The sequence below is a fragment of the Oncorhynchus tshawytscha genome, unplaced genomic scaffold, assembly GCF_018296145.1.
Source record: "Oncorhynchus tshawytscha isolate Ot180627B unplaced genomic scaffold, Otsh_v2.0 Un_contig_9458_pilon_pilon, whole genome shotgun sequence".
Lineage (NCBI taxonomy): Eukaryota > Metazoa > Chordata > Actinopteri > Salmoniformes > Salmonidae > Oncorhynchus > Oncorhynchus tshawytscha.
Genome location: NW_024608900.1, coordinates 1 through 62,500, shown reverse-complemented (window position 1 = coordinate 62,500; position 62,500 = coordinate 1). Strand labels below are relative to the sequence as shown.

General features: G+C 42.7%; 1 protein-coding gene and 1 pseudogene across 1 annotated transcript in view; one reads left to right on the top strand and one right to left on the bottom strand.

Annotated features, from left to right (window-relative positions):
• The window catches only part of LOC112236121 (oxysterol-binding protein-related protein 10-like), a 13,958-nt gene extending 13,465 nt beyond the window's left edge, over positions 1-493 (top strand). Inside the window, exons 4-5 of the mRNA XM_042313833.1 lie at positions 31-184; positions 441-493. Of these exons, the coding sequence (XP_042169767.1) occupies positions 31-184; positions 441-485 (199 nt within the window). The 3' untranslated portion in view covers positions 486-493. The remainder of the gene's footprint in view (positions 1-30; positions 185-440) is intronic.
• Positions 494-8,805: 8,312 nt separating this feature from the next.
• On the bottom strand, positions 8,806-59,408 carry LOC121843942 (annotated as a pseudogene).
• Positions 59,409-62,500: the final 3,092 nt, after the last annotated feature.

Below are 62,500 nucleotides of genomic sequence, written 5' to 3'. Positions count from 1 at the left end.
CAGTAATAATGGTATAGTGTCCCTCTACAGGCGTCTGTGGCAGCATGTCACCTCAGCTCTGAGATCAGGAAACATTGACTCTGCTACAGAGCACAAACACTGTCTGGAGGAGAGGCAGAGAGCAGAGGGCCGACAGAGAGCTGCCTCCAACACACCCTGGACACCCAAGTACTTCATCAAGGAGGTGAGGAACTAGGACCTGAACGGTTCACTTTGACCTCTGACATTACCTCAAACTTTGAGTCAGATTCCCTGGTCTTGTCTTTAATGTACTGTATGTCATCCTCTCAAAAAACTCCCTCTCTCGCTCTCTGTCTGTCTCTCACTCTCTCTTTGTCTCTCTCGCTCTCTGTCTCTCTCTCTCGCTCTCTGCCTCTCTGTCTCTCTCTCTCGCTCTCTGCCTCTCTGTCTCTCTCTCTCTCTGTCTCTCTTTCTCTCAGGGCGAGGGCTGGGTGTATCACAACCCCTTGTGGAAGACCCACTGACGAGGGGGTTAGGGGCCTCGGGGGTCAGGGGCAACGTGCCAGCTGCCAATCACAGCACAGCGAGCGGCCCGCTGGTGGTCATGGCAACACACAGGGGACCAGCTAGCCGGGCCGCTAGAGAGTAGAGGAAATACACAAGGGGCCTGTGTTCCAATTGGAACCCTATTCTCTATATAGACAGACAACTGCAGAAAGAGTGCACTACATAGGGAATAGGGTGCTAATTTTCAGATTTGCCCAACGGATTGTCTTGAATGAGGAGCTTGTGTCTCAGTCATTCAATAAGAATGAGAGGTGCCAAAGACTCTCAAGAGGGACAGGAACTACAGTCAAGACAGCAAAAGCTCACTGAAACTCGGCGGCCATTTTGGAGACGGACCGGGTCGAACCAGGAAGAGGTTGGTTAGGGACAGAAGATGAGCATGATCGTTGGTGGTCAAAGATAGCTGAACAATTATGTAGCTTTTTTTAATATACAGTAGAATCTAAATACCAGAAGAATATATTATATTCACATGCTTCTTCCTTCACTTTTAATTGGTTTGCACAGGTACTGTAGCTGTCTCCACTGTTATTACCCAGTAGGCCACAGGAGGGGTTGTCCTTCCAGCTGTCTCCACTGTTGTTACCCAGTAGGCCACAGGAGGGGTTGTCCTTCCAGCTGTCTCCACTGTTATTACCCAGTAGGCCACAGGAGGGGTTGTCCTTCCAGCTGTCTCCACTGTTATTACCCAGTAGGCCACAGGAGGGGTTGTCCTTCCAGCTGTCTCCTCTGTTATTACCCAGTAGGCCACAGGAGGGGTTGTCCTTCCAGCTGTCTCCTCTGTTATTACCCAGTAGGCCACAGGAGGGGTTGTCCTTCCAGCTGTCTCCTCTGTTATTACCCAGTAGGCCACAGGAGGGGTTGTCCTTCCAGCTGTCTCCTCTGTTATTACCCAGTAGGCCACAGGAGAGGTTGTCCTTCCAGCTGTCTCCTCTGTTATTACCCAGTAGGCCACAGGAGGGGTTGTCCTTCCAGCTGTCTCCTCTGTTATTACCCAGTAGGCCACAGGAGGGGTTGTCCTTCCAGCTGTCTCCTCTGTTATTACCCAGTAGGCCACAGGAGGGGTTGTCCTTCCAGCTGTCTCCTCTGTTATTACCCAGTAGGCCACAGGAGGGGTTGTCCTTCCAGCTGTCTCCACTGTTATTACCCAGTAGGCCACAGGAGGGGTTGTCCTTCCAGCTGTCTCCACTGTTATTACCCAGTAGGCCACAGGAGGGGTTGTCCTTCCAGCTGTCTCCTCTGTTATTACCCAGTAGGCCACAGGAGGGGTTGTCCTTCCAGCTGTCTCCTCTGTTATTACCCAGTAGGCCACAGGAGGGGTTGTCCTTCCAGCTGTCTCCTCTGTTATTACCCAGTAGGCCACAGGAGGGGTTGTCCTTCCAGCTGTATGATGTATGTAATATCCAAGGATCTATGATTTGTCCATAATTAACACACAACACCAAACACACTGTTTAGTGAAGTGTCTTCCTTCCGCCCTTCTGTTCTATGATGTACAGTATATACATACCGGTTATGTATGTTGGTCACACTTGACTTGGACACTGTTCATAACACACTGGCCCAGTATAGAGAACAGCATTTCCTTCAGCCCTTCCAACAGCCCACAATGGAGAAATGTAATCAGAGGTGAACACTGCTACAATGTCAAAGTCAAAGCCATTTCTCCAGCCTACAGCAGCAATCTACAGTATTCACACACTAACGTTGGAGTGATTGGAACCAGGAAGTAGCCCGGTACTCCAGTCTGTTTGTCATTTTATAACCTTGGAGATCTTTATATGGCGAACCTTGAAGAGATCTTTATATATGGCTTTATATGGCGAACCTTGAAGAGATCTTTATATGGCCGAACCTTGAAGAGATCTTTATAGAGTCTAATTTATGGCCGAACCTTGAAGAGATCTTTATATGGCCGAACCTTGAAGAGATCTTTATATGGCCGAACCTTGAAGAAATCTTTATATGGCCGAACCTTGAAGAAATCTTTATATGGCCGAACCTTGAAGAAATCTTTATATGGCCGAACCTTGAAGAAATCTTTATATGGCCGAACCTTGAAGAAATCTTTATATGGCCGAACCTTGAAGATAGAGTCTAATTTATGGCCTATCCTTGAAGAGATCTTTATAGAGTCTAATTTATGGCCGAACCTTGAAGAGATAGTGAAGGTCAGAGAGAAAGGTAGACTACCTCCACTATACAGCCTTCACCACAGTAGTACAGTGTACTGAATGTGGCTTGGCTGCCTCCCAAATATTCCCCACATAGTATCTTTACTTTGCACCAGGCCCTGGTCAAAAGTAGTGCATTACATAGGGAATAGGGTGCCATTTGGGACGTACAAATCCAACCGTATCCAGGAGGTACAAATCCAACCGTATCAAGGAGGTACAAATCCAACCGTATCCAAAATGTACAAATCCAACCGTATCCGGGACGTACAAATCCAACCGTATCCGGGAGATACAAATCCAACCGTATCCAGGAGGTACAAATCCAACCGTATCCAGGAGGTACAAATCCAACCGTATCCGGGAGGTACAAATCCAACCGTATCCGGGAGGTACAAATCCAACCGTATCCAGGATGTACAAATCCAACCGTATCCAGGAGGTGCAAATCCAACCGTATCCAGGATGTACAAATCCAACCGTATCCAGGATGTACAAATCCAACCGTATCCAGGAGGTGCAAATCCAACCGTATCCAGGAGGTGCAAATCCAACCGCTCTATAGAGAGATATATTGACCCTTGATTTATTTCGTCCGCGTCTGATATTTATTCTCCTGGTTTTCAATATTCTGTGATCCTATAGGCTTAGGTTCAATCTGTGCTGCGGAAGATAGGCGCTATAACAAGATTTACATTTAAAGGCAATCTCCTGACTCAGATAGTTTCCTTTCACATGGTTCTTTCCAGCAACTATGGTAGATGTGGAATCAGGCCAGTTTGGCTGAGTGGTGTGAACAGCTCTTAACTCCTCTGTGGAACCAGGCCAGTCCAGTTTGGCTGAGTGGTGTGAACAGCTCTTACCTCCTCTGTGGAACCAGGCCAGTCCAGTTTGGCTGAGTGGTGTGAACAGCTCTTAACTCCTCTGTGGAACCAGGCCAGTCCAGTTTGGCTGAGTGGTATGAACAGCTCTTAACTCCTCTGTGGAACCAGGCCAGTCCAGTTTGGCTGAGTGGTGTGAACAGCTCTTAACTCCTCTGTGGAACCAGGCCAGTCCAGTTTGGCTGAGTGGTGTGAACAGCTCTTACCTCCTCTGTGGAACCAGGCCAGTCCAGTTTGGCTGAGTGGTGTGAACAGCTCTTACCTCCTCTGTGGAACCAGGCCAGTCCAGTTTGGCTGAGTGGTGTGAACAGCTCTTACCTCCTCTGTGGAACCAGGCCAGTCCAGTTTGGCTGAGTGGTGTGAACAGCTCTTACCTCCTCTGTGGAACCAGGCCAGTCCAGTTTGGCTGAGTGGTGTGAACAGCTCTTAACCTCCTCTGTGGAACCAGGCCAGTCCAGTTTAGCTGAGTGGTATGAACAGCTCTTACCTCCTCTGTGGAACCAGGCCAGTCCAGTTTGGCTGAGTGGTATGAACAGCTCTTACCTCCTCTGTGGAACCAGGCCAGTCCAGTTTGGCTGAGTGGTATGAACAGCTCTTAACTCCTCTGTGGAACCAGGCCAGTCCAGTTTGGCTGAGTGGTATGAACAGCTCTTAACTCCTCTGTGGAACCAGGCCAGTCCAGTTTGGCTGAGTGGTATGAACAGCTCTTACCTCCTCCCTGTGGAACCAGGCCAGTCCAGTTTAGCTGAGTGGTGAACAGCTCTTAACTCCTCTGTGGAACCAGGCCAGTGCAGTTTGGCTGAGTGGTGTGAACAGCTCTTACCTCCTCTGTGGAACCAGGCCAGTCTTTGGCTGAGTGGTGTGAACAGCTCTCCCTCTTGGAACCAGGCCAGTCCAGTTTAGCTGAGTGGTGTGAACAGCTCTTACCTCCTCTGTGGAACCAGGCCAGTCCAGTTTGGCTGAGTGGTAAACAGCTCTTACTATCTGTGGAACCAGGCCAGCCCTGGTCTGAGTGGTAGTGCTATGAGTGGTCCCTGGTCTAAAGTAGTGCACTATGTAGGGAACAGCTCTTACCATCCCTGGTGGAACCAGGCCAGTCCAGTTTGGCTGAGTGGTGTGAATCAGCTCTTAACTCCACTCTGTGGAACCAGGCCAGTCCAGTTTGGCTGAGTGGTATGAACAGCTCTTACTATGTGGGAACCAGGCCAGTCCAGCCCTGGTCTAAAGGTAGTGCACTATGTCTGGGAACCAGGCCAGCCCAGGTTGGCTGAGTGGTGTGAACAGCTCTTCCAGCCTCTGTCTAACCAGGCCAGTCCAGTTTGGCTGAGTGGGTGAACAGCTCTTAACTCACTCTGTGGAACCAGGCCAGTCCAGCCCTGGCTGAAGGTGTGAACAGCTCTTATGTCTGGGAATAGGCCAGTCCAGTTTGGCTGAGTGGTGTGAACAGCTCTTACACTATGTGGAACCAGGCGTGCCAGCCCTGGTCTGAGTGGTGCACTATGTAGGGAATAGGCCAGTGCCAGCCCTGGTCTGAAGGTAGTGCACTATGTAGGGAATAGGCCAGTGCCATCCCTGGTCTAAAGTAACTGCACTATGTAGGGAATAGGGTGCCAGCCCTGGTCTGAAGTGTTATTATGTAGGGAATAGGGTGCCAGCCCTGTCAAAGTAGTGCACTATGTAGGGAATAGCAGTGCCAGCCCTGGTCTAAAGTAGTGCACTATGTAGGGAATAGGTGCCATCCCTGGTCTAAAGTAGTGCACTATGTAGGGAATAGGGTGCCAAGCACCTGGTCTAAAGTAGTGCACTATGTAGGGAATAGGGTGCCAAGGACCTGGTCTAAAGTAGTGCACTATGTAGGGAATAGGGTGCCAAGGACCTGGTCTAAAGTAGTGCACTATGTAGGGAATAGGGTGCCAGGGACCTGGTCTAAAGTAGTGCACTATGTAGGGAATAGGGTGCCAACGACCTGGTCTAAAGTAGTGCACTATGTAGGGAATAGGGTGCCATCCCTGGTCTAAAGTAGTGCACTATGTAGGGAATAGGGTGCCAGCCCTGGTCTAAAGTAGTGCACTATGTAGGGAATAGGGTGCCAGCCCTGTCTAAAGTAGTGCACTATGTAGGGAATAGGGTGCCAGCCCTGGTCTAAAGTAATGCACTATATAGGGAACAGGGTGCCAGCCCTGGTCTAAAGTAGTGCACTATGTAGGGAATAGGGTGCCATCCCTGGTCACTAAAGTAGTGCACTATGTAGGGAATAGGGTTCCATCCCTGGTCTAAAGTAGTGCACTATGTAGGGAATAAGGTGCCATCCCTGGTCTAAAGTAGTGCACTATGTAGGGAATAGGGTGCCATTTGGGATGTAGAATCACCTGTGTGGAACCTATGCAACATTTGATGTAGAAAGTCACATGGTACAACTTTACCGTGTAGAACCTATGTATAAGACTTAGAAAGTCACATGGTACAACCAGGGGACAGGGTTTACCGTGTATATTATGTATAAGACGAATAAATATCTCCTCACAGTTCTGTTGTTGTTCTGTTGTTGGCAGGCCGTCTGTGGTGTGGGATGGGGATTTAGCCCGGGAACCACTGTGAATACTATCTCTCTCTCGTTCACTATCGTATTTAAGTGAAACAGAGAATGATATGACAGTTTGGATTTCGGACGACCGGGTTTAGAGGAGAGGATGTCGAGAGGTCGGTAGAAAACACAAAGTAGCTCTTCTCAGGTCTCAAGAACATCACTGATTCTAGTACTGCATGTCATGCAGACGTGTTGTAAAATATCTCCACAGTTAACTGGCGCTAACTGGCGGTGAGTGCTGCCATCTAGTGGATCTTAACAGACACACCACAAGTTTCATTTGGAATCCTCCGTGACGAGACAAAAAGCTGTGTTGGGATCGAGAGGAAGACAAAACGACACACAGGAGACAATTTAATGCCAACCTCTTTAATAAAATGAAAAAGAAGGTATCTTTCACTCTCACACCCCACCAGCATCCATGTCATTACAATTGATGGAATAAACTGTGTATTTTAAGAAAAAAAAAAAAAAAATCTACCGTTTCTGCATTTCATTCCTAATAGGACGCTACTTTTTCTCCATTAGCCTCCATCGTTCATGTAATAAATACCCTAGAGAGAGGCCATGTCCAAAATAGCACCCTATTCCCTATTTAGTACACAACTTTTTGACCAGTGCCCATACAATTCTGGTCAAAAGGTAGTGCACTACATAGGGAATAGAGCGGCCTTTGTGACACAGGACAAGAGTCTTGACACGTTGATATATGGGCTTCTCCTGGTAAAGCTGTTAAGGCCGATACAGTCCTCTCTCCTTTTTTTAAAACGCAGACTGAACGTAAATGTTCCTGAACCTGAACAGAAACACAAGCAGGGTGAAAACCAGAACTGTTATAATTCTGTAGATGACTGGTCAAAACTGACCAGTCATCATGACGAATAAAGACCATGTGATTGCAGGGGGAAAACACTTAGAGAGACTGGATTTAGATTAGACACTGAGTGTCGGTAAACTACAGAGGTTTAACTCCTGAAAAAGAACCACTTCATGTACCAGAGAGAATCTACTTGTTACCTGAAACAGAAGGGTGGCTATAGGACAAGGAGAAGTACCGATGTGACTAAAGTGCATCAGGACAAAATGTACAATCAAACCAGGTCGAGCATTTTAGGCTGTTTCAGTGCAGCGTGTTCAAACACCTAGAAGAACAGGTGTTCCAGCCGTACGAAGAACCCAGACAATCTCATCAGGAAAATGATAAAATAACATAATACTCCATCTAACATATCATCAAGTCGTTGTTGTATTTCTGTTCTCCGAGAACTACAAGATGTATCGTTGGCCTCGTAGCCTGGTTCCTCTCTCTAGGTTTCTTCTGAGGTTCCTTGGCCCTTTTATAGGAGTTTTCCTAGCCACCGTGCTTCTACATCTGCATTGCTTGCTGTTTTGGGGGTTTTAGGCTGGGTTTCTGTACAGCACTTTGTGACATCAGCTGATGTAAGAAGGGCTTTATAAGTACTTTTATTGATTGATTGTTACAGGGAATTTAGTGGGATAATAAAAAAAATAAAAAAAGTGTTTATTTGACGTTGCCATAGTGATAGATCAACACCAGGTCGAACAGGAGACCGAATCAACTGAGACAGACAGGAAGTAAACACCAAACAATAACATGGAACCAGGAACTAAACCATCTCTGACTCCACGTTACATCAAAACTCCTCTCAAACCTCCTCTTTCATGTGTTTTGTGTTTTTATAAAGGTAACTAGTTTAGTTCACACCCTGAAATGGTACAGAATGTCTTTGGTGCCACGGACTGATTCCAAGTCAGTTTAGATTGAATGATTTTGATATTAGTGTAGTTGTTTTGTTTGTTAGTTTTTCCCCCATAAAAAAAAAAAATCTGTGTGACTCAAATGGCACCCTATTCCCTATATAGGGCACTACTTTTGAACAGGACCCATAGGGAATAAGGCACCTTTGGAATGTATCCTCGGTCTGTCTGCCTGTCATGCCCTGGCCTGGAGTGGTGTAAATTTACAATGGCTCCTCCTCTCCTCTCCTCTCCTCCCTCTCCCTCCTCTCCTCTCCTCTCCTCTCCTCCTCCTCTCCTCTCCTCTCCTCTCCTCTCCTCTCATCCTCTCCCCCCTCCCCTCCCCTCCTCTCCTCTCAGCAATATTCCAAGTACAAAAACAATTCTAAGGTCGTCGACAGGTCAAAGTTCAGTTCTTCAGGTTAAAAACGAACCAGCAGAGGGAGGTCATCGGAACTGGACGACACCCCCAACAGAGGTCAACAGAAGGGTCATCATAGAACCTCAATTAACCACGATGATCATCATAGACCTGGTCGTCCAGGTAACAGGTCTCTCCAGACCGTTGGTTGGTGTTTGTTATTCTTCTTCTTGATTGGTGGATTACTTGCTTGTTTGCATTTTGAATGATTTGTATACCTCTCTCTCTCTCCCCCCTCTTTCCCTCTCTCTCCCTCTCCTCTCTCTCTCCCCTCTCTCTCTCCCTCCTCCCCCCTCTCTCTCTCTCTCTCTCTCTCTCTCCCTCCCCCCCCTCTCCCTCTCTCTCCCCTCTCTCCCTCTCTCCCCCCTCCTCCCCCTCTCTCTCTCCTCCTCTCTCTCCCTCTCCTCCTCCTCCCTCCCCCCCCTCTCTCTCCCTCTCTCTCTCCCTCCCCTCCCCCTCTCTCTCTCTCTCTCTCCCCCTCTCTCTCCCTCGTAGTGCCTTTGTGGTCGTTTTTTATGGTTAAACTGATTTCTTGTTGTTCAGTTTCTTGCCTTTCTTGAGGGCAAGTTTGTTCTTCACATGACCACGCTTCCTCTTCGCCGTCTGAAGAAATGAAATCATAATAACATTTAGATGAGACAGTAGATCAGTCCAGAAAACCTATATCCCTCAAACCCTGGGCATTTAGCACTCTAGGTTAAATTTAGCACTCTGATAGGTTAACCCTGGGCATTTAGCACCTGATAGGTTAACCCTGGGCATTTAGCACTCTAATAGGTTAACCCTGGGCATTTAGCACTCTGATAGGTTAACCCTGGGCATTTAGCACTCTGATAGGTTAACCCTGGGCATTTAGCACTCTAATAGGTTAACCCTGGGCATTTAGCACTCTAGTAGGTTAACCCTGGGCATTTAGCACTCTGATAGGTTAACCCTAGGCATTTAGCACACTAATAGGTTAACCCTGGGCATTTAGCACTCTAATAGGTTAACCCTAGGCATTTAGCACTCTGATAGGTTAACCCTAGGCATTTAGCACTCTAATAGGTTAACCCTGGGCATTTAGCACTCTAATAGGTTAACCCTAGGCATTTAGCACTCTGATAGGTTAACCCTGGGCATTTAGCACTCTAATAGGTTAACCCTGGGCATTTAGCACTCTAATAGGTTAACCCTAGGCATTTAGCACTCTGATAGGTTAACCCTAGACATTTAGCACTCTGATAGGTTAACCCTAGGCATTTGGCACTTTGATAGGTTAACCTCAGGCATTTAGCACTCCGATAGGTTGATAGGTTAATCCTAGACATTTAGCACTCTGATAGGTTAACCCTAGGCATTTAGCACTCTGATAGGTTAACCCTAGGCATTTAGCAGTCTGATAGGTTAGATGGAATTTAGCCTCGTTTTTTATACATGATCAAGGGTACAAGGATGAAGGGAGGGAGTAATTGATTCTGGACAAGGATGAAGGGAGGGGGTAATTGATTCTGGACAAGGATGAAGGGAGGGGGTAATTGATTCTGGATAAGGACAAGGATGAAGGGAGGGGGTAATTGATTCTGGATAAGGACAAGGATGAAGGGAGGGGGTAGTTGATTCTGGACAAGGACAAGGATGAAGGGAGGGGGTAATTGATTCTGGACAAGGATGAAGGGAGGGAGGTAATTGATTCTGGACAAGGACAAGGATGAAGGGAGGGGGTAATTGATTCTGGACAAAGATGAAGGGGGGTAATTGATTCTGGACAAGGATGAAGGGGGGTAATTGTTCTGGACAAGGATGAAGGGAGGGGGTAATTGATTCTGGACAAGGATGAAGGGGGGTAATTGTTCTGGACAAGGATGAAGGGAGGGGGTAATTGATTCTGGACAAGGATGAAGGGAGGGGTAATTGATTCTGAACAAAGATGAAGGGGGTTAAATGATTCTGGACAAGGATGAAGGGGAGGGGGTAATTGTTCTGGACAAGGATGAAGGGAGGGGGTAATTGATTCTGGACAAGGATGAAGGGAGGGGTAATTGATTCTGGACAAGGATGAAGGGAGGGGGAATTGATTCTGGACAAGGATGAAGGGAGGGAATAATTGATTCTGGACAAGGATGATGGGAGGGGGTAGTTGATTCTGGACAAGGATGAAGGGAGGGGGTAATTGATTCTGGACAAGGATGAAGGGAGGGGGTAGTTGATTCTGGACAGGGACAGTAGAATCATTCACCAGAGCTCTCCATTAGAGAAGAGAGAAGTGTGGATGATCCTGTATCATTCACCAGAGCTCTCCATTAGAGAAGAGAGAAGTGTGGATGATCCTGTACCTTTTTAGAGGTGTACTTTTGTCTGCTGCTGCTGCTGCTGCGGGGGCTGTGCACCAGGGGGTCCCTGTTCTCCTCCTTCTTGACCTTGTAGATCCGGACCAGCCAGTGTTCTGAGGTGAACGCCTCCTCCAGGTGTTTCAGCTTGATGTCCTTGTTACCGATCTCAGTGTTACGCGTCCGGTCGAAACCTGGCGGCGTTCGGAAGTCCAACTGGAGGAGAGACGGACAGGGGGTGTGAGTGTTTGACAGTAAACTAGAGAGACGGACAGGGGTGTGAGTGTTTGACAGTAAACTAGAGGGACGGACAGGGGGTGTGAGTGTTTGACAGTAAACTAGAGGGACGGACAGGGGGTGTGAGTGTGTGAGTGTTTGACAGTAAACTAGAGGGACGGACAGGGGGTGGGAGTGTTTGACAGTAAACTAGAGAGACGGACAGGGGTGTGAGTGTTTGACAGTAAACTAGAGGGACGGACAGGGGTGTGTGAGTGTTTGACAGTAAACTAGAGGGCTGTGTCGGACAGGCGGTGTGAGTGTTTGACAGTAAACTAGAGGTGACGGACAGGCGGTGTGAGTGTTTGACAGTAAACTAGAGGTGCTGTGTCAGGGCTGTGTCAGGGCTTGACATCTCTGTGACAGTAAACTAGAGGTGCCGTGTCAGGGCTTGACATCCCTGTGACAGTAAACTAGAGGTGCTGTGTCAGGGCTTGACATCTCTGTGACAGTAAACTAGAGGTGCCGTGTCAGGGCTTGACATCCCTGTGACAGTAAACTAGAGGTGCTGTGTCAGGGCTTGACATCTCTGTGACAGTAAACTAGAGGTGCTGTGTCAGGGCTTGACATCTCTGTGACAGTAAACTAGAGGGGCTGTGTCAGGGCTTGACATCTCTGTGACAGTAAACTAGAGGGGCTGTGTCAGGGCTTGACATCTCTGTGACAGTAAACTAGAGGTGCTGTGTCAGGGCTTGACATCTCTGTGAAGTGACAGTACATGGATGCATTAGGTCACAGTCCAGGTTCCAGGCAGTTCCAGGTTCTCCAGTTCGGGGTGGTTTGTAAGTGCACACATACAGAGGAACTGATATTACGTGATGGGAGAGGGGTTGATACGGAAGAGTTGAACATCTCTAACCTGCATCTCTCCAAAGCGGTAGTACGACATCTTATACATCAGACAGTTGAGCAGGATGGGAGACCCCGCTTTGTCCACCCTAAACTCTCCCTGGGGGTGAAGTAGTCACTCTCCTGAGGAGGGGACAGACAGACAGTTTAGTACTCTCATCCTGAGGAGGGGACAGACAGACAGTTTAGTACTCTCATCCTGAGGAGGGGACAGACAGACAGTTTAGTACCCCACAGTTTACCTCACTCTGCGATCCTTATATAGCCCACAGTTTACCTCACTCTGCGATCCTTATATAGCTCACAGTTTACCTCACTCTGCGATCCTTATATAGCTCACAGTTTACCTCACCCTGCGATCCTTATATAGCTCACAGTTTACCTCACTCTGCGATCCTTATATAGCTCACAGTTTACCTCACTCTGCGATCCTTATATAGCCCACAGTTTACCTCACTCTGCGATCCTTATATAGCCCACAGTTTACCTCACTCTGCGATCCTTATATAGCCCACAGTTTACCTCACCCTGCGATCCTTATATAGCCCACAGTTTACCTCACCCTGCGATCCTTATATAGCCCACAGTTTACCTCACTCTGCGATCCTTATATAGCTCACAGTTTACCTCACTCTGCGATCCTTATATAGCCCACAGTTTACCTCACTCTGCGATCCTTATATAGCCCACAGTTTACCTCACTCTGCGATCCTTATATAGCCCACAGTTTACCTCACCCTGCGATCCTTATATAGCCCACAGTTTACCTCACCCTGCGATCCTTATATAGCCCACAGTTTACCTCACCCTGCGATCCTTATATAGCTCTACAGTTTACCTCACCCTGCGATCCTTATATAGCTCACAGTTTACCTCACCCTGCGATCCTTATATAGCTCACAGTTTACCTCACCCTGCGATCCTTATATAGCTCTCAGTTTACCTCACCCTGCGATCCTTATATAGCTCACAGTTTACCTCACCCTGCGATCCTTATATAGCTCACAGTTTACCTCACCCTGCGATCCTTATATAGCTCACAGTTTACCTCACTCTGCGATCCTTATATAGCCCACAGTTTACCCTCACCCTGCGATCCTTATATAGCCCACAGTTTACCTCACCCTGCGATCCTTATATAGCCCACAGTTTACCTCACTCTGCGATCCTTATATAGCCCACAGTTTACCTCACCCTGCGATCCTTATATAGCCCACAGTTTACCTCACCCTGCGATCCTTATATAGCTCACAGTTTACCTCACTCTGCGATCCTTATATAGCTCACAGTTTACCTCACCCTGCGATCCTTATATAGCTCACAGTTTACCTCACTCTGCGATCCTTATATAGCTCACAGTTTACCTCACTCTGCGATCCTTATATAGCTCACAGTGGTAGTTACAGCTCACCAATACTTGTGTTTTTAAAACATGATGGTTTAAAGGCTGCTGTCTCTTCACCTCACCACGACACTAAGGTCTTCCTCACCCTGATCTCTTTGAGATGCTCTCCTTCTGTAGCTAACAGTGGAAGCATCACCTCACCACGACACTAAGGTCTTCCTCACCCTGATCTCTTTGGGATGCTCTCCTTCTGTAGCTAACAGTGGAAGCATCACCTCACCACGACACTAAGGTCTTCCTCACCCTGATCTCTTTGGGATGCTCTCCCTCTCTAGCTAACAGTGGAAGCATCACCTCACCACGACACTAAGGTCTTCCTCACCCTGATCTCTTTGGGATGCTCTCCTTCTGTAGCTAACAGTGGAAGCATCACCTCACCACGACACTAAGGTCTTCCTCACCCTGATCTCTTTGGGATGCTCTCCTTCTGTAGCTAACAGTGGAAGCATCACCTCACCACGACACTAAGGTCTTCCTCACCCTGATCTCTTTGGGATGCTCTCCCTCTCTAGCTAACAGTGGAAGCATCACCTCACCACGACACTAAGGTCTTCCTCACCCTGATCTCTTTGGGATGCCTCCTTCTGTAGCTAACAGTGGAAGCATCACCTCACCACGACACTAAGGTCTTCCTCACCCTGATCTCTTTGGGATGCTCTCCTTCTGTAGCTAACAGTGGAAGCATCACCTCACCACGACACTAAGGTCTTCCTCACCCTGATCTCTTTGGGATGCCTCCTTCTGTAGCTAACAGTGGAAGCATCACCTCACCACGACACTAAGGTCTTCCCTCACCCTGATCTCTTTGGGATGCCTCCTTCTGTAGCTAACAGTGGAAGCATCACCTCACCACGACACTAAGGTCTTCCTCACCCTGATCTCTTTGGGATGCCTCCTTCTGTAGCTAACAGTGGAAGCATCACCTCACCACGACACTAAGGTCTTCCTCACCCTGATCTCTTTGGGATGCTCTCCTCTCTAGCTAACAGTGGAAGCATCACCTCACCACGACACTAAGGTCTTCCTCACCCTGATCTCTTTGGGATGCTCTCCTCTGCGATCCGCACCATCCACAGGAACTTGTTGATGTCATCACCAGAGTAGCCAATCACGCCACCGAAGATAATAAGCACATAGTCCACGTCCAAAGACCTCATGATCTCATACGCTGCACTCTCATTGGACGACATGGCCTTGCCCACCTGAACACACAGAGACAGAGAGAGGAGGAGGAGGGAGAGAGAGACAGAGAGGAGGGGGAGAGAGAGAGACAGAGATGATGGGGAGAGAGAGAGAGAAGAGGGGGATAGAGAAAGAGAGAGAGAGAGAAGAGGGGGAGGGAGAGAGAGACAGAGACAGAGAGAAAGAGAGAGGAGGGGGAGAAAGAGAGAGAAAGAGAGAGGAGGGAGAGAGAGAGAGAAGAGGGTGAGGGAGAGAGAGCGAGAGAGAGGAGGGGGAGAGAGAGAGAGAAAGAGAGAGGAGGGGGGAGAGAGAGAGAAGAGGGTGAGGGAGAGAGAGCGAGAGAGAGGAGGGGGAGAGAGAGAGAGAGAGAGGAGGGTGAGGGAGAGAGAGCGAGGAGGGAGAGGAGGGGGAGAGAGAGAGAGGGGGGGAGGGAGAGAGCGGGAGTGAGAGAGAGAGAGGAGGGGGAGAGAGAGAGAGAGAGGAGGTTGAGGGAGAGAGAGCGAGAGTGAGAGAGAGGAGGGGAGAGAGAGAGAGAGAGGGGGGAGAGAGAGAGAGAGAGAGGGGGAGAGCGAGAGACAGAGAGAGAGGGGGGAGAGCGAGAGACAGAGAGAGGAGGGGGAGAGAGAGAGAGGGGGAGAGAGAGACAGAGAGAGGAGGGGGAGGGAGAGAGAGCGAGGGAGGGAGAGGAGGGGGAGAGAGAGAGAGAGGAGGGGGAGAGAGAGGGGAGAGGGAGAGGATGAATAACACAGGTCCACATGGTGGTGCCAGAGACACATTCTTCTTTTGCCTCCTAAAAACTATGTTGATATTTAAGAACCATGTGAAATTGATTACATTTTAGATTCATTAAAACATTTACTGTTTTGATTGATTGATCGAATGTGAAAGTAATGCGAAATGCACTTTATGCACTGACTGATCAAGATCCAATATTTGCTGGGAGATCAATCCAAGCAGCTACAGGGGAAATCTCGCTCTCTGTGATTTCACAGGGAGGAACACAAAGAATAAATGTTTCCATGTCCTTTATATAGTGGGAGGTCATATTGTTTACACAACTGAGAACACAATGTCCCTGTGTTGGGATGCAGACATACCAGGAGTCTATGGAGGACACATCCCAGTCCAACACACATTATGTATTTAACCAGGCAAGTCAGTTAAGAACAAATTCTTATTTTCCATGACGGCCTAGGAACAGTGGGGTTAACTGCCTTGTTGAGGGGAACAGTGGGGTTAACTGCCTTGTTCAGGGGAACAGTGGGGTTAACTGCCTTGTTCAGGGGAACAGTGGGGTTAACTGCCTTGTTGAGGGGAACAGTGGGGTTAACTGCCTTGTTGAGGGGAACAGTGGGGTTAACTGCCTTGTTGAGGGGAACAGTGGGGTTAACTGCCTTGTTCAGGGGAACAGTGGGGTTAACTGCCTTGTTCAGGGGAACAGTGGGGTTAACTGCCTTGTTCAGGGGAACAGTGGGTTAACTGCCTTGTTCAGGGGAACAGTGGGTTAACTGCCTTGTTCAGGGAACAGAGGGTTAACTGCCTTGTTGAGGGGAACAGTGGGGTTAACTGCCTTGTTGAGGGGAACAGTGGGTTAACTGCCTTGTTGAGGGGAACAGTGGGTTAACTGCCTTGTTGAGGGGAACAGTGGGGTTAACTGCCTTGTTGAGGGGAACAGTGGGTTAACTGCCTTGTTGAGGGGAACAGTGGGTTAACTGCCTTGTTGAGGGGAACAGTGGGTTAACTGCCTTGTTGAGGGGAACAGTGGGTTAACTGCCTTGTTGAGGGAACAGTGGGGTTAACTGCCTTGTTGAGGGGAACAGTGGGTTAACTGCCTTGTTCAGGGGAACAGTGGGTTAACTGCCTTGTTGAGGGAACAGTGGGTTAACTGCCTTGTTGAGGGGAATGGTGGGTTAACGTCCTTGTTCAGGGAACAGTGGGTTAACTGCCTTGTTCAGGGAACAGTGGGTGAACTGCCTTGTTCAGGGAAACAGTGGGTTAACTGCCTTGTTCAGGGGAACAGTGGGTTAACTGCCTTGTTCAGGGAAACAGTGGGTTAACTGCCTTGTTCAGGGAACAGTGGGTTAACTGCCTTGTTCAGGGAACAGTGGGTTAACTGCCTTGTTCAGGGGAACAGTGGGTTAACTGCCTTGTTCAGGGGAACAGTGGGTTAACTGCCTTGTTCAGGGGCAGAACGGCCGCTGCAAGATCGAATCCCCGACCTTGTCTTCCCTTGAGAAGTGACAACAGCTCCCTTCATATTCCGACATCACATGAGGGTATGAGTCTTTACCAGTGCTATATGACTGTTGTTCCAGGTGTTGTTGTCCACTAGTGTGGTCCGATTGGCCATCCCTGCTATCTGATAGCCATAGTCCCACCACGACATCACTCTGGCCTGCTCCTCTGTGTTCTGCCTTAGCTAATAGTAGGCCTCAAGGAAATCATCTAGAATATTCCTGACCTGGGTAGAGAAGAGTGGAGAGAAACACAGAGAGAACTCATTTATTAAGGAATGGGTCATTGTTTACAAGTTCCTAGCGATTCCATAAAGCTTCTTATCTTCTTCTGTGGTTTGGTGAGAGAGAGAGAAACAGAGAGAGAGAAACAGAGAGAGAAACAGAGAGAGAGAAACAGAGAGAGAGAAACAACTAGAGAGAGAAACAACTAGAGAGAGAAACAGAGAGAGAGAAACAGAGAGAGAGAAACAACTAGAGAGAGAAACAGAGAGAGAGAAACAGAGAGAGAGAAACAGAGAGAGAGAAACAGAGAGAGAGAAACAGAGAGAGAGAAACAGAGAGAGAAACAGAGAGAGAGAAACAGAGAGAGAGAAACTACTAGAGAGAGAAACAACTAGAGAGAGAAACAACTAGAGAGAGAAACAGAGAGAGAGAAACAACTAGAGAGAGAAACAGAGAGAGAGAAACAGAGAGAGAGAAACAGAGAGAGAAACAGAGAGAGAGAAACAGAGAGAGAGAAACTACTAGAGAGAGAAACAACTAGAGAGAGAAACAGAGAGAGAGAAACAACTAGAGAGAGAAACAGAGAGAGAAACAACTAGAGAGAGAAACAGAGAGAGAGAAACAGAGAGAGAGAAACAGAGAGAGAAACAGAGAGAGAAACAACTAGAGAGAGAAACAGAGAGAGAGAAACTACTAGAGAGAGAAACAACTAGAGAGAGAAACAGAGAGAGAGAAACAACTAGAGAGAGAAACAGAGAGAGAGAAACAGAGAGAGAGAAACAGAGAGAGAGAAACAGAGAGAGAGAAACAGAGAGAGAGAAACAGAGAGAGAGAAACAGAGAGAGAGAAACAGAGAGAGAGAAACAACTAGAGAGAGAAACAGAGAGAGAGAAACAACTAGAGAGAGAAACAGAGAGAGAGAAACAGAGAGAGAGAAACAACTAGAGAGAGAAACAGAGAGAGAGAAACAGAGAGAGAGAAACAGAGAGAGAGAAACAGAGAGAGAGAAACAACTAGAGAGAGAAACAGAGAGCGAGAAACAGAGAGAGAGAAACAGAGAGAGAGAAACAGAGAGAGAGAAACAGAGAGAGAGAAACAGAGAGAGAGAAACAACTAGAGAGAGAAACAGAGAGAGAGAAACAACTAGAGAGAGAAACAGAGAGAGAGAAACAGAGAGAGAGAAACAGAGAGAGAGAAACAACTAGAGAGAGAAACAGAGAGAGAGAAACAGAGAGAGAAACAGAGAGAGAGAAACAGAGAGAGAGAAACTACTAGAGAGAGAAACAACTAGAGAGAGAAACAACTAGAGAGAGAAACAGAGAGAGAGAAACAACTAGAGAGAGAAACAGAGAGAGAGAAACAGAGAGAGAGAAACAGAGAGAGAAACAGAGAGAGAGAAACAGAGAGAGAGAAACTACTAGAGAGAGAAACAACTAGAGAGAGAAACAGAGAGAGAGAAACAACTAGAGAGAGAAACAGAGAGAGAAACAACTAGAGAGAGAAACAGAGAGAGAGAAACAGAGAGAGAGAAACAGAGAGAGAAACAGAGAGAGAAACAACTAGAGAGAGAAACAGAGAGAGAGAAACTACTAGAGAGAGAAACAACTAGAGAGAGAAACAGAGAGAGAGAAACAACTAGAGAGAGAAACAGAGAGAGAGAAACAGAGAGAGAGAAACAGAGAGAGAGAAACAGAGAGAGAGAAACAGAGAGAGAGAAACAGAGAGAGAGAAACAGAGAGAGAGAAACAGAGAGAGAGAAACAGAGAGAGAGAAACAGAGAGAGAGAAACAACTAGAGAGAGAAACAGAGAGAGAGAAACAACTAGAGAGAGAAACAGAGAGAGAGAAACAGAGAGAGAGAAACAACTAGAGAGAGAAACAGAGAGAGAGAAACAGAGAGAGAGAAACAGAGAGAGAGAAACAGAGAGAGAGAAACAACTAGAGAGAGAAACAGAGAGCGAGAAACAGAGAGAGAGAAACAGAGAGAGAGAAACAGAGAGAGAGAAACAGAGAGAGAGAAACAGAGAGAGAGAAACAACTAGAGAGAGAAACAGAGAGAGAGAAACAACTAGAGAGAGAAACAGAGAGCGAGAAACAGAGAGAGAGAGAAACAGAGAGAGAGAAACAGAGAGAGAGAAACAACTAGAGAGAGAAACAGAGAGAGAGAAACAACTAGAGAGAGAAACAGAGAGAGAGAAACAGAGAGAGAGAAACAACTAGAGAGAGAAACAGAGAGAGAGAAACAGAGAGAGAGAAACAGAGAGAGAGAAACAACTAGAGAGAGAAACAGAGAGAGAGAAACAGAGAGAGAGGAACAGAGAGAGAAACAGAGAGAGAGAAACAGAGAGAGAGAAACAGAGAGAGAGAAACAGAGAGAGAGAAACAGAGAGAGAGAAACAGAGAGAGAGAAACTACTAGAGAGAGAAACAACTAGAGAGAGAAACAGAGAGAGAGAAACAACTAGAGAGAGAAACAGAGAGAGAAAACAGAGAGAGAAACAGAGAGAGAGAAACAGAGAGAGAGAAACTACTAGAGAGAGAAACAACTAGAGAGAGAAACAACTAGAGAGAGAAACAACTAGAGAGAGAAACAACTAGAGAGAGAAACAACTAGAGAGAGAAACAGAGAGAGAGAAACAACTAGAGAGAGAAACAGAGAGAGAGAAACAACTAGAGAGAGAAACAGAGAGAGAGAAACAGAGAGAGAAACAACTAGAGAGAGAAACAACTAGAGAGAGAAACAGAGAGAGAAACAGAGAGAGAAACAACTAGAGAGAGAAACAACTAGAGAGAGAAACAACTAGAGAGAGAAACAGAGAGAGAGAAACAGAGAGAGAGAAACAGAGAGAGAGAAACAACTAGAGAGAGAAACAGAGAGAGAGAAACAACTAGAGAGAGAAACAGAGAGAGAGAAACAGAGAGAGAGAGAGAAACAACTAGAGAGAGAAACAACTAGAGAGAGAAACAACTAGAGAGAGAAACAACTAGAGAGAGAAACAACTAGAGAGAGAAACAGAGAGAGAGAAACAACTAGAGAGAGAAACAACTAGAGAGAGAAACAGAGAGAGAGAAACAACTAGAGAGAGAAACAGAGAGAGAGAAACAGAGAGAGAGAAACAGAGAGAGAGAAACAGAGAGAGAGAAACTACTAGAGAGAGAAACAACTAGAGAGAGAAACAGAGAGAGAGAAACAACTAGAGAGAGAAACAGAGAGAGAAACAACTAGAGAGAGAAACAGAGAGAGAGAAACAACTAGAGAGAGAAACAGAGAGAGAGAAACAGAGAGAGAAACAGAGAGAGAAACAACTAGAGAGAGAAACAGAGAGAGAGAAACTACTAGAGAGAGAAACAACTAGAGAGAGAAACAGAGAGAGAGAAACAACTAGAGAGAGAAACAGAGAGAGAGAAACAGAGAGAGAGAAACAGAGAGAGAGAAACAGAGAGAGAGAAACAGAGAGAGAGAAACAGAGAGAGAGAAACAGAGAGAGAAAACAGAGAGAGAGAAACAACTAGAGAGAGAAACAGAGAGAGAGAAACAACTAGAGAGAGAAACAGAGAGAGAGAAACAGAGAGAGAGAAACAACTAGAGAGAGAAACAGAGAGAGAGAAACAGAGAGAGAGAAACAGAGAGAGAGAAACAGAGAGAGAGAAACAACTAGAGAGAGAAACAGAGAGCGAGAAACAGAGAGAGAGAGAAACAGAGAGAGAGAAACAGAGAGAGAGAAACAGAGAGAGAAAACAGAGAGAGAGAAACAACTAGAGAGAGAAACAGAGAGAGAGAAACAACTAGAGAGAGAAACAGAGAGAGAGAAACAGAGAGAGAGAAACAGAGAGAGAGAAACAACTAGAGAGAGAAACAGAGAGAGAGAAACAACTAGAGAGAGAAACAGAGAGAGAGAAACAGAGAGAGAGAAACAACTAGAGAGAGAAACAGAGAGAGAGAAACAGAGAGAGAGAAACAGAGAGAGAGAAACAACTAGAGAGAGAAACAGAGAGAGAGAAACAGAGAGAGAGAAACAGAGAGAGAAACAGAGAGAGAGAAACAGAGAGAGAGAAACAGAGAGAGAAAACAGAGAGAGAGAAACAGAGAGAGAGAAACAGAGAGAGAGAAACTACTAGAGAGAGAAACAACTAGAGAGAGAAACAGAGAGAGAGAAACAACTAGAGAGAGAAACAGAGAGAGAGAAACAGAGAGAGAAACAGAGAGAGAGAAACAGAGAGAGAGAAACAACTAGAGAGAAACAGAGAGAGAGAAACAACTAGAGAGAGAAACAACTAGAGAGAGAAACAACTAGAGAGAGAAACAACTAGAGAGAGAAACAGAGAGAGAGAAACAACTAGAGAGAGAAACAGAGAGAGAAACAACTAGAGAGAGAAACAGAGAGAGAAACAACTAGAGAAACAACTAGAGAGAGAAACAGAGAGAGAGAAACAGAGAGAGAAACAACTAGAGAGAGAAACAACTAGAGAGAGAAACAACTAGAGAGAGAAACAGCTAGAGAGAGAAACAACTAGAGAGAGAAACAGAGAGAGAAACAGAGAGAGAGAAACAGAGAGAGAGAAACAGAGAGAGAGAAACAACTAGAGAGAGAAACAGAGAGAGAGAAACAACTAGAGAGAGAAACAGAGAGAGAGAAACAGAGAGAGAGAGAAACAACTAGAGAGAGAAACAACTAGAGAGAGAAACAACTAGAGAGAGAAACAACTAGAGAGAGAAACAACTAGAGAGAGAAACAGAGAGAGAGAAACAACTAGAGAGAGAAACAACTAGAGAGAGAAACAGAGAGAGAGAAACAACTAGAGAGAGAAACAACTAGAGAGAGAAACAGAGAGAGAGAAACAGAGAGAGAGAAACAACTAGAGAGAGAAACAGAGAGAGAGAAACAACTAGAGAGAGAAACAGAGAGAGAAACAGAGAGAGAAACAACTAGAGAGAGAAACAACTAGAGAGAGAAACAACTAGAGAGAGAAACAGAGAGAGAGAAACAACTAGAGAGAGAAACAACTAGAGAGAGAAACAACTAGAGAGAGAAACAGAGAGAGAGAAACAACTAGAGAGAGAAACAACTAGAGAGAGAAACAGAGAGAGAGAAACAACTAGAGAGAGAAACAGAGAGAGAGAGAAACAACTAGAGAGAGAAACAGAGAGAGAAACAACTAGAGAGAGAAACAGAGAGAGAGAAACAACTAGAGAGAGAAACAGAGAGAGAGAAACAACTAGAGAGAGAAACAGAGAGAGAGAAACAGAGAGAGAGAAACAGAGAGAAAGAAACAGAGAGAGAGAAACAACTAGAGAGAGAAACAGAGAGCGAGAAACAGAGAGAGAGAAACAGAGAGAGAGAAACAGAGAGAGAGAAACAGAGAGAGAGAAACAACTAGAGAGAGAAACAGAGAGAGAGAAACAGAGAGAGAGACAACTAGAGAGAGAAACAGCTAGAGAGAGAAACAGAGAGAGAGAAACAACTAGAGAGAGAAACAGAGAGAGAGAGAAACAACTAGAGAGAGAAACAGAGAGAGAAACAACTAGAGAGAGAAACAGAGAGAGAGAAACAGAGAGAGAGAAACAACTAGAGAGAGAAACAGAGAGAGAAACAACTAGAGAGAGAAACAACTAGAGAGAGAAACAGAGAGAGAAACAACTAGAGAGAGAAACAGAGAGAGAAACAACTAGAGAGAGAAACAGAGAGAGAAACAACTAGAGAGAGAAACAGAGAGAGAAACAACTAGAGAGAGAAACAGAGAGAGAGAAACAACTAGAGAGAGAAACAACTAGAGAGAGAAACAGAGAGAGAAACAACTAGAGAGAGAAACAGAGAGAGAAACAGAGAGAGAAACAGAGAGAGAGAAACAACTAGAGAGAGAAACAGAGAGAGAGAAACAGAGAGAGAGAAACAACTAGAGAGAGAAACAGAGAAAGAAAGAAACAGAGAGAAACAACTAGAGAGAGAAACAACTAGAGAGAGAAACAACTAGAGAGAGAAACAGAGAGAGAAACAACTAGAGAGAGAAACAGAGAGAGAAACAACTAGAGAGAGAAACAGAGAGAGAGAAACAACTAGAGAGAGAAACAACTAGAGAGAGAAACAGAGAGAGAAACAACTAGAGAGAGAAACAGAGAGAGAAACAACTAGAGAGAGAAACAGAGAGAGAGAAACAACTAGAGAGAGAAACAGAGAGAGAAACAACTAGAGAGAGAAACAGAGAGAGAGAAACAACTAGAGAGAGAAACAACTAGAGAGAGAAACAACTAGAGAGAGAAACAACTAGAGAGAGAAACAACTAGAGAGAGAAACAGAGAGAGAAACAACGAGAGAGAGAAACAGAGAGAGAGAAACAGAGAGAGAGAAAAGAACTAGAGAGAGAAACAGAGAGAGAAACAGAGAGAGAGAAACAGAGAGAGAGAAAACAACTAGAGAGAGAAACAGAGAGAGAGAAACAGAGAGAGAGAAACAGAGAGAGAGAAACAAATAGAGAGAGAAACAGAGAGAGAGAAACAGAGAGAGAGAAACAACTAGAGAGAGAAACAGAGAGAGAGAAACAGAGAGAGAGAAACAACTAGAGAGAGAAACAGAGAGAGAAACAACTAGAGAGAGAAACAACTAGAGAGAGAAACAACTAGAGAGAGAAACAGAGAGAGAGAAACAACTAGAGATAGAAACAGAGAGAGAGAAACAGAGAGAGAGAAACAGAGAGAGAGAAACAACTAGAGAGAGAAACAGAGAGAGAGAAACAACTAGAGAGAGAAACAGAGAGAGAGAAACAGAGAGAGAAACAACTAGAGAGAGAAACAGAGAGAGAGAAACAACTAGAGAGAGAAACAACTAGAGAGAGAAACAGAGAGAGAGAAACAACTAGAGAGAGAAACAGAGAGAGAGAAACAACTAGAGAGAGAAACAACTAGAGAGAGAAACAGAGAGAGAGAAACAACTAGAGAGAGAAACAGAGAGAGAAACAGAGAGAGAGAAACAACTAGAGAGAGAAACAGAGAGAGAAACAGAGAGAGAGAAACAACTAGAGAGAGAAACAGAGAGAGAGAAACAGAGAGAGAGAAACAACTAGAGAGAGAAACAGAGAGAGAGAAACAGAGAGAGAGAAACAGAGAGAGAAACAACTAGAGAGAGAAACAGAGAGAGAGAAACAACTAGAGAGAGAAACAGAGAGAGAGAAACAACTAGAGAGAGAAACAGAGAGAGAAACAACTAGAGAGAGAAACAGAGAGAGAGAAACAGAGAGAGAAACAACTAGAGAGAGAAACAGAGAGAGAAACAACTAGAGAGAGAAACAGAGAGAGAGAAACAGAGAGAGAAACAACTAGAGAGAGAAACAACTAGAGAGAGAAACAACTAGAGAGAGAAACAACTAGAGAGAGAAACAGAGAGAGAAACAACTAGAGAGAGAAACAGAGAGAGAAACAGAGAGAGAAACAACTAGAGAGAGAAACAGAGAGAGAGAAACAACTAGAGAGAGAAACAGAGAGAGAGAAACAGAGAGAGAGAAACAGAGAGAGAGAAACAACTAGAGAGAGAAACAGCTAGAGAGAGAAACAGAGAGAGAGAAACAGAGAGAGAGAAACAACTAGAGAGAGAAACAGAGAGAGAGAAACAACTAGAGAGAGAAACAACTAGAGAGAGAAACAACTAGAGAGAGAAACAGAGAGAGAGAAACAACTAGAGAGAGAAACAGAGAGAGAGAAACAACTAGAGAGAGAAACAGAGAGAGAGAAACAACTAGAGAGAGAAACAACTAGAGAGAGAAACAGAGAGAGAGAAACAGAGAGAGAAACAACTAGAGAGAGAAACAGAGAGAGAGAAACAACTAGAGAGAGAAACAACTAGAGAGAGAAACAGAGAGAGAGAAACAACTAGAGAGAGAAACAGAGAGAGAGAAACAACTAGAGAGAGAAACAACTAGAGAGAGAAACAGAGAGAGAGAAACAGAGAGAGAGAAACAGAGAGAGAGAAACAACTAGAGAGAGAAACAACTAGAGAGAGAAACAGAGAGAGAAACAGAGAGAGAGAAACAACTAGAGAGAGAAACAGAGAGAGAAACAACTAGAGAGAGAAACAGAGAGAGAGAAACAACTAGAGAGAGAAACAGAGAGAGAAACAACTAGAGAGAGAAACAGAGAGAGAAACAACTAGAGAGAGAAACAGAGAGAGAGAAACAGAGAGAGAAACAGAGAGAGAGAAACAGAGAGAGAAACAACTAGAGAGAGAAACAACTAGAGAGAGAAACAAAGAGAGAGAAACAACTAGAGAGAGAAACAGAGAGAGAAACAACTAGAGAGAGAAACAGAGAGAGAAACAGAGAGAGAAACAGAGAGAGAGAAACAACTAGAGAGAGAAACAGAGAGAGAAACAACTAGAGAGAGAAACAGAGAGAGAAACAACTAGAGAGAGAAACAGAGAGAGAGAAACAACTAGAGAGAGAAACAGAGAGAGAGAAACAACTAGAGAGAGAAACAGAGAGAGAAACAACTAGAGAGAGAAACAACTAGAGAGAGAAACAACTAGAGAGAGAAACAGAGAGAGAGAAACAACTAGAGAGAGAAACAACTAGAGAGAGAAACAGAGAGAGAGAAACAACTAGAGAGAGAAACAGAGAGAGAGAGAAACAGAGAGAGAAACAACTAGAGAGAGAAACAGAGAGAGAAACAACTAGAGAGAGAAACAGAGAGAGAGAAACAACTAGAGAGAGAAACAGAGAGAGAAACAACTAGAGAGAGAAACAACTAGAGAGAGAAACAACTAGAGAGAGAGAAACAACTAGAGAGAGAGAAACAACTAGAGAGAGAAACAACTAGAGAGAGAGAAACAACTAGAGAGAGAGAAACAACTAGAGAGAGAAACAGAGAGAGAAACAACTAGAGAGAGAAACAGAGAGAGAGAAACAACTAGAGAGAGAAACAGAGAGAGAAACAACTAGAGAGAGAAACAACTAGAGAGAGAAACAACTAGAGAGAGAAACAACTAGAGAGAGAAACAACTAGAGAGAGAAACAGAGAGAGAAACAGAGAGAGAGAAACAACTAGAGAGAGAAACAGAGAGAGAAACAACTAGAGAGAGAAACAGAGAGAGAGAAACAGAGAGAGAGAAACAACCAGAGAGAGAAACAGAGAGAGAGAAACAACTAGAGAGAGAAACAGAGAGAGAAAACAACTAGAGAGAGAAACAGAGAGAGAAAACAACTAGAGAGAGAAACAGAGAGAGAAACAACTAGAGAGAGAAACAGAGAGAGAAACAACTAGAGAGAGAAACAGAGAGAGAAACAACTAGAGAGAGAAACAGAGAGAGAGAAACAGAGAGAGAAACAGAGAGAGAGAAACAGAGAGAGAGAAACAACTAGAGAGAGAAACAGAGAGAGAGAAACAACTAGAGAGAGAAACAGAGAGAGAGAAACAACTAGAGAGAGAAACAACTAGAGAGAAAACAACTAGAGAGAGAAACATCTAGAGAGAGAAACAACTAGAGAGAGAAACAACTAGAGAGAGAAACAGAGAGAGAAACAGAGAGAGAAACAGAGAGAGAGAAACAACTAGAGAGAGAAACAGAGAGAGAGAAACAACTAGAGAGAGAAACAGAGAGAGAGAAACAACTAGAGAGAGAAACAGAGAGAGAAACAGAGAGAGAGAAACAACTAGAGAGAGAAACAACTAGAGAGAGAAACAGAGAGAGAGAAACAACTAGAGAGAGAAACAACTAGAGAGAGAAACAGAGAGAGAAACAGAGAGAGAGAAACAGAGAGAGAGAGAAAACAGAGAGAGAGAAAACAGAGAGAGAGAGAAACAGAGAGAGAGAAACAGAGAGAGAGAAAACAGAGAGAGAGAAACAGAGAGAGAGAAACAGAGAGAGAGAGAAACAGAGAGAGAGAAACAGAGAGAGAAACAGAGAGAGAGAAACAGAGAGAGAAACAGAGAGAGAGAAACAGAGAGAGAAACAACTAGAGAGAGAAACAGAGAGAGAGAAACAGAGAGAGAGAAACAACTAGAGAGAGAAACAGAGAGAGAGAAACAGAGAGAGAGAAACAGAGAGAAACAACTAGAGAGAGAAACAGAGAGAGAGAAACAGAGAGAGAGAAACAACCAGAGAGAGAAACAGAGAGAGAGAAACAACTAGAGAGAGAAACAGAGAGAGAAACAACTAGAGAGAGAAACAGCTAGAGAGAGAAACAGAGAGAGAGAAACAACTAGAGAGAGAAACAGAGAGAGAGAGAAACAACTAGAGAGAGAAACAGAGAGAGAAACAACTAGAGAGAGAAACAGAGAGAGAGAAACAACTAGAGAGAGAAACAGAGAGAGAAACAACTAGAGAGAGAAACAGAGAGAGAAACAACTAGAGAGAGAAACAGAGAGAGAAACAACTAGAGAGAGAAACAGAGAGAGAAACAACTAGAGAGAGAAACAGAGAGAGAGAAACAACTAGAGAGAGAAACAACTAGAGAGAGAAACAACTAGAGAGAGAAAACAACTAGAGAGAGAAACAACTAGAGAGAGAAACAACTAGAGAGAGAGAAAAACAACTAGAGAGAGAGAAACAACTAGAGAGAGAAACAGAGAGAGAAACAACTAGAGAGAGAAACAGAGAGAGAGAAACAACTAGAGAGAGAAACAGAGAGAGAGAAACAACTAGAGAGAGAAACAGAGAGAGAAACAGAGAGAGAGAAACAACTAGAGAGAGAAACAACTAGAGAGAGAAACAGAGAGAGAGAAACAACTAGAGAGAGAAACAACTAGAGAGAGAAACAGAGAGAGAGAAACAGAGAGAGAGAAACAGAGAGAGAGAGAAACAGAGAGAGAGAGAAACAGAGAGAGAGAGAAACAGAGAGAGAGAGAAACAGAGAGAGAGAAACAGAGAGAGAGAAACAGAGAGAGAGAAACAGAGAGAGAGAGAAACAGAGAGAGAGAAACAGAGAGAGAGAAACAGAGAGAGAGAAACAGAGCCAGAGAAAGAAAGAGTGAGAATCAGAGAGAGAAACAACTAGAGAGAGAAACAGAGAGAGAGAAACAGAGAGAGAGAAACAACTAGAGAGAGAAACAGAGAGAGAGAAACAGAGAGAGAGAAACAGAGAGAGAGAAACAACTAGAGAGAGAAACAGAGAGAGAGAAACAGAGAGAGAGAAACAACCAGAGAGAGAAACAGAGAGAGAGAAACAACAGAGAGAGAAACAGAGAGAGAAAACAACTAGAGAGAGAAACAGAGAGAGAAACAACTAGAGAGAGAAACAGAGAGAGAGAAACAACTAGAGAGAGAAACAGAGAGAGAAACAACTAGAGAGAGAAACAGAGAGAGAAACAACTAGAGAGAGAAACAGAGAGAGAGAAACAACTAGAGAGAGAAACAGAGAGAGAAACAACTAGAGAGAGAAACAGAGAGAGAAACAACTAGAGAGAGAAACAGAGAGAGAGAAACAGAGAGAGAAAAACAGAGAGAGAGAAACAACTAGAGAGAGAAACAGAGAGAGAAACAACTAGAGAGAGAAACAACTAGAGAGAGAAACAACTAGAGAGAGAAACAGAGAGAGAGAAACAACTAGAGAGAGAAACAACTAGAGAGAGAAACAGAGAGAGAGAAACAACTAGAGAGAGAAACAGAGAGAGAGAAACAACTAGAGAGAGAAAACAGAGAGAGAAACAGAGAGAGAAAACAACAGAGAGAGAAACAGAGAGAGAAACAGAGAGAGAGAAACAGAGAGAGAGAAACAGAGAGAGAGAAAAGAGAGAGAGAAAACAGAGAGAGAGAAACAGAGAGAGAGAGAAACAGAGAGAGAGAAAACAGAGAGAGAGAGAAACAGAGAGAGAGAAACAGAGAGAGAGAAAACAGAGAGAGAGAAACAGAGAGAGAGAGAAACAGAGAGAGAGAAAGACAGACTAGAGAGAAAACAACCAGAGAGAGAAACAGAGAGAGAGAAACAACTAGAGAGAGAAACAGAGAGAGAAACAGAGAGAGAGAAACAGAGAGAGAAACAACTAGAGAGAGAAACAGAGAGAGAGAAACAGAGAGAGAGAAACAACTAGAGAGAGAAACAGAGAGAGAGAAACAGAGAGAGAGAAACAGAGAGAGAGAAACAACTAGAGAGAGAAACAGAGAGAGAGAAACAGAGAGAGAGAAACAACCAGAGAGAGAAACAGAGAGAGAAAACAACTAGAGAGAGAAACAGAGAAACAACTAGAGAGAGAAACAGAGAGAGAGAAACAGAGAGAGAGAAACAACCAGAGAGAGAAACAGAGAGAGAGAAACAACTAGAGAGAGAAACAGAGAGAGAAACAACTAGAGAGAGAAACAGAGAGAGAGAAACAACTAGAGAGAGAAACAGAGAGAGAAACAACTAGAGAGAGAAACAGAGAGAGAAACAACTAGAGAGAGAAACAGAGAGAGAAACAACTAGAGAGAGAAACAGAGAGAGAGAAACAACTAGAGAGAGAAACAGAGAGAGAGAAACAACTAGAGAGAGAAACAACTAGAGAGAGAAACAACTAGAGAGAGAGAAACAACTAGAGAGAGAAAACAACTAGAGAGAGAAACAGAGAGAGAAACAACTAGAGAGAGAAACAGAGAGAGAAACAACTAGAGAGAGAAACAGAGAGAGAAACAACTAGAGAGAGAAACAACTAGAGAGAGAAACAACTAGAGAGAGAAACAACTAGAGAGAGAAACAGAGAGAGAGAAACAACTAGAGAGAGAAACAGAGAGAGAAACAACTAGAGAGAGAAACAGAGAGAGAGAAACAGAGAGAGAGAAACAACCAGAGAGAGAAACAGAGAGAGAGAAACAGACTAGAGAGAGAAACAGAGAGAGAAACAACTAGAGAGAGAAACAGAGAGAGAGAAACAACTAGAGAGAGAAACAGAGAGAGAAACAACTAGAGAGAGAAACAGAGAGAGAAACAACTAGAGAGAGAAACAGAGAGAGAAACAACTAGAGAGAGAAACAGAGAGAGAGAAACAACTAGAGAGAGAAACAGAGAGAGAGAAACAACTAGAGAGAGAAACAGAGAGAGAGAAACAACTAGAGAGAGAAACAACTAGAGAGAGAAACAACTAGAGAGAGAAACAACTAGAGAGAGAAACAACTAGAGAGAGAAACAACTAGAGAGAGAAACAGAGAGAGAAACAGAGAGAGAAACAGAGAGAGAGAAACAACTAGAGAGAGAAACAGAGAGAGAGAAACAACTAGAGAGAGAAACAGAGAGAGAGAAACAACTAGAGAGAGAAACAACTAGAGAGAGAAACAGAGAGAGAAACAACTAGAGAGAGAAACAACTAGAGAGAGAAACAGAGAGAGAGAAACAACTAGAGAGAGAAACAACTAGAGAGAGAAACAGAGAGAGAAACAGAGAGAGAGAACAGAGAGAGAGAAACAACTAGAGAGAAAAACAGAGAGAGAGAGAAACAGAGAGAGAGAAACAGAGAGAGAGAGAAACAGAGAGAGAGAAACAGAGAGAGAGAGAAACAGAGAGAGAGAGAAACAGAGAGAGAGAAACAGAGAGAGAAACAGAGAGAGAGAAACAGAGAGAGAGAAACAGAGAGAGAGAAACAGAGAGAGAAACAACTAGAGAGAGAAACAGAGAGAGAGAAACAGAGAGAGAGAAACAACTAGAGAGAGAAACAGAGAGAGAGAAACAGAGAGAGAGAAACAGAGAGAAACAACTAGAGAGAGAAACAGAGAGAGAGAAACAGAGAGAGAGAAACAACCAGAGAGAGAAACAGAGAGAGAGAAACAACTAGAGAGAGAAACAGAGAGAGAAACAACTAGAGAGAGAAACAGAGAGAGAGAAACAGAGAGAGAAAACAACTAGAGAGAGAAACAGAGAGAGAGAAACAACTAGAGAGAGAAACAGAGAGAGAAACAACTAGAGAGAGAAACAGAGAGAGAGAAACAACTAGAGAGAGAAACAGAGAGAGAAACAACTAGAGAGAGAAACAGAGAGAGAAAAAACTAGAGAGAGAAACAGAGAGAGAAACAACTAGAGAGAGAAACAGAGAGAGAAACAACTAGAGAGAGAAACAGAGAGAGAGAAACAACTAGAGAGAGAAACAACTAGAGAGAGAAACAACTAGAGAGAGAAAAACTAGAGAGAGAAACAACTAGAGAGAGAAACAACTAGAGAGAGAAACAACTAGAGAGAGACAACTAGAGAGAGAGAAACAACTAGAGAGAGAAACAGAGAGAGAAACAACTAGAGAGAGAAACAGAGAGAGAGAAACAACTAGAGAGAGAAACAGAGAGAGAGAAACAACTAGAGAGAGAAACAGAGAGAGAAACAGAGAGAGAGAAACAACTAGAGAGAGAAACAACTAGAGAGAGAAACAGAGAGAGAGAAACAACTAGAGAGAGAAACAACTAGAGAGAGAAACAGAGAGAGAAACAGAGAGAGAGAAACAGAGAGAGAGAAAACAGAGAGAGAGAGAAACAGAGAGAGAGAGAAACAGAGAGAGAAAACAGAGAGAGAGAAAACAGAGAGAGAGAAACAGAGAGAGAGAGAAACAGAGAGAGAGAAAACAGAGAGAGAGAAACAGAGAGAGAAACAGAGAGAGAGAAACAGAGAGAGAAACAGAGAGAGAGAAACAGAGAGAGAAACAACTAGAGAGAGAAACAGAGAGAGAGAAACAGAGAGAGAGAAACAACTAGAGAGAGAAACAGAGAGAGAGAAACAGAGAGAGAGAAACAGAGAGAGAAAACAACTAGAGAGAGAAACAGAGAGAGAGAAACAGAGAGAGAGAAACAACCAGAGAGAGAAACAGAGAGAGAGAAACAACTAGAGAGAGAAACAGAGAGAGAAACAACTAGAGAGAGAAACAGAGAGAGAGAAACAGAGAGAGAGAAACAACCAGAGAGAGAAACAGAGAGAGAGAAACAACTAGAGAGAGAAACAGAGAGAGAAACAACTAGAGAGAGAAACAGAGAGAGAGAAACAACTAGAGAGAGAAACAGAGAGAGAAACAACTAGAGAGAGAAACAGAGAGAGAAAACAACTAGAGAGAGAAACAGAGAGAGAAACAACTAGAGAGAGAAACAGAGAGAGAGAAACAACTAGAGAGAGAAACAGAGAGAGAGAAACAACTAGAGAGAGAAACAGAGAGAGAGAAACAACTAGAGAGAGAAACAACTAGAGAGAGAGAAACAACTAGAGAGAGAAACAACTAGAGAGAGAGAGAAACAACTAGAGAGAGAGAAACAACTAGAGAGAGAAACAGAGAGAGAAACAACTAGAGAGAAACAGAGAGAGAGAAACAACTAGAGAGAGAAACAGAGAGAGAGAAACAGAGAGAGAAACAACTAGAGAGAGAAACAACTAGAGAGAGAAACAACTAGAGAGAGAAACAACTAGAGAGAGAAACAACTAGAGAGAGAAACAGAGAGAGAAACAACTAGAGAGAGAAACAGAGAGAGAAACAACTAGAGAGAGAAACAGAGAGAGAGAAACAGAGAGAGAGAAACAACCAGAGAGAGAAACAGAGAGAGAGAAACAACTAGAGAGAGAAACAGAGAGAGAAAACAACTAGAGAGAGAAACAGAGAGAGAGAAACAACTAGAGAGAGAAACAGAGAGAGAAACAACTAGAGAGAGAAACAGAGAGAGAAACAACTAGAGAGAGAAACAGAGAGAGAAACAACTAGAGAGAAAACAGAGAGAGAGAAACAACTAGAGAGAGAAACAGAGAGAGAGAAACAACTAGAGAGAGAAACAGAGAGAGAGAACAACTAGAGAGAGAAACAACAGAGAGAGAAACAACTAGAGAGAGAAACAGAGAGAGAGAAAACAGAGAGAGAAAACAGAGAGAGAGAGAAACAACTAGAGAGAGAAACAGAGAGAGAGAAAACAGAGAGAGAGAAAAGAGAGAGAGAGAAACAGAGAGAGAAACAGAGAGAGAGAAACAGAGAGAGAAACAGAGAGAGAGAAACAGAGAGAGAAACAACTAGAGAGAGAAACAGAGAGAGAGAAACAGAGAGAGAGAAACAACTAGAGAGAGAAACAGAGAGAGAGAAACAGAGAGAGAGAAACAGAGAGAGAGAAACAACTAGAGAGAGAAACAGAGAGAGAGAAACAGAGAGAGAGAAACAACCAGAGAGAGAAACAGAGAGAGAGAAACAACTAGAGAGAGAAACAGAGAGAGAAACAACTAGAGAGAGAAACAGAGAGAGAGAAACAGAGAGAGAGAAACAACCAGAGAGAGAAACAGAGAGAGAGAAACAACTAGAGAGAGAAACAGAGAGAGAAACAACTAGAGAGAGAAACAGAGAGAGAGAAACAACTAGAGAGAGAAACAGAGAGAGAAACAACTAGAGAGAGAAACAGAGAGAGAAACAACTAGAGAGAGAAACAGAGAGAGAAACAACTAGAGAGAGAAACAGAGAGAGAGAAACAACTAGAGAGAGAAACAGAGAGAGAGAAACAACTAGAGAGAGAGAAACAACTAGAGAGAGAAACAACTAGAGAGAGAGAAACAACTAGAGAGAGAGAAACAACTAGAGAGAGAAACAACTAGAGAGAGAGAAAACAACTAGAGAGAGAAAACAACTAGAGAGAGAAACAGAGAGAGAAACAACTAGAGAGAGAAACAGAGAGAGAGAAACAACTAGAGAGAGAAACAGAGAGAGAAACAACTAGAGAGAGAAACAACTAGAGAGAGAAACAACTAGAGAGAGAAACAACTAGAGAGAGAAACAACTAGAGAGAGAAACAACTAGAGAGAGAAACAGAGAGAGAGAAACAGAGAGAGAAACAGAGAGAGAAAACAACTAGAGAGAGAAACAGAGAGAGAGAAACAGAGAGAGAAACAACCAGAGAGAGAAACAGAGAGAGAGAAACAACTAGAGAGAGAAACAGAGAGAGAAACAACTAGAGAGAGAAACAGAGAGAGAGAAACAACTAGAGAGAGAAACAGAGAGAGAAACAACTAGAGAGAGAAACAGAGAGAGAAACAACTAGAGAGAGAAACAGAGAGAGAAACAACTAGAGAGAGAAACAGAGAGAGAGAAACAACTAGAGAGAGAAACAGAGAGAGAGAAACAACTAGAGAGAGAAACAGAGAGAGAGAAACAACTAGAGAGAGAAACAAATAGAGAGAGAAACAACTAGAGAGAGAAACAACTAGAGAGAGAAACAACTAGAGAGAGAAACAGAGAGAGAAACAGAGAGAGAAACAGAGAGAGAGAAACAACTAGAGAGAGAAACAGAGAGAGAGAAACAACTAGAGAGAGAAACAGAGAGAGAGAAACAACTAGAGAGAGAAACAGAGAGAGAGAAACAACTAGAGAGAGAAACAACTAGAGAGAGAAACAACGAGAGAGAGAAACAACTAGAGAGAGAAACAACTAGAGAGAGAAACAGAGAGAGAAACAGAGAGAGAAACAGAGAGAGAGAAACAACTAGAGAGAGAAACAGAGAGAGAGAAACAACTAGAGAGAGAAACAGAGAGAGAAACAACTAGAGAGAGAAACAGAGAGAGAAACAACTAGAGAGAGAAACAACTAGAGAGAGAAACAGAGAGAGAAACAACTAGAGAGAGAAACAACTAGAGAGAGAAACAAGAGAGAGAGAAACAGAGAGAGAGAAACAGAGAGAGAGAAACAGAGAGAGAAAACAACTAGAGAGAGAAACAGAGAGAGAAAACAGAGAGAGAAACAACTAGAGAGAACAACAGAGAGAGAAACAGAGAGAGAGAAACAACTAGAGAGAGAAACAGAGAGAGAGAAACAACTAGAGAGAGAAACAGAGAGAGAAAACAGAGAGAGAGAAACAACTAGAGAGAGAAACAACTAGAGAGAGAAACAGAGAGAGAGAAACAGAGAGAGAGAAACAACTAGAGAGAGAAACAGAGAGAGAGAAACAGAGAGAGAGAAACAACCAGAGAGAGAAACAGAGAGAGAGAAACAACTAGAGAGAGAAACAGAGAGAGAAACAGAGAGAGAGAAACAGAGAGAGAAACAGAGAGAGAGAAACAGAGAGAGAAACAACTAGAGAGAGAAACAGAGAGAGAGAAACAGAGAGAGAGAAACAACTAGAGAGAGAAACAGAGAGAGAGAAACAAGAGAGAGAAACAGAGAGAGAGAAACAACTAGAGAGAGAAACAGAGAGAGAGAAACAGAGAGAGAGAAACAACCAGAGAGAGAAACAGAGAGAGAGAAACAACTAGAGAGAGAAACAGAGAGAGAAACAACTAGAGAGAGAAACAGAGAGAGAGAAACAGAGAGAGAGAAACAACCAGAGAGAGAAACAGAGAGAGAGAAACAACTAGAGAGAGAAACAGAGAGAGAAACAACTAGAGAGAGAAACAGAGAGAGAGAAACAACTAGAGAGAGAAACAGAGAGAGAAACAACTAGAGAGAGAAACAGAGAGAGAAACAACTAGAGAGAGAAACAGAGAGAGAAACAACTAGAGAGAGAAACAGAGAGAGAGAAACAACTAGAGAGAGAAACAGAGAGAGAGAAACAACTAGAGAGAGAAACAACTAGAGAGAGAAACAACTAGAGAGAGAAACAACTAGAGAGAGAGAAACAACTAGAGAGAGAAACAACTAGAGAGAGAAAAACAACTAGAGAGAGAGAAACAACTAGAGAGAGAAACAGAGAGAGAAACAACTAGAGAGAGAAACAGAGAGAGAGAAACAACTAGAGAGAGAAACAGAGAGAGAAACAACTAGAGAGAGAAACAACTAGAGAGAGAAACAACTAGAGAGAGAAACAACTAGAGAGAGAAACAACTAGAGAGAGAAACAGAGAGAGAGAAACAACTAGAGAGAGAAACAGAGAGAGAAACAACTAGAGAGAGAAACAGAGAGAGAGAAACAGAGAGAGAAACAACTAGAGAGAGAAACAGAGAGAGAGAAACAACTAGAGAGAGAAACACAGAGAGAGAAACAACTAGAGAGAGAAACAGAGAGAGAGAAACAACTAGAGAGAGAAACAGAGAGAGAAAACAACTAGAGAGAGAAACAGAGAGAGAAACAACTAGAGAGAGAAACAGAGAGAGAAACAACTAGAGAGAGAAACAGAGAGAGAGAAAACAACTAGAGAGAGAAACAGAGAGAGAGAAACAACTAGAGAGAGAAACAGAGAGAGAGAAACAGAGAGAGAAACAACTAGAGAGAGAAACAGAGAGAGAAACAACTAGAGAGAGAAACAACTAGAGAGAGAAACAGAGAGAGAGAAACAACTAGAGAGAGAAACAGAGAGAGAAACAGAGAGAGAAACAGAGAGAGAGAAACAACTAGAGAGAGAAACAGAGAGAGAGAAACAACTAGAGAGAGAAACAGAGAGAGAAACAACTAGAGAGAGAAACAGAGAGAGAGAAACAACTAGAGAGAGAAACAGAGAGAGAGAAACAACTAGAGAGAGAAACAGAGAGAGAAACAACTAGAGAGAGAAACAACTAGAGAGAGAAACAGAGAGAGAAACAGAGAGAGAAACAGAGAGAGAGAAACAACTAGAGAGAGAAACAGAGAGAGAGAAACAACTAGAGAGAGAAACAGAGAGAGAAACAACTAGAGAGAGAAACAGAGAGAGAAACAACTAGAGAGAGAAACAACTAGAGAGAGAAACAGAGAGAGAAAACAACTAGAGAGAGAAACAACTAGAGAGAGAAACAAGAGAGAGAGAAACAGAGAGAGAGAAACAGAGAGAGAGAAACAGAGAGAGAGAACAACTAGAGAGAGAAACAGAGAGAGAGAAACAACTAGAGAGAGAAACAACTAGAGAGAGAAACAGAGAGAGAAAACAGAGAGAGAGAAACAACTAGAGAGAGAAACAGAGAGAGAGAAACAACTAGAGAGAGAAACAACTAGAGAGAGAAACAACTAGAGAGAGAAACAACTAGAGAGAGAAACAACTAGAGAGAGAAACAGAGAGAGAAACAGAGAGAGAAACAGAGAGAGAGAAACAACTAGAGAGAGAAACAGAGAGAGAAACAACTAGAGAGAGAAACAGAGAGAGAAACAACTAGAGAGAGAAACAGAGAGAGAGAAACAGAGAGAGAAACAACCAGAGAGAGAAACAGAGAGAGAGAAACAACTAGAGAGAGAAACAGAGAGAGAAACAACTAGATAGAGAAACAGAGAGAGAGAAACAACTAGAGAGAGAAACAGAGAGAGAAACAACTAGAGAGAGAAACAGAGAGAGAAACAACTAGAGAGAGAAACAGAGAGAGAAACAACTAGAGAGAGAAACAGAGAGAGAGAAACAACTAGAGAGAGAAACAGAGAGAGAGAAACAACTAGAGAGAGAAACAGAGAGAGAGAAACAACTAGAGAGAGAAACAACTAGAGAGAGAAACAACTAGAGAGAGAAACAACTAGAGAGAGAAACAACTAGAGAGAGAAACAACTAGAGAGAGAAACAGAGAGAGAAACAGAGAGAGAAACAGAGAGAGAGAAACAACTAGAGAGAGAAACAGAGAGAGAGAAACAACTAGAGAGAGAAACAGAGAGAGAGAAACAACTAGAGAGAGAAACAGAGAGAGAGAAACAACTAGAGAGAGAAACAACTAGAGAGAGAAACAGAGAGAGAGAAACAACTAGAGAGAGAAACAGAGAGAGAGAAACAACTAGAGAGAGAAACAGAGAGAGAAACAGAGAGAGAAACAGAGAGAGAGAAACAACTAGAGAGAGAAACAGAGAGAGAGAAACAACTAGAGAGAGAAACAGAGAGAGAAACAACTAGAGAGAGAAACAGAGAGAGAAACAACTAGAGAGAGAAACAACTAGAGAGAGAAACAGAGAGAGAAACAACTAGAGAGAGAAACAACTAGAGAGAGAAACAACTAGAGAGAGAAACAACTAGAGAGAGAAACAACTAGAGAGAGAAACAGAGAGAGAGAAACAACTAGAGAGAGAAACAGAGAGAGAGAACAGAGAGAGAAACAACTAGAGAGAGAAACAGAGAGAGAAACAGAGAGAGAGAAACAACTAGAGAGAGAAACAGAGAGAGAGAAACAACTAGAGAGAGAAACAGAGAGAGAAACAGAGAGAGAGAAACAACTAGAGAGAGAAACAACTAGAGAGAGAAACAGAGAGAGAGAAACAGAGAGAGAGAAACAACTAGAGAGAGAAACAGAGAGAGAGAAACAGAGAGAGAGAAACAACCAGAGAGAGAAACAGAGAGAGAGAAACAACTAGAGAGAGAAACAGAGAGAGAAACAGAGAGAGAGAAACAGAGAGAGAAACAGAGAGAGAGAAACAGAGAGAGAAACAACTAGAGAGAGAAACAGAGAGAGAGAAACAGAGAGAGAGAAACAGACTAGAGAGAGAAACAGAGAGAGAGAAACAGAGAGAGAGAAACAGAGAGAGAAAACAACTAGAGAGAGAAACAGAGAGAGAGAAACAGAGAGAGAGAAACAACTAGAGAGAGAAACAGAGAGAGAGAAACAACTAGAGAGAGAAACAGAGAGAGAAACAACTAGAGAGAGAAACAGAGAGAGAGAAACAGAGAGAGAGAAACAACCAGAGAGAGAAACAGAGAGAGAGAAACAACTAGAGAGAGAAACAGAGAGAGAAACAACTAGAGAGAGAAACAGAGAGAGAGAAACAACTAGAGAGAGAAACAGAGAGAGAAACAACTAGAGAGAGAAACAGAGAGAGAAACAACTAGAGAGAGAAACAGAGAGAGAAACAACTAGAGAGAGAAACAGAGAGAGAGAAACAACTAGAGAGAGAAACAGAGAGAGAGAAACAACTAGAGAGAGAAACAACTAGAGAGAGAAACAACTAGAGAGAGAAAACAACTAGAGAGAGAAACAACTAGAGAGAGAAACAACTAGAGAGAGAGAAAACAACTAGAGAGAGAGAAACAACTAGAGAGAGAAACAGAGAGAGAAACAACTAGAGAGAGAAACAGAGAGAGAGAAACAACTAGAGAGAGAAACAGAGAGAGAAACAACTAGAGAGAGAAACAACTAGAGAGAAACAACTAGAGAGAGAAACAACTAGAGAGAGAAACAACTAGAGAGAGAAACAGAGAGAGAGAAACAACTAGAGAGAGAAACAGAGAGAGAAACAACTAGAGAGAGAAACAGAGAGAGAGAAACAGAGAGAGAGAAACAACTAGAGAGAGAAACAGAGAGAGAGAAACAACTAGAGAGAGAAACAGAGAGAGAAACAACTAGAGAGAGAAACAGAGAGAGAGAAACAACTAGAGAGAGAAACAGAGAGAGAAAAACAGAGAGAGAAAACAGAGAGAGAAACAACTAGAGAGAGAAACAGAGAGAGAAACAACTAGAGAGAGAAACAGAGAGAGAAACAACTAGAGAGAGAAACAACTAGAGAGAGAAACAGAGAGAGAAACAACTAGAGAGAGAAACAACTAGAGAGAGAAACAACTAGAGAGAGAAACAACTAGAGAGAGAAACAACTAGAGAGAGAAACAACTAGAGAGAGAAACAACTAGAGAGAGAAACAACTAGAGAGAGAAACAACTAGAGAGAGAAACAGAGAGAGAAACAGAGAGAGAGAAACAACTAGAGAGAGAAACAGAGAGAGAAACAACTAGAGAGAGAAACAGAGAGAGAGAAACAACTAGAGAGAGAAACAGAGAGAGAGAAACAACTAGAGAGAGAAACAACTAGAGAGAGAAACAACTAGAGAGAGAAACAACTAGAGAGAGAAACAACTAGAGAGAGAAACAACTAGAGAGAGAAACAGAGAGAGAAACAGAGAGAGAAAGAGAAACAACAGAGAGAGAAACAACTAGAGAGAGAAACAGAGAGAGAAACAACTAGAGAGAGAAACAGCTAGAGAGAGAAACAGAGAGAGAAACAACTAGAGAGAGAAACAACTAGAGAGAGAAACAGAGAGAGAAACAGAGAGAGAAACAACTAGAGAGAGAAACAAGTAGAGAGAGAAACAACTAGAGAGATAAACAGAGAGAGAGAAACAGAGAGAGAGAAACAGAGAGAGAGAAACAACTAGAGAGAGAAACAGAGAGAGAGAAACAGAGAGAGAAACAACTAGAGAGAGAAACAGAGAGAGAAACAGAGAGAGAGAAACAACTAGAGAGAGAAACAGAGAGAGAGAAACAACTAGAGAGAGAAACAACTAGAGAGAAAACAGAGAGAGAGAAACAACTAGAGAGAGAAACAACTAGAGAGAGAAACAGAGAGAGAGAAACAACTAGAGAGAAACAACAGAGAGAGAAAACAACTAGAGAGAGAAACAGAGAGAGAAACAGAGAGAGAGAAACAACTAGAGAGAGAAACAACTAGAGAGAGAAACAGAGAGAGAAACAACTAGAGAGAGAAACAACTAGAGAGAGAAACAGAAAGAAACAGAGAGAGAGAAACAACTAGAGAGAGAAACAACTAGAGAGAGAAACAGAGAGAGAAACAGAGAGAGAAAACAACTAGAGAGAGAAACAACTAGAGAGAGAAACAGAGAGAGAGAAACAACTAGAGAGAGAAACAACTAGAGAGAGAAACAGAGAGAGAAACAGAGAGACAACTAGAGAGAGAAACAGAGAGAGAGAAACAACTAGAGAGAGAAACAGAGAGAGAAAACAGAGAGAGAAACAGAGAGAGAGAAACAACTAGAGAGAGAAACAGAGAGAGAAACAGAGAGAGAAACAGAGAGAGAAACAACTAGAGAGAGAAACAGAGAGAGAAACAACTAGAGAGAGAAACAGAGAGAGAAACAACTAGAGAGAGAAACAGAGAGAGAGAAACAACTAGAGAGAGAAACAGAGAGAGAAACAACTAGAGAGAGAAACAGAGAGAGAAACAACTAGAGAGAGAAACAGAGAGAGAAACAACTAGAGAAACAGAGAAAAAACAGAGAGAGAGAAACAACTAGAGAGAGAAACAGAGAGAGAGAAACAACTAGAGAGAGAAAACAGAGAGAGAAACAACTAGAGAGAGAAACAGAGAGAGAAACAACTAGAGAGAGAAACAGAGAGAGAGAAACAGAGAGAGAGAAACAACTAGAGAGAGAAACAGAGAGAGAGAAACAACTAGAGAGAGAAACAACTAGAGAGAAACAACTAGAGAGAGAAACTAGAGAGAGAAACAGAGAAAGAAACACAGAGAGAGAAACAGAGAGAGAGAAACAGAGAGAGAGAAACAGAGAGAGAAACAACTAGAGAGAGAGAAACAACTAGAGAGAGAAACAGAGAGAGAGAAACAGAGAGAGAGAAACAACTAGAGAGAGAAACAGAGAGAGAGAAACAGAGAGAGAGAAACAGAGAGAGAGAAACAACTAGAGAGAGAAACTAGAGAGAGAGAGAAACAGAGAGAAAGAGACACATTAGGAAATGACAGTTCCAGAGGAAACTAATCAACTGAAGAGAGTGTGTGTATATGTGTGTGTATGTGTGTGTGTGTGTATATGTGTGTGTATGTGTGTGTGTGGTCTTACCCATCGTTGTTATAAGAGGCCAGCACCACACTAGGGCTGGAGTAGGCGTTACTAGTAACCCAGGTGCAGTGGACAGCGAACATCATCAGCAGCATCAACATCAACATGGTGACGATACTCTTAATGTTGGGCCCCAGACCTTCCTCTGTCTTCTCCTGCTCTGAGACGTGCTTACGGACCTTCCCTGCCTGCAGAGGGAGACAGGAACTCACAGATATCAGTCACACATCACTAAAAACCCCTGCTAATATGGTACGTTCAGTCAAATATCAGAACTGCAAATCCCTCTTTTCATATGCAGTGACACCAAAAACATATAGACAATCAGTTTGTGGGAAGACACATCTAATAGATATGGTATCAGTTTACTTCACGTTAGGAAAATGTCAACAGCTCTAATACCAATATGAGATCCTCATCAACTGTCTCGACAAAGAAATGAGTTACCAAAATCTAAACCAGTTATGTACTTTAAACCAAAACAAATTGTACTGGTCCATATTTATCAGATGTTATTGGTCCATATTTATCAGATGTTATTGGTCCATATTTATCAGATGTTATTGGTCCATATTTATCAGATGTTATTGGTCCATATTTATCAGATGTTATTGGTCCATATTTAACAGGTGTTATTGGTCCATATTTAACAGATGTTATTGGTCCATATTTAACAGATGTTATTGGTCCATATTTATCAGATGTTATTGGTCCATATTTATCAGATGTTATTGGTCCATATTTAACAGATGTTATTGGTCCATATTTATCAGATGTTATTGGTCCATATTTATCAGGTGTTATTGGTCCATATTTAACAGATGTTATTGGTCCATATTTATCAGATGTTATTGGTCCATATTTATCAGATGTTATTGGTCCATATTTAACAGATGTTATTGGTCCATATTTAACAGATGTTATTGGTCCATATTTAACAGATGTTATTGGTCCATATTTAGCAGATGTTATTGGTCCATATTTAACAGATGTTATTGGTCCATATTTAACAGATGTTATTGGTCCATATTTAACAGATGTTATTGGTCCATATTTATCAGATGTTATTGGTCCATATTTATCAGATGTTATTGGTCCATATTTATCAGGTGTTATTGGTCCATATTTATCAGATGTAATTGGTCCATATTTAACAGATGTTATTGGTCCATATTTAACATGTTATTGGTCCATATTTATCAGGTGTTATTGGTCCATATTTAACAGATGTAATTGGTCCATATTTATCAGGTGTTATTGGTCCATATTTAACAGGTGTTATTGGTCCATATTTATCAGGTGTTATTGGTCCATATTTAACAGATGTTATTGGTCCATATTTATCAGGTGTTATTGGTCCATATTTAACAGATGTTATTGGTCCATATTTATCAGGTGTTATTGGTCCATATTTATCAGATGTTATTGGTCCATATTTATCAGATGTTATTGGTCCATACACATATTTATCAGATGTTATTGGTCCATATTTATCAGGTGTTATTGGTCCATATTTAACAGATGTTATTGGTCCATATTTATCAGATGTTATTGGTCCATACACATATTTATCAGATGTTATTGGTCCATATTTATCAGATGTTATTGGTCCATATTTAACAGATGTTATTGGTCCATATTTAACAGGTGTTATTGGTCCATACACATATTTAACAGATGTAATTGGTCCATATTTAACAGATGTAATTGGTCCATATTTAACAGATGTTATTGGTCCATATTTAACAGATGTTATTGGTCCATATTTATCAGATGTTATTGGTCCATATTTAACAGATGTTATTGGTCCATATTTAACAGATGTTATTGGTCCATATTTAACAGGTGTTATTGGTCCATATTTAACAGATGTTATTGGTCCATATTTATCAGATGTTATTGGTCCATATTTAACAGATGGTATTGGTCCATATTTATCAGATGTTATTGGTCCATATTTAACAGATTTAACTAAATATCTAACTAAATGCTTGTGTTCCAGGCTCCAACAGTGCAGTAGTATCTAACTAAATGTGTGTTCCAGGCTCCAACAGTGCAGTAGTATCAAACTAAATGCTTGTGTTCCAGGCTCCAACAGTGCAGTAGTATCTAACTAAATGCTTGTGTTCCAGGCTCCAACAGTGCAGTAGTATCTAACTAAATGCTTGTGTTCCAGGCTCCAACAGTGTAGTAGTATCTAACTAAATGCTTGTGTTCCAGGCTCCAACAGTGCAGTAATATCTAACTAAATGCTTGTGTTCCAGGCTCCAACAGTGCAGTAATATCTAACTAAATGCTTGTGTTCCATTCTCCAACAGTGCAGTAGTATCTAACTAAATGCTTGTGTTCCAGGCTCCAACAGTGCAGTAATATCTAACTAAATGCTTGTGTTCCAGGCTCCAACAGTGCAGTAGTATCTAACTAAATGCTTGTGTTCCAGGCTCCAACAGTGCAGTAATATCTAACTAAATGCTTGTGTTCCAGGCTCCAACAGTGCAGTAGTATCTAACTAAATGCTTGTGTTCCAGGGTCCAACAGTGCAGTAGTATCTAACTAAATGCTTGTGTTCCAGGCTCCAACAGTGCAGTAGTATCTAACTAAATGCTTGTGTTCCAGGCTCCAGCAGTGCAGTAATATCTAACTAAATGCTTGTGTTCCAGGCTCCAACAGTGCAGTAGTATCTAACTAAATGCTTGTGTTCCAGGCTCCAACAGTGCAGTAATATCTAACTAAATGCTTGTGTTCCAGGCTCCAACAGTGCAGTAATATCTAACTAAATGCTTGTGTTCCATTCTCCAACAGTGCAGTAGTATCTAACTAAATGCTTGTGTTCCAGGCTCCAACAGTGCAGTAATATCTAACTAAATGCTTGTGTTCCAGGCTCCAACAGTGCAGTAGTATCTAACTAAATGCTTGTGTTCCAGGCTCCAACAGTGCAGTAGTATCTAACTAAATGCTTGTGTTCCAGGCTCCAACAGTGCAGTAATATCTAACTAAATGCTTGTGTTCCAGGCTCCAACAGTACAGTAGTATCTAACTAAATGCTTGTGTTCCAGGCTCCAACAGTACAGTAGTATCTAACTAAATGCTTGTGTTCCAGGCTCCAACAGTACAGTAGTATCTAACTAAATGCTTGTGTTCCAGGCTCCAACAGTACAGTAGTATCTAACTAAATGCTTGTGTTCCAGGCTCCAACAGTACAGTAGTATCTAACTAAATGCTTGTGTTCCAGGCTCCAACAGTACAGTAGTATCTAACTAAATGCTTGTGTTCCAAGCTCCAACAGTGCAGTAGTATCTAACTAAATGCTTGTGTTCCTAGCTCCAACAGTGCAGTAGTATCTAACTAAATGCTTGTGTTCCAGGCTCCAACAGTGCAGTAATATCTAACTAAATGCTTGTGTTCCATTCTCCAACAGTGCAGTAGTATCTAACTAAATGCTTGTGTTCCAGGCTCCAACAGTGCAGTAATATCTAACTAAATGCTTGTGTTCCAGGCTCCAACAGTGCAGTAGTATCTAACTAAATGCTTGTGTTCCAGGCTCCAACAGTGCAGTAGTATCTAACTAAATGCTTGTGTTCCAGGCTCCAACAGTGCAGTAATATCTAACTAAATGCTTGTGTTCCAGGCTCCAACAGTGCATTAATATCTAACTAAATGCTTGTGTTCCATTCTCCAACAGTGCAGTAGTATCTAACTAAATGCTTGTGTTCCAGGCTCCAACAGTGCAGTAATATCTAACTAAATGCTTGTGTTCCATTCTCCAACAGTGCAGTAGTATCTAACTAAATGCTTGTGTTCCAGGCTCCAACAGTGCAGTAGTATCTAACTAAATGCTTGTGTTCCAGGCTCCAACAGTGCAGTAGTATCTAACTAAATGCTTGTGTTCCAGGCTCCAACAGTGCAGTAGTATCTAACTAAATGCTTGTGTTCCAGGCTCCAACAGTGCAGTAGTATCTAACTAAATGCTTGTGTTCCAGGCTCCAACAGTGCAGTAGTATCTAACTAAATGCTTGTGTTCCAGGCTCCAACAGTGCAGTAGTATCTAACTAAATGCTTGTGTTCCAGGCTCCAACAGTGCAGTAATATCTAACTAAATGCTTGTGTTCCAGGCTCCAACAGTGCAGTAATATCGAACTAAATGCTTGTGTTCCATTCTCCAACAGTGCAGTAGTATCTAACTAAATGCTTGTGTTCCAGGTGCAGTAATATCTAACTAAATGCTTGTGTTCCAGGCTCCAACAGTGCAGTAGTATCTAACTAAATGCTTGTGTTCCAGGCTCCAACAGTGCAGTAGTATCTAACTAAATGCTTGTGTTCCAGGCTCCAACAGTGCAGTAATATCTAACTAAATGCTTGTGTTCCAGGCTCCAACAGTGCAGTAGTATCTAACTAAATGCTTGTGTTCCAGGCTCCAACAGTGCAGTAGTATCTAACTAAATGCTTGTGTTCCAGGCTCCAACAGTGCAGTAGTATCTAACTAAATGCTTGTGTTCCAGGCTCCAACAGTGCAGTAGTATCTAACTAAATGCTTGTGTTCCAGGCTCCAGCAGTGCAGTAATATCTAACTAAATGCTTGTGTTCCAGGCTCCAACAGTGCAGTAGTATCTAACTAAATGCTTGTGTTCCAGGCTCCAACAGTGCAGTAATATCTAACTAAATGCTTGTGTTCCAGGCTCCAACAGTGCAGTAATATCTAACTAAATGCTTGTGTTCCATTCTCCAACAGTGCAGTAGTATCTAACTAAATGCTTGTGTTCCAGGCTCCAACAGTGCAGTAATATCTAACTAAATGCTTGTGTTCCAGGCTCCAACAGTGCAGTAGTATCTAACTAAATGCTTGTGTTCCAGGCTCCAACAGTGCAGTAGTATCTAACTAAATGCTTGTGTTCCAGGCTCCAACAGTGCAGTAATATCTAACTAAATGCTTGTGTTCCAGGCTCCAACAGTGCAGTAGTATCTAACTAAATGCTTGTGTTCCAGGCTCCAACAGTGCAGTAGTATCTAACTAAATGCTTGTGTTCCAGGCTCCAACAGTACAGTAGTATCTAACTAAATGCTTGTGTTCCAGGCTCCAACAGTACAGTAGTATCTAACTAAATGCTTGTGTTCCTAGCTCCAACAGTACAGTAGTATCTAACTAAATGCTTGTGTTCCAGGCTCCAACAGTACAGTAGTATCTAACTAAATGCTTGTGTTCCTAGCTCCAACAGTACAGTAGTATCTAACTAAATGCTTGTGTTCCAGGCTCCAACAGTGCAGTAGTATCTAACTAAATGCTTGTGTTCCAGGCTCCAACAGTGCAGTAATATCTAACTAAATGCTTGTGTTCCATTCTCCAACAGTGCAGTAGTATCTAACTAAATGCTTGTGTTCCAGGCTCCAACAGTGCAGTAATATCTAACTAAATGCTTGTGTTCCAGGCTCCAACAGTGCAGTAGTATCTAACTAAATGCTTGTGTTCCAGGCTCCAACAGTGCAGTAATATCTAACTAAATGCTTGTGTTCCAGGCTCCAACAGTGCAGTAATATCTAACTAAATGCTTGTGTTCCAGGCTCCAACAGTGCAGTAATATCTAACTAAATGCTTGTGTTCCAGGCTCCAACAGTGCAGTAATATCTAACAATTCACAACAATACACACATCTAAAAGTAAAAGAATGGAATTAAGAAATATATAAATATTAGATTGAGCAATGTCAGAGTGGCATAGACTAAAATACAGTAGAATAGAATACAGTGTATTCATATGAGTTTAGTAAATTATTAACAGTATGTAAACATTATTAAGGTGACTAGTTAGTAAATACAGTAGAATAGAATACAGTATATACATATGAGATGAGTACAGCAGTATGTAAACATTATTAAGGTGACTAGTTAGTAAATACAGTAGAATAGAATACAGTATATACAGATGAGATGAGGACAGCAGTATGTAAACATTATTAAGGTGACTAGTTAGTAAATACAGTAGAATAGAATACAGTATATACAGATGAGATGAGGACAGCAGTATGTAAACATTATTAAGGTGACTAGTTAGTAAATACAGTAGAATAGAATACAGTATATACATATGAGATGAGTACAGCAGTATGTAAACATTATTAAAGTGACTAGTTAGTAAATACAGTAGAATAGAATACAGTATATACAGATGAGATGAGAACAGCAGTATGTAAACATTATTAAGGTGACTAGTTAGTAAATACAGTAGAATAGAATACAGTATATACAGATGAGATGAGTAAAGCAGTATGTAAACATTATTAAGTGATAGTAGTAAATACAGTATAGAATACAGTATATACATATGAGATGAGTACAGCAGTATGTAAACATTATTAAAGTGACTAGTTAGTAAATACAGTAGAATAGAATACAGTATATACAGATGAGATGAGTACAGCAGTATGTAAACATTATTAAAGTGACTAGTTAGTAAATACAGTAGAATAGAATACAGTATATACATATGAGATGAGTACAGCAGTATGTAAACATTATTAAAGTGACTAGTTAGTAAATACAGTAGAATAGAATACAGTATATACAGATGAGATGAGTACAGTATGTAAACATTATTAAGGTGACTAGTTAGTAAATACAGTAGAATAGAATACAGTATATACATATGAGATGAGTACAGCAGTATGTAAACATTATTAAGGTGACTAGTTAGTAAATACATTATTATATACAGTGAGATGAGTACAGCAGTATGTAAACATTATTAAGGTGACTAGTTAGTAAATACAGTAGAATAGAATACAGTATATACAGATGAGATGAGTACAGCAGTATGTAAACATTATTAAGGTGACTAGTTAGTAAATACAGTAGAATAGAATACAGTATATACAGATGAGATGAGTACAGCAGTATGTAAACATTATTAAGGTGACTAGTTAGTAAATACAGTAGAATAGAATACAGTATATACAGAGATGAGTACAGCAGTATGTAAACATTATTAAAGTGACTAGTTAGTAAATACAGTAGAATAGAATACAGTATATACAGATGAGATGAGTACAGCAGTATGTAAACATTATTAAGGTGACTAGTTAGTAAATACAGTAGAATAGAATACAGTATATACAGATGAGATGAGTACAGCAGTATGTAAACATTATTAAGGTGACTAGTTAGTAAATACAGTAGAATAGAATACAGTATATACATATGAGATGAGTACAGCAGTATGTAAACATTATTAAGGTGACTAGTTAGTAAATACAGTAGAATAGAATACAGTATATACAGATGAGATGAGTACAGCAGTATGTAAACATTATTAAGTGACCATTATTAAAGTGACCAGTGTTCCATTATTTAAAGTGGCCAGTGATTCCATTATTAAAGTGACCAGTGTTCCATTATTAAAGTGACCAGTGTTCCATTATTAAAGTGACCAGTGTTCCATTATTAAAGTGACCAGTGTTCCATTATTAAAGTGACCAGTGTTCCATTATTTAAAGTGACCAGTGATTCCATTATTAAAGTGACCAGTGTTCCATTATTAAAGTGACCAGTGATTCCATTATTAAAGTGACCAGTGTTCCATTATTAAAGTGACCAGTGTTCCATTATTAAAGTGACCAGTGTTCCATTATTTAAAGTGACCAGTGTTCCATTATTAAAGTGACCAGTGTTCCATTATTAAAGTGACCAGTGTTCCATTATTAAAGTGACCAGTGTTCCATTATTAAAGTGACCAGTGATTCCATTATTAAGGTGACTAGTGTTCCATTATTAAAGTGACCAGTGTTCCATTATTAAAGTGACCAGTGTTCCATTATTAAAGTGACCAGTGTTCCATTATTTAAAGTGGCCAGTGATTCCATGTCTATGTATATGGGGCAGCAGCCTCTAAGGTGCAGAGTTGAGTAACCGGGTGGAAGCCGGCTAGTGATGGACATTTAACAGTCTGATGGCCTTGAGATAGAAGCTGTTTTTCAGTCTCTCGGTCCCAGTTTTGATGCACCTGTACTGACCTCGCCTTCTGGATGATAGCGGGGTGAACAGGCAGTGACTCGGGTGGTTGTTGTCCTTGATGATCTTTATGGCCTTCCTGTGACATCGGGTGGTGTAGGTGTCCTGGAGGGCAGGTAGTTTGCCCCCTGTGATGCGTTGTGCAGACCTCACTACCCTCTGGAGAGCCTTACGGTTATGGGCGGTGAAGTTGCCGTACCAGGCGGTGATGCAGCCCAACAGGATGCTCTCAATTGTGCATCAGAAAAGTTTGTGAGTGTTTATTGGTGACAAGCCGAATTTCTTCAGCCCCTGAGGTTGAAGAGGCGAGGCTGCGCCTTCAGTTTGTCTGTGATGTGTACCCCGAAGAACTTGAAGCTTTCCACCCTCTCCACTACTGTCCCATTAATGTGGATAGGGGGTGCTCCCTCTGCTGTTTCCTGAAGTCCACCATCATCTCCTTTGTTTTGTTGACATTGAGTGAGAGGTTATTTTCCTGACACCACACTCTGAGTGCCCTCACCTCCTCCCTGTAGGCCGTCTCGTCGTTGTTGGTAATCAAGCGCACTACTGTTGTGTCGTCTGCAAACTTGATGATTTGAGTTGGAGGCGTGCGTGGCCACGCAGTCGTGGGTGAACAGGGAGTACAGGAGGGGCTGAGCACGCACGGATCTATTGGGGCGGTAAGCAAATTGAACGGGGTCTAGAGTGTCAGGTAAGGTGGAAGTGAAATGATCCTTGAATAGTCTCTCTCTTCATGGTGACAGAAGTGAGTGCTGTAGGGCGATAGTCATTTAGTTCAGTTATCTTTGCCTCCTTAGGTACATCTGAAGTCCACTTCTTTTGGCCAGAGCTTTAGTATCTTCCAATCCTTATCTACTGTAGTGCACTATGTTGCACTGCAGTAGTCAGAGCTTTGGTACCTTACATTTCTGGGATCTGTTATTTCAGTTTATGAAACATGGGACCGACACTTTACAGTATACTGAACTATATCCTGAATACTGAATATACTGAACTGTATACTGAATACTGACTATACTGAACTGTATACTGAATACTGACTATACTGAACTGTATACTGAATACTGACTATACTGAACTGGATACTGACTATACTGAACTGTATACTGAATACTGACTATACTGAACTGTATACTGACTATACTGAACTGGATACTGACTATACTGAACTGTATACTGAATACTGACTATACTGAACTGGATACTGACTATACTGAACTGAATACTGACTATACTGAACTGTATACTGAATACTGACTATACTGAACTGTATACTGAATACTGACTATACTGAACTGGATACTGACTATACTGAACTGTATACTGAATACTGACTATACTGAACTGGATACTGACTATACTGAACTGTATACTGAATACTGACTATACTGAACTGGATACTGACTATACTGAACTGTATACTGAATACTGACTATACTGAACTGTATACTGACTATATTGAACTGTATACTGAATACTGACTATACTGAACTGTATACTGAATACTGACTATACTGAACTGTATACTGAATACTGACTATACTGAACTGTATACTGAATACTGACTATACTGAACTGGATACTGAACACAGACTATACTGAACTGTATACTGAATACTGACTATACTGAACTGTATACTGAACACTGACTATACTGAACTATATACTGAATACTGAATATACTAAACTGTATACTGAATACTGACTATACTGAACTATACACTGAATACTGACGATACCAAACTGTATACTGAATACTGAATATACTAAACTGTATACTGAATACTGACTATACTGAACTGTACACTGAATACTGACTTTACTGAACTGTACACTGAATACTGACTTTACTGAACTGTACACTGACTATAGCGAACGGTATACTGAATACTGACTATACTGAACTGTATACTAAATACTGACGATACCAAACTGTATACTGAATACGAACTATACTGACATGTATACTGAACTAAACTATAAATGCAACCTGTACATCATAGAGGTTTCCAGAGAGCCTCTAGTCATCCTCATACCTTATCATAGATGTTTCCAGAGAGCCTCTAGTCATCCTCAAATCTTATCATAGAGGTTTCCAGAGAGCCTCTAGTCATCCTCATACCTTAACATAGAGGTTTCCAGAGAGCCTCTAGTCATACCTTATCATAGAGGTTTCCAGAGGGCCTCTAGTCATCCTCAAATCTTATCATAGAGGTTTCCAGAGGGCCTTTAGTCATCCTCAAACCTTATCATAGAGGTTTCCAGAGAGCCTCTAGTCATACCTTATCATAGAGGTTTCCAGAGAGCCTCTAGTCATACCTTATCATAGAGGTTTCCAGAGTTCCTCTTGTCGTCCTCATCACTACTGTCCTCTATGGGAGGGCTCTCCCTCTTCATGTCATCCCCTAGGTAGTGTTCAAACACGCTGGAGAAGGCTATAGCTGACAGCATACACACTACAGGGGTCAGGGTCAGCATCAGACGGACCATCACTCCAGCAAAGTAGACAGCACTGATGGCATACAGGGCCACTAGGGGGAGACAGAGAGCAGGGTTAGAGTTTAATATACTGGGTTAGAGTTTAATATACTGGGTTAGGGTTTAATATACAGGGTTAGAGTTTAATATACTGGGATAGAGTTTAATATACTGGGTTAGAGTTTAATATACTGGATTAGGGTTTAATATACAGGGTTAGAGTTTAATATACTGGGATAGAGTTTAATATACTGGGTTAGGGTTTAATATACCGGGTTAGGGTTTAATATACTGGGTTAGGGTTTAATATACTGGGTTAGAGTTTAATATACTGGGTTAGAGTTTAATATACTGGGTTAGAGTTTAATATACTGGGTTACGGTTTAATATACTGGGTTAGGGTTTAATATACTGGGTTAGGGTTTAATATACTGGGTTAGAGTTTAATATACTGGGTTAGGGTTTAACACACTACTCTCTCTGAGAAGTAGACAGCACTAACAGCATCCAGAACCACTAGGAACAGCAGGGTAAAACACAGAGATCCTATTAAAGAACCACTAGGAACAGCAGGGTTAAACACAGAGATCCTATTAAAGAACCACTAGGAACAGCAGGGTGTGTATGAGTGTGTATGTGTGTGTTTATGTGTTTCTATGTGTCTGTGTGTGTCTGTGTGTGTGTTTGTTGACTTGAATAGTAATGATTGCTGTAGTCATTATATTTCTATGGTCACACACACACCTGCACACACACACACACCTGCATACACACACACACCTGCATACACACACACACCTGCATACACACACACACCTGCATACACACACACACACCTGCATACACACACACACACACCTGCATACACACACACACACCTGCATACACACACACACACCTGCATACACACACACACCTGCATACACACACACACACACCTGCATACACACACACCTGCATACACACACACACACCTGCATACACACACACACCTGCATACACACACACACACCTGCATACACACACACACCTGCATACACACACACACACACCTGCATACACACACACACACCTGCATACACACACACACACCTGCATACACACACACACACCTGCATACACACACACACCTGCATACACACACACACCTGCATACACACACACACCTGCATACACACACACACACCTGCATACACACACACATTGCCATGCCATCTAACTGTAGACGTGTCTTACCGAAGACTCTCTCGTCGTTGATGTTCTTGATGCAGAACCAGAGTCCAGCAGGAAAGGTACAGACCAGGATGTGGAGGTCGAAGAAGAACGAGACCCAGGTGGTGGGCTGGTGCTCCGACACAGACGCTATGATGGGGATGTGGATCTTAGCATACCTGGAGAGAGGAGAGAGGGGAGGGAGAGGAGGGAGGGAGGGAGAGGGGAAGGGAGAGAGGGGTGAGGGAGGGAGAGGGGGAGGGAGAGAGGGGTGAGGGAGAGGAGGGAGGGAGGGAGGGAGGGAGGGAGAGAAGGAGAGAGGGAGGGAGAGGAGGGAGGGAGGGAGGGAGGGGAGGGAGGGAGGGAGGGAGAGGGAGGGAGGAGGGAGGGAGAGGGGGGGGAGGGGGAGGGAGGGAGGGAGAGGGGGGTGGGTTGAGGGAGGGAGGGAGAGAGAGGAAGGAGGGAGATGAGGGAGGGAGAGGGGGGGAGGGAGAGAGGGGTGTGGGAGGGAGGGTGAAGAGAGGGGGTGGGGTGAGGGAGGGAGGGAGAGGGGTAAGGGAGGGAGGGAGGGAGGGATTTAAAGGATTTATCTGAAGAGCCTGTGGAAGGTTGTTGCTACAGGAAGTGAGTGGACATTGGCAGAAAGAGGAACACAGTGGTTCCTTGGTAAAGGTGATCCACAGGGAGTAAAACTAGACACACGTAGACCTGACACGACCCACACTGCACTGCAGCAGAACACGCACTCTGAGACAAATAAACAGCTGATTGGGCACTCTGACAGCCTTCTCTCTCTACAGCAGAGGCCGGTGTGTGTGTGTGTGTGTGTGTGTGTGTATGTCTGTGTCTGTGTCTGTGTGTGTGTGTGTGTGTGTGTGTGTGTGTGTGTGTGTGTGTGTGTGTGTGTACTGTTTAGTGCTTACCCGGTATCCCACAGTGAATAGAATCGACCACTCCAAGGAGCGATGTGTCCTAAAACACAATGAACATTATTAAGTACAGCACAGTTATGATTATGTACACGATCACACACACGTTAGGTTTTGGAGATTACAATTGATTCCCATTCAAAATCCTATTTCCCTGACTCCTAAACTCCTGACTCCTAAACTCCTGACTCCTAAACTCCTGACTCCTAAACTCTGACTCCTAAACTCTGACTCCTGACTCCTAAACTCCTGACTCCTAAACTCCTGAATCCTAACTCCTAATGCCTGACTCCTAAACTCCTGACTCCTAAACTCCTGACTCCTAAACTCCTAACTCCTAAACTCCTAACTCCTAACTCCTGAATCCTAACTCCTGACTCCTAAACTCCTGACTCCTAAACTCCTAACTCCTGACTCCTAAACTCCTGACTCCTAAACTCCTGACTCCTAAACTCCTGACACCTAAACTCCTGACACCTAAACTCCTGACACCTAAACTCCTAACGCCTGACTCCTAAACTCCTGACTCCTAAACTCCTGACTCCTAACGCCTGACTTCTAAACTCCTGACTCCTAAACTCCTGCTCCTAAACTCCTGACTCCTAACGCCTGACTCCTAAACTCCTGACTCCTAACGCCTGACTCCTAAACTCCTGACTCCTAAAACCCTGACTCCTAAACTCCTGACTCCTAAACCCCTGACTCCTAAACCCCTGACTCCTAAACCCCTGACTCCTAAACTCCTGACTCCTAACTCCTGACTCCTGACTCCTGTTTGACTCCTGTTTCTATATAACAACACAGTATTGACCTACCTGTATAAGTCAGGTATATAACAGCACAGTGTTGACCTTCCTGTATAAGTCAGGTATATAACAGCACAGTGTTGACCTTCCTGTATACAGTAACTCTGGTATATAACAGCACAGTGTTGACCTACCTGTATAAGTCAGGTATATAACAGCACAGTGTTGACCTACCTGTATAACTCAGGTATATAACAGCACAGTGTTGACCTACCTGTATAAGTCAGGTATATAACAGCACAGTGTTGACCTACCTGTATAAGTCAGGTATATAACAGCACAGTGTTGACCTACCTGTATAAGTCAGGTATATAACAGCACAGTGTTGACCTACCTGTATAAGTCAGGTATATAACAGCACAGTGTTGACCTACCTGTATAAGTCAGGTATATAACAACAGTGTTGACCTACCTGTATAAGTCAGGTATATAACAGCACAGTGTTGACCTACCTGTATAACTCAGGTATATAACAGCACAGTGTTGACCTACCTGTATAAGTCAGGTATATAACAGCACAGTGTTGACCTACCTGTATAAGTCAGGTATATAACAACAGTGTTGACCTACCTGTATACAGTAACTCAGGTATATAACAGCACAGTGTTGACCTACCTGTATAAGTCAGGTATATAACAACAGTGTTGACCTACCTGTATAAGTCAGGTATATAACAGCACAGTGTTGACCTACCTGTATAAGTCAGGTATATAACAGCACAGTGTTGACCTACCTGTATAAGTCAGGTATATAACAGCACAGTGTTGACCTACCTGTATAAGTCAGGTATATAACAGCACAGTGTTGACCTACCTGTATAAGTCAGGTATATAACAACAGTGTTGACCTACCTGTATAAGTCAGGTATATAACAGCACAGTGTTGACCTACCTGTCTAACTCAGGTATATAACAGCACAGTGTTGACCTACCTGTATAAGTCAGGTATATAACAGCACAGTGTTGACCTACCTGTATAACTCAGGTATATAACAGCACAGTGTTGACCTACCTGTATAAGTCAGGTATATAACAACACAGTATTGACCTACCTGTATAACTCAGGTATATAACAGCACAGTGTTGACCTACCTGTATAAGTCAGGTATATAACAACAGTGTTGACCTACCTGTATAAGTCAGGTATATAACAGCACAGTGTTGACCTACCTGTATAAGTCAGGTATATAACAGCACAGTGTTGACCTACCTGTATAACTCAGGTATATAACAGCACAGTGTTGACCTACCTGTATAAGTCAGGTATATAACAACAGTGTTGACCTACCTGTATAAGTCAGGTATATAACAGCACAGTGTTGACCTACCTGTATAAGTCAGGTATATAACAACAGTGTTGACCTACCTGTATAAGTCAGGTATATAACAACAGTGTTGACCTACCTGTATAAGTCAGGTATATAACAGCACAGTGTTGACCTACCTGTATAAGTCAGGTATATAACAGCACAGTGTTGACCTACCTGTATAAGTCAGGTATATAACAGCACAGTGTTGACCTACCTGTATAAGTCAGGTATATAACAACACAGTGTTGACCTACCTGTATAAGTCAGGTATATAACAGCACAGTGTTGACCTACCTGTATAACTCAGGTATATAACAGCACAGTGTTGACCTACCTGTATAAGTCAGGTATATAACAACAGTGTTGACCTACCTGTATAACTCAGGTATATAACAGCACAGTGTTGACCTACCTGTATAAGTCAGGTATATAACAACACAGTATTGACCTACCTGTATAAGTCAGGTATATAACAACAGTGTTGACCTACCTGTATAAGTCAGGTATATAACAGTGAGGAAGACTGCCCCAGCAGCCAGAGAGACCCCCAGGAAGAACAGGGTCTGGAACTCCTGTCTGGTCAGTCTGTCTTTCAGGTACTGGAGGAAGGCATAGGCCTGGAGCAACGCAAACACACCTGGTAGAGAGAGGGGGAGGAGAGATTAGAGAGATAGGCGAGGAGAAAGAGAGGGGAGAGGACAGGAGAGAGAAAGAGGTGGGAGGCGAGGAGAGAGGAGAGACAGAAGGGGGGAGGCGAGGAGAGATGAGAGAGAGAGGCAAGGAGAGAGGAGAGAGAAAGAGGGGGGTATATAGAGAGAGTGTTGAGGTGAGGAGAGAGAGGGGGAGGAGAGAGAGAGGGGGAGGTGAGGAGAGAGAGGGGGGTATAAGGAGGTAGAGAGAGGGGGAGGTGAGGAGAGAGAGGGGGAGGTGAGGAGAGAGAGAGGGGGAGGTGAGGAGAGAGAGGGGGGGAGGTGAGGAGAGAGAGTGTTGACCTAGGGGGAGGTGAGGAGAGAGAGGGGGGAGGAGAGAGAGGGGGGAGGTGAGGAGAAAGAGGGGGAGGTGAGGAGAGAGAGGGGGAGGAGAGAGAGAGGGAGGTGAGGAGAGAGAGGGGGAGAGGGAGGTGAGGAGAGAGAGGGGGGTAGGAGAGAGAGGGGGAGGAGAGAGAGAGGGAGGTGAGGAGAGAGAGGGGAGGTGAGGAGAGAGAGGGGGAGGTGAGGAGAGAAGGAGTTTACATTATACCCCTGTACAGGTAGGGAGAGGGAGGGGTGTCAACAGGCATCCATCACAGCAACATGCATTTCTATGACTATAGAAGGTCTAATATACACTGAGCTCTAAAAGCATTGGCACAGTAGTGACCCATCTGTTGTTGTTTTGGTTCTGTACTCCAGCACTTTGGATTTGAAATGATACAACGAGTCTGAGTTTAAAGTGCTAAATATTTAAGAGGATGAACCGGTAAAATAAATAAACGTTGTGAACATCGTCCTCCCATCCTAATAAATAAACTTTGTGTACATCAGGTAATAAATAAACCCATCCTAATAAATAAACTTTGTGTACATCGTCCTCCCATTCTAATAAATAACCTTTGTGAACATCGTCCTCCCATTCTAATAAATAAACTTTGTGTACATCGTCCTCCCATTCTAATAAATAACCTTTGTGTACATCGTCCTCCCATCCTAATAAATAACCTTTGTGAACATCAGTCCTCCCATTCTAATAAATAAACTTTGTGTACATCGTCCTCCCATTCTAATAAATAACCTTTGTGTACATCGGTAGAGAGAGGGGGATCCTAATAAATAACCTTTGTGAACATCGTCCTCCCATTCTAATAAATAACCTTTGTGAACATCATCCTCCCATCCTAATAAATAACCTTTGTGAACATCGTCCTCCCATTCTAATAAATAACCTTTGTGAACATCGTCCTCCCATTCTAATAAATAACCTTTGTGTACATCGTCCTCCCATTCTAATAAATAACCTTTATGAACATCGTCCTCCCATCCTAATAAATAACCTTTGTGAACATCGTCCTCCCATTCTAATAAATAACCTTTGGTAGGGAACATCGTCCTCCCATTCTAATAAATAACCTTTATGAACATCGAAGGTCCTCCCATTCTAATAAATAACCTTTGTGAACATCTGTTGTCCCATCCTAATAAATAACCTTTGTGAACATTGTCCTCCCATTCTAATAAATAACCTTTGTGAACATCGTCCTCCCATTCTAATAAATAACCTTTGTGAACATTGTCCTCCCATCCTAATAAATAACCTTTGTGAACATTGTCCTCCCATTCTAATAAATAACCTTTGTGAACATTGTCCTCCCATTCTAATAAATAACCTTTGTGAACATCGTCCTCCCATTCTAATAAATAACCTTTGTGAACACCGTCCTCCCATTCTAATAAATAACCTTTGTGAACATCGTCCTCCCATTCTAATAAATAACCTTTGTGAACATCGTCCTCCCATTCTAATAAATAACCTTTGTGAACATCGTCCTCCCATTCTAATAAATAACCTTTGTGAACATCGTCCTCCCATTCTAATAAATAACCTTTGTGAACATCGTCCTCCCATTCTAATAAATAATGTGTATTATTATGTAGTAGTGTATTATTTGTCCCCCTGTATTCATAGCAATGACTCCATCAAGATTGTGACTTTTACGGATAATCCTGAGTGAATCAGGAGTGAGAAAATTAGATGCTCAAATATCATACCCCCCCAGCACCCCTTCAGCACCCCCCCCAAAAAAATGCTAAGCTCCCCTGCTAAAACAACCCAAAAACAGTCACTGTCCCAATACTTTTGGAGCTCACTGAATCACAATATCTGTCTCCCTATATAATCTGTACATGGCTATCAATCAATTAATCAATCTACCTACCTACCTACCTACCTACCTACCTACCTACCTACCTACCTACCTACCCACCCACCCACCTACCCACCCACCCACCCACCCACCCACCCACCCACCCACCCACCCACCCACCCACCCACCCACCCACCTACCTACCTACCTACCTACCTACCCACCTACCTACCGTCCGTCCATCCACTATCTATCTATCTATCTATCTATCTATCTATCTATCTATCTATCTATCTATCTATCTATCTATCTATCTATCTATCTATCTATCTATCTATCTATCTATCTATCTATCTATCTATCTATCTATCTATCTATCTATCTATCTATCTATCTATCTATCTATCTATCTATCTATCTATCTATCTATCTATCTATCTATCTATCTATCTATCTATCTATCTGATCAGTTGTCTGGAGCTGGGGCTGATAACAGGAAACGTCCAGAGTGAACTCTGTACAAGGGCAGCATCAGGTTGTGACATCACGGTCCCAGGTGATTGGTCCTTACCTGCTGCAGCCATGTGTTCGCTGGTCCTGATTGGCTGGAACCCCACAAAGGGGATCTGCATGGAGAGCACCAGACCAACGATGTAGAATGTACTGTAAGCTGTGGAGACAGACAGGGTTAAGACACTGGAGACAGAGAGTAAGAGACAGACAGGGTTAAGACACCAGAGACAGACAGGGTTAAGACACTGGAGACAGAGACAGACAGGGTTAAGACACCAGAGACAGAGAGTAAGGTTAGATCCTCACAGAGAGAAACCATTATGCCTGCATCCTCACAGAGACAGACAGGGTTAGACCAGAGACAGATCCTCAGGGACCATTAACCTGCACCAGAGACAGACAGCCTGCATCCTCAAGAGACCAGAGACAGACAGGGACCATTATGCACCTCACAGAGACCAGAAGCCTGCATCCTCACAGAGACCATTAAGCCTGCATCCTCAGAGACAGACACAGAAACCATTAAGCCTGCATCCTCACAGAGACCATTAAGCCTGCATCCTCACAGAAACCATTAAGCCTGCATCCTCACAGAGACCAGTAAGCCTGCATCCTCACAGAGACCAGTAAGCCTGCATCCTCAGATACAGTAAGCCTGCATCCTCACAGAAACCATTAAGCCTGCATCCTCACAGAGACCATTAAGCCTGCATCCTCACAGAGACCAGTAAGCCTGCATCCTCACAGAGACCATTAGCCTGATCCTCACAGAGACCATTAAGCCTGCATCCTCACAGAGACCGGTAAGCCTGCATCCTCACAGAGACCAGTAACAGATCCTCACAGAGACCATTAAGCCTGCATCCTCACAGAGACCAGTAAGCCTGCATCCTCACAGAGACCAGTAAGCCTGCATCCTCACAGAGAGAAACCATTACGTCTGCATCCTCACAGAGACCAGTAAGCCTGCATCCTCACAGAGACCAGTAAGCCTGCATCCTCACAGAGACCAGTAACCTGCATCCTCACAGAGACCAGTCCTGCATCCTCATAGAGACCATTATGCCTGCATCCTCACAGAGACCATTATGCCTGCATCCTCACAGAGAGAAACCATTACGCCTGCATCCTCACAGAGACCATTATGCCTGCATCCTCACAGAGACCATTAAGCCTGCATCCTCACAGAGACCATTATGCCTGCATCCTCACAGAGACCATTAAGCCTGCATCCTCACAGAGACCATTATGCCTGCAGCCTCACAGAGACCATTAAGCCTGCATCCTCACAGAAACCATTAAGCCTGCATCCTCACAGAGACCATTATGCCTGCATCCTCACAGAGACCAGTAAGCCTGCATCCTCACAGAGACCATTAAGCCTGCATCCTCACAGAAACCATTAAGCCTGCATCCTCACAGAAACCATTAAGCCTGCATCCTCACAGAAACCATTAAGCCTGCATCCTCACAGAGACCATTAAGCCTGCATCCTCACAGAGACCAGTAAGCCTGCATCCTCACAGAGACCATTAAGCCTGCCATCCTGCATCCTCACGGAGAGAAACCAGTAAGCCTGCATCCTCACAGAGACCATTAAGCCTGCATCCTCACAGATACCAGTAAGCCTGCATCCTCACAGAGACCATTAAGCCTGCAGCCTCACAGAGACCATTTAGGACAAAGACAGATGGAGTGTCCCGTGTCGAAGGAGGACATAACACACAGTTGGAAGTAAAGTCGGAAGTTTACATACACTTAGGTTGGAGTCATTAAAACTTGTTTTTCAACCACTCCACAAATGTCTTGTTAACAAACTATAGTTTTGGCAAGTCGGTTAGGACATCTACTTTGTGCACGACACAAGACATTTTTCCAACAATTGTTTACAGACAGATTATTTCACTTATAATTCACGTATCACAATTCCAGTGGGTCAGAAGTTTACATACACTAACTTGACAGTGCCTTTAAACAGCTTGGAAAATTCCAGAAAAAGATGTCATGGCTTTAGAAGCTTCTGATAGGCTAATTGACATCATTTGAGTCAATTGGAGGTGTACCTGTGGATGTATTTCAAGGCCTACCTTCAAACTCAGTGCCTCTTTGCTTGACATCATGGGAAAATCTAAAGAAATCAGCCAAAACCCCTCAAAATTGTAGACCTCCACAAGTCTGGTTCATCCTTGGGAGCAATTTCCAAACGCCTGAAGGTACCACGTTCATCTGTACAAACAATAGTACGCAAGTATAAACACCATGGGACCACGCAGCCGTCATACCGCTCAGGAAGGAGACGCGTTCTGTCTCCTAGAGATTAACGTACTTTGGTGTGAAAAGTACAAATCAATCCCAGAACAACAGCCAAGGACCTTGTGAAGATGCTGGAGGAAACCAGTACAAAAGTATCTATATCCACAGTAAAACGAGTCCTATATCGACATAACCTGAAAGGCCGCTCAGCAAGGAAGAAGCCACTGCTCCAAAACCGTCATTAAAAAGCCAGACGACAGTTTGCTACTGCACATGGGGACAAAGATTGTACTTTTTGGAGAAATATCCTCTGGTCTGATGAAACAAAAATAGAACTGTTTGGCCATAATGACCATCGTTATGTTTGGAGGAAAAAGGGGGAGGCTTGCAAGCCGAAGAACACCATCCCAACCGTGCAGCACGGGAGGTACTGGTGCAAAATAGCGGGCATCATTAGTATTGAAAATTATGTGGATATATTGAAGCAACATCTCAAGACATCAATCAGGAAGTTAAAGCTTGGTCGCAAATGGATCTTCCAAATGGACAATGACCCCAAGCATACTTCCAAAGTTGTGACAAAATGGCTTAAGGACAACAAAGTCAAGGTATTGGAGTCAAACAATTTAAAGGCAATGCTACCAAATACTAATTGAGTGTATGTAAACTTCTGACCCACTGGGAATGTGATGAAAGAAATAAAAGCTGAAATAAATAATAATCTCTACTATTATTCTGACATTTCACATTCTTAAAATGAAGTGGTGATCCTAACTGACCTAAAACAGAGATGTTTTACTCGGATTAAGTGTCAGGAATTGTGAAAAACTGAGTTGAAATGTATTTGGCTAAAATGTACGGAAACTTACGACTTCAACTGTACCTGTCAGACCAAAGGGCACTGGTCAAAAGTAGTGCACTCTATAGGGAGATATTTGCGACGCACATTGTCAATTACCACGCCCATGAAGGCTTCTACAGCTGCTACTGCTTTCT